Here is a 72,089-nt window from a genome sequence, read left to right on the forward strand (position 1 = left end):
CTATAGGGTATATTACTTTACACTGCAGTTTACTGTAAAAACAAAATAATACTACAGTATTTATTACAGTTTATCAGTTCACTATAGTTAATACTACAGAATGCTGTAGCATTCATTAACAAAGTGTTGTAAATACTATAATATATACAGCATAATACACTTAGTATTTAAATTACTATAGTATTTTTTAATTTTGTAGTCCTTCAAAGGGTCAATGTTAAACACATTTAGCTATGACCGATTAGATTTAATGAAAGCATCCTTATTTTGTGTGTTAGTAATAACTTTCCTTCCTCTCAAATATTTTTGAAAGCTGTTAAGGCAAACAGTTCCGATGGTCTGTGTTGATCGGAGAACTTTGACTGAACTTTACTGCAGTTACATTTTGCATAGCATGTGCTATTTCTTAAACTTTGGTTTACGTACCCCAGGGCCCTATCAGGAAGAACACCCCAAAAATCTCTCATGTTGAAGTAGTAATAAATCATACAATTTAACATCGGCAAATTCATGTTATAGCTTACTAATACAACACTATATGACTTTTACTCCTTCTGCTGTCATTGGCCATTGCCTCAACTCTCATGCACCCATTGTAAGTCGTCAGAGTGTTTATATAAACATAAAGTTTATATTACATAAAGTTTATATTAAGTCCATTGTATTCTTTATTAACCTTTACAAATTGGTGCAGCGTTAGGGTTATGTTAGCGTTAACCCTAATGGTAATAAAAATCAACATTTTAAACAAAATATAATATTTAACTTAAAGACAGATATCTGTATTCATTTCAACATTTGTAGCAGAGTGTCCCAGCATGCAATCCTGCATGATGTATCCTCACATTCTCTATCCATCTTATTCTTCAATTCGGAGGTAAGCTGCTTTCTGTGAATGTGCGAGACTTCTGGCTCATTACAAACCGGTCACGTTTCCCTCGGGGAGGAAGGTACGAGGTACAAGGAGCAAGGAGATGCTGGACAATACTTTAAACATGGAATTTAATTAACAATGGGTAAACTCAGGAACTCAGAAGACATTTAAGAGCCAACAGGAAACACTCGGAAACACAGGGTTTAAATGGACAGAAGCTTATGAGATAACTAATGACATACACCTGAAAATTAGAACTGAACGAGGACAGGAACAGTAAAACCAAATAAGGGCAAGGAAGGCACACAAGGAGCAAAACACACACAAAACACGGAGCAGAGTCTGACAAAACCAGTGTGTTGATAGTTAAGATAAAACATTAACATAATATGGTAAGAAACACCAGTTTGCAAGAACAAGAAGCAAAATGAGCTGTTTTGTAAATCTAAAAATAGCGGTAAATGGAGGAGACTGGAAGCCAGACACATTAAATTGACAAATGGCCATCCACACTTTCTATCTTTTTTTGTTATAGTTTATATTTTCAGTCGAGGCGACTGTGTGGCACATCTGAAAGTAAATTTTGACTTAGGAATTTGTAGATCTGCTTGAGCTGTGGACTGATCCAGTCCGATCTAGTTCACTAAAAAGAACCAGTTCGAAAGAATATTCATTTGTGAACCGGACACTCTGGACCGTCTGCATTAGCCTATGGAATTGCAGCACTGTATAAAAAATCAATACAGCATATTAAAATATGAATGAATGAATAATAAACCAGACCCAATTAATCTTAATATAATAAATTATTATTTTTTTTTTCTCAAGTGAATTTTGATTAAACAGACTATAAGCCCTGTTAAAGATAATAGTAGTAAATAGCTAAAATGCAAACCCAGAGCAAAGGCCCTGATTTGCCCACACTGTTTGCTCCTGAATCTTCTCCGTGGTTTCCTTGATCACTGGGGTTGTGTCCTGTTTCTGCTGTCAGCAAAAAGTGAAGAAAACAATATTACTGCATGTGATAAACATGACAGATCTGTCTATAATTTATTTACAGCAGCATTCACCCTGGAATATCAGTAATTGATCAAACACTTACCCAGCCAGCAATGACATGTAGGGCCCAGATGATGGCTTCATGGGTGGCAAATGTGGGCCCAATTATGAGCTTGCACTCGGGATCCATATTGGGGCAAGCCGTGGAAGCCCAGACATACTAAAAGTGGGACTTGTAAGGGTACTGCATGGGTCTTAATTGGGCAATTAATGTTAGACCCATTTGGGCCCCACCTAAAGTGGGTTTGCACCCAGGATCCAGCCATGGTACCCAGATTGGCTTTAAAAGGGATCTGTAAGGGTGTTATGTGGGATCTTAACCAGGCAATTCATGACAGACCCATTTGGGCCCCACCTGCTTAAAGGGCGTTTAAAATGGGCTTGCACCCGGGGGCCAGCCTTGAATGCCAAGATGGGTTTTAAGTGGAACCTGTAAGGGTCTTATGTGGGTATTAACTGGGTAATTCATGTCAGACCGATTTGGGCCCACCTGCCTAAAGGGGTTTACATTTACATTACATTTATTCATTCAGCTGACACTTTTATCCAAAGCGACTTACAATTGCTATTTATGTTATGCTATAGTTATAGTAATTTTATAGTATAGGTTTTTTTTTTTTTTTCACCCGTGAATGCCCATACGGGCTTAAAGTGGGCTCTGTAAGGATCTTTAAACCGATACCGATATTTACCGATATTGAATTTTAAAGCCAATATCCGCCACTTGTCCCATAAATATGCCATGCAGGACCCATATATGTGTTCTCAGTTCAAACCAATGACCACTTGGCCCATAAAAAAATCTATGCAGGATCCATATATGCATCCCCAGTTCAAACCCATGTGCACTTGGACCATAAATATGCCATTCAAGACCTATATATGTGTTCCCAGATCAAACCCATGCCCACTTGGACCATAAATATGCTATGCACGATCCATATATGTGTTCTCAGTTCAAACCCATGCCCAACTGGCCATGCCTGTCCCTTACGGGGCTCATTTAATCAGCTCATATGGGCTTCCTATGTGGGACTCAAACTACAAAACCTACATGCGACCCGCTGATTTCACCCAGTTAAAGCCCATGCCCACACAGTAACCATGGAACCAGTACTTAACTCATCCGGGTCCCACATGTCATTGCTGGCTGAGTATTGAATTGATATATATATATTTTTTTTTACTTTTTAAATTAAAAACCACCATACATTTATAAACTGGTTTTACACACCTTTGAGGATCAGCTCTGCAGTCTCTTGTTCGTCTGAGGGTGTGATGAAACAGGTGTATTTTCCTGCATCGGTGTGTTGAAGGTTGTTGAGTTTAAGGGAGAAGTTTCCTCTCTGATACTCATCAGGAAAAGTTTCAGCTCTGTTCTTGTACCGTTGGTCTTGTCCCGCTACTGAATGTTTACCCTTGATTATACTATAAACAATTTTGTCATTTGTGTCTCTCCAGTGCACATCAATATCTTGAAGTTTAAGATCATGTTGAGCTGAAGAACATGGCAGGACAACACAACCACCAATAACCCCCTCGACTGTGACCTGCAGACACACTGAAATCACACACACTTTACTGTAAACGCACATTTGCATTTATAAATGTGGCATAGATGTATCTTTTAGTTCAGATACTCACCTTTATTTATCAGCACTGCAAACACAATGATGAAACAGTGACTGCAGAAACAGAAAACAGGTCCTTTATTAAACTAAACAAACTCTGATGTCACTAAATCTAGAAACAATTATCAAAAAATTACCCCTTTATTAATTCTGACTTTAAAAGTATAATTATCATTTATTTTGATGTGGAAAGTTAAAGTGAGACATTTAGGGATGCCCCCTCACAGCTGTGGCAAGCTGCTGCTGGTGTTTTATTGTTTACTTCAATAATTATTATATTTCATGCGGTTATTGTTTAATGGCATATTCATTATTCTTCAGGCCGGTTGAGTAAAATCATTTGGTCTGAATTAAAAGCCTGTTGCCATTACAACAATCTTTCTTTCATATATTTACACAGTAAGCTTTAAATGGGATTGAAGTTAAACTGGATTTCATTTGCCTGTTGTCAAATGTCACCATTCAACTAAATCGTCAAAATGCACACAACTAAATTAACAAATATTTCCATTTATTTCCCTTAATAACATGCTAGGTGTTGCATATTTATCCTTTAGATGCTAAACTCTAAATATGATTAGCAGTAAATGTTCTCCTCAGACGAGTATCTTTATAGCACTGTAAGACTTGCACCGGGACAACAAAAGGCAATACAACTTGCTAATGCTAATGTCTAAATCAAAATAATATTTTTAGCTATTTCTCTGAGTATAAACCTGTAACTCGTTAATTAATCAAACCCTGATTAATCCATTAATAATGTTAAAATGGTTTGTTTGTTAATGCTATTTTAAGTGAAGATCATATCAAACCAGTCCAAAGGCAAACACGAGCATGTAACCTTGATCACCTTTTACACGTGTAGCGTTTAAAGACGAAATGTGGGAAGTACGGCTCATTTTGTAAAGACATAATTTCTAAAATCTTAAACATACCCGATGATCATGGTCTCCAGATATAATTAATACGTGTTATACATAAAATTCCTGTTTATCGTAAAAGAACAGTTTATCGTGAACCTATTCAATTCCACGTTTCCGGTTCTGAAGCAGAGGTCTTCAAAATGACGTCAACAGTAACCGGGTGAACAGAAACGCGTTTAGATATATTAGATTATTCATGTCTCTAAAGAGATGAGTTAACTTTCACATCACCTGTCTATCATGTCTAGACTTTAATTTATCAATAAAAAACATAAGAAAAGCTTATGTATAAGCTTAAGCTTATATATAATAAAAAATAAGCTATTTAGTTTGTTTGTTTTTTGAGCTGGCAGCTATAGCCGTCCTTAAATCTGATGTTTGAGCCTATGAACGAAATGAACTGCAGTAAATGAAACAAATGAGTAAATGAACACAAACTTACTTGAGTGTGAAATTGAAGCTTCTTTCATTAACTCCTCTGGGAAAATCGTCCCCTTGGAATTATAAGGTTCTATCTGACATTTTTGTCAAAATTGAGTTATTCACATATTCTTATTCTGTGACAATTTATTTACATTACGTGATGTTTTATTTTAAGTTGTGTACATTTTGGGATTTTTTTTTTGAAAAAACAAAAAGGTTCTATCTATAGAAATCTATGGAACATAAAAAATTTTGAAGCTCAATATCTCAAAACTACTCAGAACGCAGATAGAACCTTATAATTCCAAGGGGACGAAATGCTGTATTCTCAAATCAAACATTTCTCTGAATCCTTTCTTATATATCCCTGCTGTCACTGAGTTTTTTAATACGATGTCATGTCTCAAATTCAATTTTTCACCATAAATACACCACAAGAATGCAGCCTCCAATAATATCCTCATTTTGACCTACAGAGCAAAAAAAAAAAAAAAAGAGAGAGAGATAAAACTGAATAAAAAAACGAAAATATACCATGACTTTTTTTTCACAAATTTGCTTTTGAAATGGTTTTTAAAAAATTATTAACAAACAGATTGTTCTATAACATTACCTTTTTTTCAGATCTGGGCTGAATCCATGCAGACATGGTTCCTCTCTCTTGTTTTGATCCTGACAGATTGTTCAGCTGCTGTGAGACTCATAGATAATATTGACTGACGTTCTCTTGGTAGGAGGAACTAATAGAGGCTGAGGGCATCTGTCAGAGACAGTCTGCTTTGTGGTCATCAGATCGCAAAGACATCCTCATTCTGATCTACAGTGGAACTAAGAGAGAGAGAGAGAGAGATCAAAAGTCTCACACACACAGCCTTGTCTTGAAACTGCCCTTCAGTCGTATTTTTTGAAAGCAAATGTACAGTTTTTAAAAGGTTTAAAAAGGTTTAATTTTTTTTTTTTTTTTTTTTTTTTTTTTGTGCTTATTTGAACATTAAGGTATGTTATATTCCACCATTCTTCAAACATAGTGGGAATTGTACTTCTGAACACAAGTAGTAACATTTGAACATCCAGTTTTAGGTATAAGCGCTCAATGAACAATGCATAATTAACTCCTTTTTCTTCTTCTTTTTTTGTGCTAATTTTTTGAGAAAAAGAAACATATTAAAGACACTGATCGGACCGAAGCTAAAAACATGAACTCACTGTATCATGTTTTTGTGAAAAATGTCTTTGTTTCATTATCAAGACATATACTGTATCTGCATAGGAATACCATTATCATAAAACAATCCTCAACCTTTTCCACCAGATGGCAAAGTCAACATATAGCAAAGATATGATCAAATGATGAAAGACAATTTTTTTTTCTTAGCAACCATCATGGAATTTAATGCACGGGATTGTGGGATAACAAAGGCATCAAAACATCTGATGAACTCATCCGGTGTGGGCGGGATCTGGAACGAAGCAATGTTGATATCTGGGTTTATTTCTATCTTTCCAACAACAAAGCATGTGGACGTGACGAGATGGTAATCAGCTTCAGAAGTGGGTACCATGAGTCCAAGACAGTTTTCTTTTTCTCAACAGTACATTTTATTTTATTCATTCACCCGATGCTAGTACTTGAAGTGATGTTGTGTAAAAAAAATTTGTCTTTCTCTGGATATCTGCACCCACTTCAGGCAAAACTGGAAGTATCTTTGCACTCACTTGTTAGAATGGAAATCTAACATGTTCTCTAGTATTAGAAATGTTTATACCTCACAAAAAAAAATAAAAAAAAAATAAAAAAATAAACATAATGGGCCCGGTTCCCCAAAACGTTCTTATCGCTAAGTAGTTCTTAACCTATTCCTTAACCTCTCTAACCTTATGGCACGATCGATGTAATTAAAGCGAATTGGCAGTCACTTTTGATAATTAAAATCTGGCAAACAATTTGGCTCTAAATGGCTAAGATCTATAAATGGGTAAGCATGGTGGTGTCCAGTTCCAATGTGTCCTTGTATTGAATCAAAGATGGAACCTGACGCGGAGCCAGATGGAGACTTCAAGTTCCTCTGAAGAGAAGCTTGGTGCCCTTTTTTACATTGCTTCTCCAGCATATTTTGTATCTAACTCTTTCTCTCTGTTCATTGTAGATAGGTTGCTTTTTATTGAAAACATTAACCAATTAAACAGAAGTAACTGCAGCTGCTTGCCAATCAATTCTTATTGTAAAGTACCTTACCATTAATATAAAAGTATATTATATAATTTTAATAAGTCGTTAAACCCATGTCAAGAAGCGGCACAAGTGGCACAACAGGATAAGAAAGGAGGATGATTAGCGAGGGATACCCAGTTCGTCTACCCATCACAACATATCGTGTGAACATATTACTGACCATTTGATCATTTAATTTATAGTCTATGTTCTACTGATGACTTGAAATATGTAAAAATAAATGTTACTGTAATAATTAGAGGAATTAGTGTTTTCTTTCTTAACGCTGTATTACACCTTCGCGTGAAGTGGAAAATCGTTTCCTGAGCGATCGATGCCAACTAATTCAGCACCTTCACATTGGACAGCGCTCTTGTAACGTCGGACATTAGAGGCAGCGTGTTAAGAAGCTTCCTAAGGGACACTTCGGGGAACACATTTAGGAACATAAACAACTTTGGTAAGATATATCTTTCGAGTCTTCTTAGCACGCTAAGAGTGGGAGTTATCGGGGAACCGATTATATCGGTTATATTATACCTATTATAACATCTTGTATGTGTCACAGTGTCTGGTCTGTGTTCCCTTGGTGTCCACTAGTGGTCTCACTTCCCCATAGTCACCCCACTGCAGGCACTAGATTTCCCACAAAGCCTTGTCCCTTTCATCAAGGTTAATTGCACACCTGTTAATTGCACTCAGCTGTCTCCACTTTCATCGTTTTCAGCTGTCTGTATAAACCGGTCTGTTAATGTCACCCTGCTTTCTTGTGTCCCTTGTGGGTTTTTTCATGTTTCTTGTTTTTGGACTGCTTTCGTTGTTTTTGACCTCCTGCCTGTTTTGGATTTGCTTTTGGATTACCCCAATAAAACACTGCAATTGGATCTCTCGTTTCCTGTGTGCATTCGTAACAGTATGAGGCTTAGATGTTGCTATTTTTATTGAGACATATTGCCTTTGTTACTTAATGCCTTGAGTAAGTGTACAGGAAGTGAACCTTTGTTGAGTTTAAGATGACTAATGGCCACTGTTGGCCAAGTTACTCTGAAAATGTCTACTACTTATTGATTACTCCTTTTAAAAGTAATCATGTTACTGTTATGATTACTTTATTTCAAAAGTAATTAGTAATTAGCTGCATTACTTGTTATGTTACTTTTTTCTCTATGAAATTTATGAAATCCCAGCATACAGCCTCCTTATAAATATTTGTCATTACAGCATCAACATTCACAGAGCAGTTATTTTTAACTTAAGCAAGAGGCGCTGCTAAATAGCGCTGCTTTTATAATCTCAAAAATACATCTCAGTTCATTGCAATCTCACTAATCTCTGTTCTAAAGCAATGAACATATGCACAGGGGCGATTCTAAGATTTTGATTTTAGGGGGGCTCAGCCCCCAAAAAGGTTATGATTAAAAAATATTATTTGACTATTAGGGTAGGGTTGTATACTACTAACCTTATTGCAATCCACTACACCATTGTATTCCCTGTATTTCATATATGGGAGTAGGAGTACTGACTGAGCCATATATAACACTGTAAAAAAAACTGTAAAAAAATGAATTGGGAATGTAGATTTTTTTATTTTATTTTTTACAATAAAGACTTCCTGATTCAGTATTGGGACATTCATGTTTATCCTTTGATGATACCACTGCTTTTTCTTATGAAATGTACGTGGAAATTGGCAATGAATCTTGGGAACACAGTGGTATTGTGTGTGTGTGTGTGAGGCTGTCTGTTCTATTCTCACCTGACTGTTGCTCATTTGCAGACCTACTCCCGCACGACAAAAAAAATGTTGTATATCCATCTACAATGAAATATAAATTATTATATTTTATTATTATTATTATTATTATTAATTTTTTGCTTTTTAGCCTTTATAATCAACAATACGGTTGGTTATACATCAAGTCAGCCCCTGAACATTTATCTCATTTCAAATCATTTAACTAACCAGCTAATATTCATTAAGAATATAGACAAAACATGTATTAATGTAATTGTCTATTGGCAATATGTTTAATCTGTTCTATATTTATTTATATTTATTAAAAATAACATAATTATCAATTTGCCACTTCTATAAATCAATTACTTAAAAAAATAAATAAAAAAAAATCACAGATCCCTTTACTCTTACTCTAATATATGTATCATGATACACTAATGATTAATTATTACTTAATACAAAATTATGTTTAATAATAGAAAACAAAATAACTCCACATGATGTTTCTCTCTCTGTGCCATTTAGTACTTTCAGACAATGATGTGTGTCGTTAATAATTTATTTTGCATGGCTGCATAATGTAATGCCGAAATACACAATAATATGTTTTCAATTTCAAAAAGTAATTTAAAATAAATCATGATCGTTTTCTAAAGTATGTTTTCATGGGTGTTAATCGCTTCATTTTTTTTGGAAGAAAACATCTGTCACACTGTGATAAAGGCTGAAAGTGAACGCAGCGAAGACGTACTGGTAGCCTATTGGATGCGAGAACACACACACCACACGCGCACCTTGTACTCTCTGATGTTCGCTCTGCTCGGCGCCCCTGTGGATTGAAAAACGCGCTGAATCCATGCAGACTCAGATAAGGGGAGGAGCCGGAACTTGATGCAGCTTGCCACCGTCTCAAATGAGTTTTTAAAGGGGACTGAAGCGATCACTAATTAATTAATCAAATAATTTTTAGGGGGGCTGGGCATAAGTTTAGGGGGGCTGAAGCCCCCCTAAAAAGGGCCTAGCGACGCCCCTGCATATGCATAATGAATTTTTCTTAATGTCTACAATTTGTGTATTATAATGAGAGGATTTGTGAGCATGCAAATTTCAGCACTCCATTGCTCAATGCTGCAAACGTGTGTTATAGCCTAAATAGAAACGCTTGCAGCAGTTAATCATTTATATTTTATATTAGTTCATGTTGCATTTGTGCAATAGATGAATAACCATTCAAACCGAAGGCTTGAATCAAGGGCAATCATCGCCAATTACACCATTATGTCGAGCGCAAAAAAAAAAACGTTTTCGTCATCCGGTTTATTGAATCGAACTGTCCGAACGAATAACTGGTGATCCGAAAACCGATGCAACCGGTTCTTGACTCGTGAAGATTTGGTTACATCGAATGATTCGTTCGCGAGCCGGACATCACTACACTGCAGTGAACGCTTGCAGTGAATGTTTTTCTTACCTTTCTGGACATGGACAGTAGACCGTACACACAGTTTCAATGGAGGGACTGAGAGCTCTCGGACTAAATCTAAAATATCTTAAACTGTTTTCCGAAGATAAACAGGTTTTTTACTGGTTTGGAACGACATGAGGGTGAGTTATTAATGACATAATTTTGCTATTTGGGTGAACTAACCCTTTAAGGCATTAAAGGCAAGGATGGGATAACCTGTCACTCAAATTATTTCAACCAGTAGCAAACCACAATCATCCAATCAATTTCCCTGGGAAATGAACCCTCAATTTTTTGCGCTGCTAACACAATGCTCAATCACTGAGCCACAAACAGGAACAATGTTTGACCTTTGTTTCTTTCTTTTAGCTCACAGTGAGGACGTCACTGGAAGATCTATATTCCTAATTTACTTGACAGTGATGGTGAACTAAACAGAGAATTGAGACACAATGACAGCAGGAGTTCAGAAAATGACACTGTTTAAATGTGTGACACTATAAGAATTGTGGAAAGATCTAGCTGCAAATCTATAGTACACTGAAAAGTTTACTCAAATGCACAGTACTATATTTACATGAACTGAATAATATAGAAAGAACCTTACTGAATAAATATGTCCGTAACAATAATGTGTCTTCAGTGATCACTGGGATATTTGAAGAATTAAATGTCTTGATAAAAGTGTTTAATGAAATAATGTCTCTTCAGATTGATGATTATTCTAGCCTGTAATGTTTTCATTGATGAACATGTGAAGGCAAGCAGAGATGAGGATCTGACTGTGATGGGTGTTTAATAAAACAAACAAAATAAATACAAAAGGAACAAAAGAGAACCAATGAATGAACAAAGCCCTACAAACATGCCACAGGAAAGTTCAAGTTCGTTTTATTTGAATAGCACATTTACAACAGCCACTAGGCTGACCAAAGTGCTTTACAGAAGAGAAAATAATAAAAACATACACAGAAAGCTAACCAGATAAAAATAAGAACAGCCCATTTAAAAATGACCGTATAACAGTAATCAGTACACTAAGGAAAACTTTTTAGCAGGGACTTAAAAACAGAAAATCGTCATAAGAATATATGTTGGCACACAGTTATTTTGAAGCTTTAGGTTGAACAGATGTTAATGCACATCAAATCAGATGTTTTCCATTGTTTCCTGTGTGGTTCTGACACAAAACTATGAACTTACTGCTCAGATACAGAGTTTCTTCTATTCTCTATACTGTGAACAACACTTATTTTCCACCCACTGGCTCCAGAGTCTATATGCAAGAGTGGCATAAAATAAAACTGAATGCTTCTTTGATTCATAATTTAAAAAAAAAAAAAGACTGACCACCATCACAGAAGGTTTCAAAGAGTGCCCATACACAAAAGCATAAAATATAATACTATTATACACACAATACAAATGGTTCAGATTTCTTCAATGAATTGTATTTCAAACTGAAGACAAATATTATTTGTGTAGATTGAGTAACAATAGGTGCATTAAGCAAAACAAATGTACATCTGTCAAAGAACAAAAAAATCATGTTCAGCTGCATGACAAAATCTGAAAAGGAAATTTGTCATCAGCTCATGAATATAGGTGTAACTGAAAGATCTGCATCATCGTCCTTCTCTTTCAGACGATAAGCAGAAGTCAGGAATCGACAGAGCAGTAAAGACTCAGTGATAGCAGGTGTACAAGACATCATTCAGAGAAATATTTCACTTGAGGATCCATATCAAGAACACATTTTTCCAGAGGAATTGATGAAAGAAGCTTTCCTCTCATCCTTATCTGAAGTTTGTGAGATTTTTTTTTTTTTTTCTAGTTTGTGCTGGTTTGATATTTGTCTGGTTTTAACTGGATCTGGTCAACTGTCACGGTCTTTCTTGTGATTCTGGTTGACCAAGGAAGCCACGATCTGATTTGCACATCAGATCAGATGATTTCCTTTGTTTTCTGTGTGGTTCTGACACAAAACTATGAACTTACTGCTCAGATACAGAGTTTCTTCTATTCTCTATACTGTGAACAACACTACTTTTCCACCCACTGGCCCCAGAGTCTATATGCAAGAACTGCATAAAATAAAACTGAATGCTTCTTTGATTCATAATAAAAAAAAAAAAAAAGACTGGACACCATCACAGCAGATTTCAAAGAGCGCCAATATAAAAAACCATAAAATATAATACTATTATACACACAATATGAATGGCTCTGATTTATTCAATGAATTGTATTTCAAACTGAAGACAAATATTATTTGTGTAGATTGAGTAACAATAGGTGCATTAAGCAAAACAAATGTACATCTGTCAAAGAACAAAAAAATCATGTTCAGCTGCATGACAAAATCTGAAAAGGAAATTTCTCCTCAGCTCATGAATATGGGTGTAACTGGACGATCTGCATCATCGTCCTTCTCTTACAGACGATAAACAGAAGTCAGGAATCGACAGAGCAGTAAAGACTCAGTGATAGCAGGTATAGAAGACATCATTCAGAGAAATGTTTCACTTAAGGATCCATATCCAGAACACATTTTCAAAGAGGAATGGATGAAAGAAGCTTTCCTCTCATCCTTATTTTGAGAGATTTTTTTTTTTTTTTTTTCTAGTTTGTGCTGGTTTGATGTTGGTCTGGTTTTAACTAGATCTGGTCAACTGTCACAGTCTTTCTTGTGATTCTGGTTGACCAAGGAGGCCACTAGGTTTATCTTCATCTTTTTTTGAAGACAAGGTGTGTAAAAGTACACAGCTGACTTTTAAATTTGAGCCAATATAGTTTTCATTGTATGGGTAAAGGTTAGTTAAAGGGTCACCAGTGTTATATATAACTATACAAAAATTACAGTTGTGATACATGCAGGCATTTTATAATATATGTACAATTTGAATACATATATTTAAAAAATAAAGACATTGTAAGGAAGGATTCATTTTAATATTAGTACATAGTTATTGATGACAATACACAGTGGTTCTGAATTCTTTACATTTGAATTTTCACAAGTTGAATACATTTAATGATCAGTTTCAATATCTCTGAAAGTCTTGAATGTTGTGCTTTTCTTATGATGAAATGAAGTACAAACGGCGAACAGATCATTCTAGACACAGTAATTGACAGCAGAGACATGCGCAATATATAGAGTATAATGATTAGGATTCAGTAGAAGGTCAAGAGTAAGAGATCAGACATTCCCTCTAGAGCAAATGACAGTCAACTTCACAAATATACTTTAAAAAGACTGTGCACGTGTCTGATCATTCCAGCTCATCTGATGACATTTACGTCTGATGTCATCAAGAAGCACATGCTGATGTTTGCATTACTTCTATAGTTTGTAGTGTATTACTATATTCTTGAAATATTTAAAATAATTTAACATAATTGAATAATATTTGGGCATCATGATCATCAGTTACAGTATGTTTTGAATCAATCAAACATTTTGGCTCCAGTTTGTTTATCATCTAGTTTGCTTCCAGTCTCCATTAGTTCGTCTTTGGTTTGTTTTGGTTCTACTTACACTACTTCGTTTAAAACAGTTACAGATACATCTTTTAGGCTTTTGTTAATTAGTACATTAAACATGGATTGATTTCATATTCAGTGTTGACATCTTACCATTTACTCCTAAACTGTAACATATTTAAAGATGAGTTTAGCCAGTACAGGATGATGATGATGCAACAGCCAATAAATTATTAAGAGAAATAAATGGTGAATTGCTAGCTTTGGCAATTTATTTGTACAAGGACTAACAAACGACTGAATAACAGATATAGATATGTTTAGGTTATACTGTATAAATGTAAGTATTGTATAAAGGCCAATACTTTATTAACAAACCATGAATTAAAATTCAACTAATAACTCCATAATTTGTTACAATTATGGCAATTATTGATTAAATTATAAAGACTTTCTTCCCCAGTTCTTGTCCCAGTGATTCCATTTTAACAAGTGAGCTATAACAATATTTTCTGCTCATATGCATGATTTACTTGAGGTGAGGATACTGACTGAGGAACTCATATTTTTTTTTCTGTTTCTGCAGTTGTTGCTTTCTCTGTGTATTTATCACAGTGGTGGCGAATAAAGGTAAGCACAAAACATTTTTAGGATAAATTTAAAGGATAAATTAATTCCACATTTTGTGCGTTCAGAGTTAAAGTGTGTGTGAAAGGGCTGGTGGGAACTTTGGGCATGGTCCCAGGCCGGGGTCTCTCTTTGAAGTGGAAGAGGTTCCACTTCAAGGCGTAGGCATGTCTGGTGGACATGGCTCTAGCTGAAGTGATGGTAGCTACCACCTGTGGTGGCAAGGTACCTAAACCTTCCGTGACACTTCCAGAACCCACACATGTAGGTTCCACAGATCGGGACGTGGGTGCCAGAGGGTGCCCCGTCTCTGAGAAAGAAGGTCCTTCCTCAGAGGAATTGGCCAAGAAGGGGCTGTCGCGAGGAGTACAAGCTCCAGGGAACGAGGTCCGGCCGACCAGCTGTGTGCCAGGGTGTCTGTGCCGAGGGTGCCCTTGGTCAGGGAGTAAAACAACTGGCAGTGGGAATTTTCTGGAGAGGCAAACAGGTCTACCTGAGCGTCTCTGAAGTGTTTCCAAATCAGCTGAACCGACTGGGGGTGGAGTCTCCATTCCCCGGGGCGAGATTGCTGCCGTGAGATCTCGTCGGCTGCACGATTGAACCTGCCCGGAATGTGAATGGCACAAAGCGACCTCAGATGCTTGTTTCTCCACAGGAGGAGATGGCCAGTGAGTTGCGACATGCGGCGGGAGCGTAGACCACCCTGACGGTTGATGTATGCTACGGTCGCAGTGTTATCCGCATGGACCAGAACGTGCTTGTCCTTCAGCAGGGCCCTGAAGCGGTGTAGAGCAAGATGTACTGCTACCAACTCGAGGCAATTGACATGCAACTGAAGTCGGGGTCCTGTCCAGGAGCCCGACAAAGCATGCCCGTTGCACATGGCAACCCAGCCTGTGGCAGAGGCATCTATTGACACAACAACATGTCTGGACACCGGTTCTAGGGGCACGCCGGCCCATAGAAACGAGGGGTCCAACCACGGGGTGAAGTATAGGCGGCAGGCCGGAGTGATGGTCACTCGGAGCGTGCCCTGTTGCCATGCCCATCTCGGGACTCAGTCTAGAAGCCAGTGCTGAAGCTGTCTCATATGGAGTATCCCGAGTGGTATGACTGCTGCCGCGGACGCCATATGCCCCAGGAGCCTCTGAAACAGTTTCAGTGGGACCGCACTCTTGCCCTCAAATTGTCTCAGGCAATTCAGCAGTGACTGCGCGCACTCGTTCGTCGTCGCGTGGACACCCTGAAACCTGGGGGACGCCGGGCGAACTGAATTGCTTAGCCGAGCCTGAGTGTCCTGATGAGCCTGCGGGAAGTGCTCCCAGGAACCGAACCAGCAAGGTCAAAGGGACTACAGGTGTACCCACATCTCCTTGCTGCGGCCGGGGTGAAGGCTGTTGATGTGGCCAAGCGGGACTGGAGGAGGCTGCAGGGGGCGCCCTTGGCGATGAGCAGGCTGAAGCAGCTGTGCCGGCGGCAGAGTGGAAGCAGCAGTGGGCCGCCGGGGGAGGATGTGTCTGATGGCCTCAGACTGCTTCTGGGTGGCAGAGAACTGCTGGGCAAAGCTCTCTACCGCATCGCCGAAGAGGCCATTCTGGGAGCTGAGCCCGATCAGACTCATGTCGGCCAGGTTCAGCCATAGGTGGCACTCCTGGACCACCAAAGTGGATATCACCTGACCCAAGGAGCGCGCAGTGACCTTTGTCGCCCTGAGAGCGAGGTCAGTAGCAGTGCGCGCCTCCTGCAAAACCCCTGGGTCAGCACTGCCCTCGTGCAGCTGCCGAAGCAGCTTGTCTGATAGACCTGAAGTGAGGCCATGGCATGCAGGGCAGATGCGGCCTGGCCCGCAGCTCTGTAAGCCTTGGCCACAAGCGTGAATGAGAACTTACAGGCCTTGGATGGCAGCTTGGGACCACCACGCAAAGCGGAGGCGCTTTGTGGACACAGTTGCATCGCAACAGAACGCTCCACTGGGGGAATCCCAGCATACCCCTTGGCTGCCCCGCCATCGAGGGCAGTGAAGGCGGAGGAAGTACCAGAATGGTTTCGGGCAGTTAAAGGTGCCTTCCATGAACTGGTTACTTCCTGGTGCACTTCGGGGAAGAAAGGAACCAGAGGGGGGTGCTGGCAATCTGCATGAGCAGCCCCCAGGAACCAATCATCCAGCCTCGAGCACTCGGGACAGGGTGGATGATTCCACTCAAGCCCGATGCTCTCCGCTGCCTGGAAAAGCGCGGCCATCATCTTGGGATCAGACTCGGACTACGCTGGCACTCCTGAGGGAGGCTACGCAGCCGAACCCTCATCTCCCGAGGACTCAAGCCCGCCTTGTGATGCGGCGATCGACATACGGTCCTCTTCGCGAGCCCCGAATGAGATGTCAGGAGCCTGAGAGGGTCCAGCAAACTCATCCGAAAACTCAACTGTATGCGGCGTATGTGAGAGGGGTGTGGCCCGAGAAGGTTCGCTTGTTGGGGAAGCCCACATAGTAAAGCTTGAATGCAAGTTGCTCGCGTTGCTCCTTATATACCCGCTTTGCGGGGCGGAGCTCGCTATGCAAATTCCACAGACCAAGGTACTTTGTGTACCATTGGCTCGTTTTGTACCACTCGAAGGTGATTGGGCTCTCGGGCGAGATCCCCATTCATAACGTCGAACGTGACCGACTGAAAGGGAACCCACAGTACAAGAACAGAGCTGAAACTTTCCCTGAGGAGTATGAGACTTCTCCATCAAACTCATCAATTTCACCCACACTGATACAGGAGAGTTCATCTGCTTTATCACACACCCCACATATGATTCTTAACAGGAGACTGTACGGCTGATCATTAACGGTGTGGAAAAATAATCTATTGAAGTTTTCATTAAAATAGTCTGAATGCTGCTGTATAGAGTATAAATGAAGGATCTGCCGTCTTTATCACAGTGTAATAATTATTTTTTAATTATATTTTAAATTAACTTGTTCTTTTGCAGAATCAACAGTAGAAACTGGAAACCAATCCACTGAAGAAGAAAACCAAGTACCAGAAACAGACAGACTGGTGGATAATACTATTAATCTGTGTTTGCTTTCTAATCTTTCTGTCTATAGCCTTTTTCGTGATTCACTGGAGAAAAAGAGCTCAAGCTCCCTTATAGAAGGACAAATGTCAAACTTAGGTCCTGTTGCACACTGCCTGCATCTACAGCATATGAGCAGCCCAAGTGTTCTGGCCCCCATGTTAACAAATCAAAGTCACATTTTCTGATGCAGATTCATTCTTGTTGCTGAAAGAAAACAATTGTTCTTATTTTATAACAGTATGAGATCTTGAAACACTGAAAAATAAATAAAATTGCAGTTAATCCTCTAAACATGCTGCTGCCTTAATTATACACATGTAGTAGTAAGGTGTGTTTGCCAGAGTAAATTATTTTTTTTTATTTTTTATGCATTTCTTGATTGTTACTGAACATCAGTTACAAATCTGATTAATTAATTCCTAGTTACAAATCAGGAAATTTAAAGGGGTCAAATGATGTGATTTCAATTTGTACTTATTCCAATTAGCACTCATACTGGCACTACATAGCTACATTTTATCAGGGTTATGATAAAGAGTGGCATGGTCACCTTGAAATATAACTGCCACCCACACACGATCCCCCAACATCATTGGGCTAGAGTACTGTCAAACTGACGATGCCTGTACGCCATTGGATAAGAGAGCTGTAAATTTCTTCCTGATTGTTGCATGCAAGGTGTGCATTTGTTGCACTCATCAGTGTCATAAGATCAATGGGCTGTGTCAATGATTTGGCAAGACAAGGTTTTTATTATTATTTTTATTTTTTATTTATTTTTTGCCGTGCAATAAACCTAAGTTCAAATGCCAATTTTAAATATTAGTACAGTAAATAAAGTGCACAAAATCAGCATTTTGTTTAGGCAGTATTCATGGCAGTTGATGAATCATGTTGCAAGATCTTTAACAATGCATTGTTAAAGATTCAGTGTGTCATGTAATTTTCCCATATAAACTTTAACAGCAAATAAAAAATTATGGTGTATAAAAAAATGCAAAAATCATTGAACAAAAAACAGATAAATACAAAAAGAAGCCACTGATAATATCTAAACATTTATCCAAATCCAAATGTAATAAAATGTATTTATATGTTTATGTGCAAATGATGTGCAATCTCTTAGCTACTAGGGATTGTTACATGGGGCTGCGCAGATATCTAGTGGCAACACAATGATATTACAGCAAAGAAATTGGGCAAAAATGTTTATCCTATCAGTCAATTTACAAATAATGCATTCAGATTTGTGGAACTCACAATGTGCTGAATCTCCACAAATTAGTGTTATTACTATGATAATCAGTTTGAATGTGACAAGAAATTGCTGTATGAAAACAAACAAATATATATATGGGAGAGTGCCAATAGGGATTTTTTTCTAGGGCTTCAAATTGGCTAGAAATGGCCCTGGTTTGGCCTTCCAAAAGAGGACAATTAAATCAATCATATAGAAATCAGTGGTTAAGTTGTATTTACAACACTGTTCCATGTAAAACATGGTGCTCCTGGTTGAGATTATTATACAGCTCTGCAGACTGTTGCTGGAAGAGTATAATATTTAGTTTATCTGCTGTACTACTGATGCAATGAGGAAATCTCTTTATTTGGACAAGGTTACTGCACATTCTTAAACACAACAGATTATCAGGAGTGATATTGTTTGCTTAACTAATAATATCCGTCAGAAAGGTGTTGTTTTTTTTTTTTTTTTTTTTTTTTTTTGAAGTATTTTGTATGACTTTGTTCCCTATAGTTATTCAAAGCCTAATTATGCTGCTTCCAACACCAACCTGTCTTCTAAATAAAAAATACTACAATTTTATTACCTTTAAAACACAACCAGATTTGATTTCAGATGACAGGTTTTGTTTTTATTTATGAAGTATTTAATTATTTTTAATTTCATTCTTTTTTTTTTTTTTTTTTTTTAGCATTTTCAGTCATTCATTCAGAAAAGAAATTAGCAGCCAACAAAATTCCACCCATTCCACTCCAGTTCAAACCAAGACGGTTTACTGTGACAGTCGTGGCTTGCTGCCAACAGGATTGACTATTGTCAATTCTTGATTATTCACAAACTATAAATCTAACAGACTTTTTATCAGTTTTATTTGTTGTAGCTGTGTTGTTTACATAGCCCCACTCTCTGTCTGACATGTTGTTACCCTTCATGTGTTAACTGTAACAGTAGCAGACTCACAAGTATGGTGATCAGGAGGAGACATGTTCACTTTACTTAATTTTGCCGTGTTCATGACATATTAACTTCTGGGAAAGTGATAAAGTGTTGTGGCCATGAGATAATTTTGTCAAGGTAACAACATCCTTATGTTGTGGCCACACAATGTGAAGTCATGGCCTCAAGATCCTATATAGACGGAACAACATCTATTTCTCCTGGCCATGAGTTTAATCCGTAAACGAGCTTGCATGAATTATATATATTTGCTACACATGCACATTGTTACATCATAACAGTACACATATTTAAAACACATGGCCTCACAAATGTAATCTGAAAAGTGATTCGTCTGTATTTTAGGTGCTCACAATTACATGCACAGAGACCCTGTGGGTTCCTGCACGAATACACAGTTAAATACACAGTGGCTTATGATCACTGATTTAAACATCATCTGCGATTTAAACATCATTAAACTGTTGTTAAAACAAAGGACAACACAAACCTAAATATTGAGCATGAGCATCTGAATTCTAGCACTGAACTAAAACCAAACCAGACAGGTCTCAAGATCCAGATATCACACTTCAAACACACACAACACACCACACGAGCAGAGTGAAGAGAAGATGTGGAGGTTCAACAAACACACACACAACACACCACACGAGCAGAGTGAAGAGAAGATGTGGAGGTTCAACAAACACACACACAACACACCACACGAGCAGAGTGAAGAGAAGATGTGGAGGTTCATCAAACACACACAACACAGCACACGAGCAGAGTGAAGAGAAGATGTGGAGGTTCAACAAACACACACAACACACCACACGAGCAGAGTGAAGAGAAGATGTGGAGGTTCAACAAACACACACACAACACACCACACGAGCAGAGTGAAGAGAAGATGTGGAGGTTCAACAAACACACACAACACAGCACACGAGCAGAGTGAAGAGAAGATGTGGAGGTTCAACAAACACACACAACACACCACACGAGCAGAGTGAAGAGAAGATGTGGAGGTTCAACAAACACACACAACACAACACACGAGCAGAGTGAAGAGAAGATGTGGAGGTTCATCAAACACACATCACACACCACACGAGCAGAGTGAAGAGAAGATGTGGAGGTTCAACAAACACACACACAACACACCACACGAGCAGAGTGAAGAGAATATGTGGAGGTTCAACAAACACACACAACACAACACACGAGCAGAGTGAAGAGAAGATGTGGAGGTTCAACAAACACACACAACACACCACACGAGCAGAGTGAAGAGAAGATGTGGAGGTTCAACAAACACACACAACACAACACACCACACGAGCAGAGTGAAGAGAAGATGTGGAGGTTCAACAAACACACACACAACACACCACACGAGCAGAGTGAAGAGAAGATGTGGAGGTTCATCAAACACACACACACAACACACGACACGAGCAGAGTGAAGAGAAGATGTGGAGGTTCAACAAACACACACAACACACCACACGAGCAGAGTGAAGAGAAGATGTGGAGGTTCAACAAACACACACACAACACACCACACGAGCAGAGTGAAGAGAAGATGTGGAGGTTCAACAAACACACACAACACACCACACGAGCAGAGTGAAGAGAAGATGTGGAGGTTCAACAAACACACACACAACACACCACACGAGCAGAGTGAAGAGAAGATGTGGAGGTTCAACAAACACACACAACACAACACACGAGCAGAGTGAAGAGAAGATGTGGAGGTTCAACAATAGTATAGAACATTTGTGTTGTGATCTGAGAAATATACTAAGCTATGAGAAAACTATCTAACATGATCAAATATGAAGAGTGCTGAACTTAAAGCAGTGATGATGGTGAGGTTTATAAGCTGTTGTGGTCAGAACAAATTTGATTTGACTTCCTCTACTTGATGAAGGAAGAGCTTCTTTTGTCTTCCTGTCTCTGCTTTAGATTCATCTTCAGTGTTGTGTGGAAGAAAACACGACAACAAGATGAAGATTATTCAGCTTCAGTTCTGTGAGTTTTACATGATATCAGGATATTTACATGCTTTGAAACTTTATTACAATTATAAATAGTTTTAGGTCATGCATCACAGGGGGTTTACATGAGTAATGTTTTATTTTATTTATTTATTTATCTTACAGATGTATTAATCTGTTGTCAAGCTGCAGTTTCAGATCTACTGACTGATTTGGGATCAAATGTGATCATAAACTGTGATCTTGATGAAAATGAGGTTTATTGGATTTTACTGAAAACAGCAGATCCTCCGACACTGATTCTACGAACATCTCCAACACCAATACCTCCTCATTACTATAATAAAACATTCAGAAACAAATATTCAGTGCAGTTTAAACATCATCTGGTTATTAATAATGTGACAGCTGATGAATTAGGAGTTTATTACTGTATGAACACACGCACTCCTCCAAAACTCAGCAACAGCACCAGAATATACTTCACCGGTGAGTTCATTTATTAATCCAGTGATCAAGACACTGATGAACACTACTTACATAGATGCCATTTTCTGCTTAATTTTTTAAGATAATTATATTACTTTTTTGTTTTTAAGTATTACATTTTAGTAAAGTATGTCATCAGTATTTTCAGTGTTACAAATCTGCAACCATTGCACTTACAGTACAGTTATAATGACAGACAGTGAACATTTTCTTTACAGAACCGTTTCATCAAACTGAGTGTCACAATCACACAGTTCTGCAGATTATTGATCAGAATCAGACACAGTGGAAGATTATTAGCATCATATCTGCTCTGATGAATGGACTTCTGATCATTGTGCTGATTGTTGAGTTATTTTCAGCCATCTGTAAAAATATCACTATGATGGTTTCTCCGTATGCTAAAGTTAATAAAACATGTAAATATTCATTATTTAAGCTTTCGACTTCTTTTTTTTTTTTTTTTTAGAAACTTTTTTAAATACAGAATCTAATAAACTGCTCTATTTCTAGGTTTATTGAAATGTTCTGCAGAACAATCCCGACTCGAAGCTGATCAGCAGCAGACACAAGTTACAGAACAACATCAGGATCATTTACACTTCAAAACATGTGAATCCATCCTCATTACTAAAATTAATTTCTGTCTTGATAATTATTGAGGATTCTTGCTGATCTGTAAATTAGTGTTTCATAACTCTTCATTATGATTCATATTTGTTCAAATGCAGCTGAACACATTGCTCTTTCAGGATTTCATGTAGATCTTTAAGAGATAATATTTGCTCCAACCAAATCAACAGCACCTACCTTCAATGATGAAACTTATTTCTTCTGCTTTTAAAGAATAGTTGGAAGTCATGATATTAATGTCTATTAGTTTCTTGAACTAACAGCTATACAGGTAGTTGTATATTTTTCTTCTTGTAAAAGCCTTTGTATTTTAGTGGGTCTCATAAATCTATGATCATATTTTGTCCCTCCTGCTTCAGATTTAATTTGTGTTCAGGAAATTGATGTTTCCTAGTTGGTCTCTTTGTCATTTGGAAGACTTTGTTTTGGAATCGCTGTATCCATCTTTATCTGCTGAAAAGTGTTAGTCGACATGGACATTTCTTTTTCTACCACTTTGACCTCGAAAGAAAAGTGCAAATTAATTATATATATATTTTTTAGGCCTGATTGGTTGAGTTTTTCATGCTGTTGGACCAAGAAGAGGCTAGATGTTATATATAAATAACTGTTTAATATTTTGTTCGTTTATGATTTGTTTAGTATTCAGTTAATTGACAATAATATAATAAAGTCTGAGAGTGTGAAATGTCAGGATTGTCATGTGTGTTTATATTCTTTGCCTGTGTTTTAATAAAATGAAACCGTGAAGAATCTGTCTGCTGGGAATTTAAAAATATGTTCAAATAGAAATTCAAATATAAATCTGAAAAATCCCAAAAATGAATGACAGAATATCTATTATAAAACAATATTACACTTAATCATGTAAACAGCATTTTTCTTCAATACCAAAATAATTTCAACATCAGTTTAAATAATGTCACACTGTTGATTAATTAGGACTTTATGACTGTATGAACACAAACAAACAATAAGCACCATTTCCATATTCATCACATCAAAATAAAAATGAAAAATGAAAAATGAAAATGGCAAGGCATGAATCACACCTTAAATATCAATGTGCTACTTTTTTGATGTCATAACCTTTAATATTAATAAACAAAAAATATACTAAGTGTGTTTTTTTTTTTTTTCTCAACTAAACTGAAGTGCTAAACCCAAACCAGAAACATGTTCCACTGGCTTTGACACTTGACAACCATCTCTCACCTTTGTCTAGAGTAGAGGTTTAACTGTGAAACGAGTGCAGTGTTTTTCTCTACCTTTATGATTAAGTTCTCACAGTCGTCTAAACCTCAAATGAAAGAGCAACATTGCAGTTTGAATGCTTTCAGTGTTTTACCACATTTAGCACATTAAGTTCATATTTTTGGCTGGTCTAGCCTGAAAAAATAAGCTTTTTATTAAGCATAAGAAACAACAGACATCAGATCTCATTGATGATTTTAAATATGACATTTAATCATAAGCTTGGTAAACAGAATTGTATGCTTCCCCATTTAAAGAGATATGAGCTCTACTTGCATCACTGGAATAGCTTCCCGAGAGACATTTCAAAGATGGCCGCCGAGTGAGATGGCTTGCTTTAAGGGCACTTGTCTTGGCTGTGTTGTCCGTGGGAGTTTGATTCTGCAGCTTCACCTCACGATCACTATTGCACAGACTCTGGCTCCAAATGACATCATCAGGAACTCAGGGGCACCTTAAGATAACCAGAGACCCCCGGGCTACAGCCTTGTAGGCCCCACTACACCACACCATTTTAATAATTTGTTGAATTTAATTTTAGTAACACATTATAATAACTTCAATTGATAAGTCATTAACAAACATTATACATATACAACAAATAATATACAGATTATTTCTTAAGATGTGTAAATAGAGGTCTACACAACAAACAAAAACGAACAAATGAAGAACTGAAAGTTTGCTGACATTTGTAATCAATTCAGTTTACTTGAAATAATCATATTTTAATAATTAAGTAATGTTTACTTAGTTCATTAGCTAACACTAATAACAATATTATCTCATATTTCTATTGCTCTATTTAATGATCTGTTGAGCAATATAATGCCTGATAATGATTTATAAATGAAAGTTATTGTAAAGTGTTACTTCATTTTTTTCCAGTGGGTTCCAGTCATTTTCTTGCCTTTTTTCCTCCTTATGAACAACAACTTTTGGTACATGATAAAAGCTCCTTGTGGTTTCTCAGTTTGATCAATTTAAACAACCACAAGTGACACAAATCATTTGCATTTTGGGATTGTGATAGTGTTTATATGAAGAAAATCACTCCATCTGCATTTCGCACCACAGCAACGCAGTGATGTCAGTGATGTGCAAACAAGTTATACAAAAGACAACAAGATCAGCGCTTAAAAAGGGCAGAACATCATAACTTCTGTAGAATGCTGTTGTCTCTGCTGTAAACTCCCAAATATACAAATAATTATTCAACAAATATAATTTACCTGCAGCCAGTAGTCCTCTCCCCAGTGTGTGCCCCTGCGCTTCAGCCCGCTGACGCCCGTGTGTTAATGTGCCCCTGCTAATACTCTAGTGAGGGTTAGTCGACATCTAGTTTCAATTTATGAAGTAAATTTATATATAGTTAGAAGGATGTATTAAGTATAAAAATAAAGTGTAACCCAGTATTTTATTTTAGAATGGAGGTTCATGATTTGTAAAAAAGAAGGAACTTGAAAATCAGGGTTAAAGCAATGAGTGCATTTTGAACACAGATGTTTATGCACTCAGTAACTGATTTTTGTTCAATTTTTGTCGCTCATGTTCAATGAAGTACTGAAGCAATTTGTTATTGAGGTCGTGGATTATTGTGTGTTAAAAAAAAATACCTGTGTACAATGCGGTCAAAGACTTCCTCTTCTTCATTTCTTTCTTTTTTCTTCGCTCATGTAGTGTGGAGGGAACCAGATTTTATATTGAAGTGATCAAGACAACATGAAGATCATACAGCTTCAGCTCTGTAAGTTTCATATTATGGATATTTTTAACATACATTCACCAACTTTGCAAATGTTATTATTAACTTTATAATAAATTGTTTAATTTTCCACACAGTGGTATCAATCTGTTGTCAAGCTGCAGTTTCAGATCTACTGACTGATCTGGGATCAAATGTGATCATAAACTGTGATCTTGATGAAAATGAGGTTTATTGGATTTTACTGAAAACACCAGATCCTCCGACACTGATTCTACGAACATTATACAACATACAACATACGACACCAAAAACACCTTTTTACTTCAATAATACATTCAGAAACAAATATTCAGTGCAGTTTAAACATCGTCTGGTTATTAATAATGTGACTGCTGATGAATTAGGAGTTTATTACTGTATGAACACACGCACTCCTCCAAAACTCAGCAACAGCACCAGAATATACTTCACCGGTGAGTTCATTTGCTCTGTAGTAATTAAACATCCTGATTATCAGTGTAATTATATATATTTGGTATTTATTATTACAGTTTTATTAAAACACATAAAGATGAATAAGATATAGATATTTACTTCAGTTTTACAAATCTGCATCATCGTCACTGATCTCCAGTAAAAGACTGACAGTAACAGACTGGAAACTTTCATTACAGAAACTCAACGGACTGACTGTCACAATCACACAGTTCTGGAGATTATTGATCAGAATCAAACACAATCACAGATTATTATCATCATATCTGCTCTGATGAACGGGCTTCTGCTCATTCTGCTGATCGGTGAGTTCTTCTTCTTAAATCAAATGATTAAATTAAATAAACACTAGTGGTGTTATCTGAAAATATCAATATGATGCTCTTCTGCAGTACGGAGGTGAAAATATTTGGATTACTTAGTCTTTTGATTGTTATTTTGGCATGCATCTCTCTCCATATATATATTGTTAAACCTTAAAAAAAATGAATCTGAATTCTGTTTGATTCTTAGTTTTTGCTGTTGGAAAAACAGAAAGGATGGAAAAACATGATGTTGATCTGAAGACAAAAGTTATGTATCAGCCTCAAGGTCCAAAACTATTACAAGTACAATAAGGTAAAAACGGAGCAATTCCAATAGGGTCCTCGCACTGCAGTGCTCGGGCCCTAAATATGTTAAAATATTAAAATCATTACTAAATTATTTAGGAATACTAATAGTTTTTATTTCTGTAAGTTCAACAAACAATAGTAGACTTTTGTTCAGTTTAATTTTGGTTTCACCGTGGCTGAAATGCTAACTGTTTTCCTCATTGTTCTTTCAGTTCGCCGCGGTGGACTTTACTTTAAAAAATAGTCATCAAGCTAACAGCATCTGTGTGTGATTATATAACATGTTCTTATATGATGTGAATTATCCTGAAAAATGAATAAGTTTACATTATCAATTGTATTGGGGAGAACTTGGGCTAGTTGTCACACTATATATATATATATATATATATATATATATATATATATATATATATATATATATATATATATATATATATATATATATAATTTAGAACATTTCTGTATAGACATAAAACTTGCATACAAATGACTATTCAGTAAATTTTACTAAATATTGATTATTTGAATGAAATTGTATATTTCCACAATTACCAACCAGTGAAAATAAACAGCTGAGGAGTTTACACAGATACACATTAAGCTTCATTGTTGGATTCATTGTGTAGGCCTAAACATTTTTTAAGTTATCACATCTGATGTAAATTTTTTGATCTGATTCATTTGCAAATAGCCTTTAAAATAGTTTTGTATGTAACAATAAATTAACTGAATAGAGGTCAAAGACTTCTAGACGTTATTCTTATTAATGGTTAATTCTCAATGGTATATTTTTAATGATGATATTTGTTAAAATGGTAAAATATTATTTTGTGGGAAAGCAATTTTTTGTAAGGATTTTTCTTTTTTTTCTTTTTTTTTGTAACTTTAATTAGTTTTTGCTCTATATAATGCTGTTTTTTTCTGTATGTAAGTTTGTGTTCAGAAAAAAAGAAAAGAAAAGAAGAAGAAAAACATTGTTACAGATTTCATACATATTCAGGGCTCAATGGTAAAATTTCTACTGGTTCAGTCGGGCCATGGTTACAATTTTTTACTCTCCCTGCCAACATTTTCACTGGCCTTTGCACTAAATAAGCAAATAAACAAATACAATTGTTGTTTTCACCCATGTTGTCTTGCATTTTATTATACACTATAAGTTGATATGACACCATAATTTTACAATACTCGATTCCAATTTCGATGCCACAGGAAAAATAATAGCCTAACAAATATAAAGTTAAAAAAAAATATTAAAGTGAATATTCAGTAAAAAAAAAAAAAGGTCAGTTAAAAAAATAAGAACGCATACACAAATTATAAGCAATAGCACAAACAATTCAATATAACAAAGTTACAAATTAAACAATGTTTTAAGTTAAAGTTTTCAGGTTTGTAGGTGTTGAATAAAATTACTGATAAACTCAACTGAAGTGCTAAACCAAAACCATGAATGTGTGTCACTGGTTTATCACTTGATCGTCTGACAGCCAATGACAAACAGCGTCTGTCACCTTTGTCTTGAATTGAGGTTTTTAAAACCTTTATACTTTTATGTATCTCACTTTCTTTATGTCAAATAGAAACAGCAGCATTGCAGTATAACAACTACCGACTTCATGACATGATGTGTATTGTTTATATACAGTTGCTTCTCAATGAAATAGTCGTAAAAAAGTTAATTTATTTCAGTAATTCAACTTAAATTGTGAAACTTGTGTATTAAATGAATTCAGTGCACACAGACTGAAGACTAAACATTTTTAGTGAATTGTTGGCCTTCTGGATAGTATGTTCATTTATTGTACATCTACTCAATACTTGGTAGGGCTCCTTTTGCTTTAATTACTGCCTCAGTTCAGCGTGGCATGGAGGTGATCAGTTTGTGGCACTGCTGAGGTGGTCTGGAAGCCCAGGTTTCTTTGACAGTGGCCTTCAGCTCATCTGCATTTTTTTTTATCTCGTTTCTCATTTTCCTCTTGACAGTACCCCATAGATTCTCTCTGTGGTTCAGGTCTGGTGAATTTGCTGGCCAGTAGAGCACACCAACACCTTGGTCAATTAACCAACTTTTGGTGCTTTTGGCAGTGTGGACAGTTGCCAAATCCTGCTGGAAAATGAAATCAGCATCTTCAGAAAGCTGGTCAGCAGAGGGATGCATTAAGTACTCCAAAATGTCTTGGTAAACGGGTGAAGTGACTTTGGTCTCAAAAAACACAATGGACAAACACCAGCAGATGACATTGCACCCCAAATCATCACAGACTGTGGAAACTTAACACTGGACTTCAAGCAACTTGGGCTATGAGCTTCTCCACCCTTCCTCCAGACTCTAGGACCTTGGTTTCCAAATGAAATGCAAAACTTGCTCTCATCTGAAAAGAGGACTTTGGACCAATGCCAATAGTACAGTTCTTCTTCTCCTTCTCCTGTGTGGTGGCTCTTGATGCCTTGACCCCAGCCTCATTCCTTGTGAAGTTCACTCAAATTCTTGAATTGATTTTGCTTGACAATCCTGATAAGGCTGCAGTTCTCTCGGTTCGTTGTGCATCTTTTTCTTCCACACTTTTCCTTCCACTCAACTTTCTGTTAACATGCTTGGATTTTAGGTCTTCACAAGTCCAAAAATCCGTGCCCAAAACCGAAAGAGACCCGTAATGTACTACAGCGAACTGAACCGGACCCGTCTATTGTTTGAAAAGACCTGGACCCGTCTATTATTTGTCTATAAATCTGTTGTGCACAGCTTGCATAATAACTTCGACTGTTTGCCCTTTTGAACTATAACAACGATCGCTCGCTGACGTTATTTATTTGCTATCATCTCTGTGCTCTCTGCTCCCCCGAGTCAAGTCTGAATGTGACCAATAGATTATTATAATAGATTAATACATTATTATAAAAATGGGAGAAAATGTAAAGCGCGGTTTGGCGGTCGAAGTCATTGTGTCCCACTGGCTAAAGTGTTGCACTGGTCCAGGTGCTGGCCCAGACATCTCCTCTGTATCTTCCTCTTGCATCTGATGGGCATTCACCTCAGTTGTAGCTCTTTTAGGGAAGCTGGCCAACTCTCCACATGCACTTTCATATGTTTGCGCCCTTTCTCTTGCAGTGAACATCCAAAGCTTCTTGAATTTTGGCCAGAGCAGCACAGCAAGCTTTTCATGGTGTCCTAGAACTATCCGTTCAGCCAAAAATCATATGCACCTATTAAATAGAATATAATAAAATAGAATTAGTTGAATAATCCATCAAAAAACACTGAATTAGGTCCAACTATAGCAAACAGTGAAAAAATTAAATGGATCATATAATAAACATTTCTTTATAGAGCACATGTACATATACAGGGAATCTGTTAGAAAATTAGAAGAGTAATTATTAGACACTTACCTGTGTTTCAGTATCCTGAGCAGCACTGGATCAGCTTGGGACAGTGAGTATCATCAGCGTGGTTTACAGAGGGCCACTCAGTTGATTGTACAATATTTAGAGCCACTGAGCTCTTCAGTTGCCTGCTTAAAAGGCTACAGGAATTGGACGAGTATCTGAAGAATGTCTTTGGATATGTGACTCATGCGATGCATCTCTCCTCGTTCAAGAAGAATGGACTGAATGTCTTCAAATGCATTAAGCACAGATTTGACCATCTCCAGTTTAGTATTACATCTTGTTTCACATTCTTCTTTTCAAAGACTGCTTAAGTCGTAGTTGTAATCCAGAGTGTTTAAAAAATGTTGTCAGGGTCTTGCATTGCTCAATGCAACTTCTTACTTCTTGCAGTACTTCTTCCTCATCTCCATCATGCTCTTCATCATCTTCCTTAGACTTCTTAAAGGTGTGCTTCAGCACTGTATTCAGTACGTGTGTTATACAGCTTTTGTGCATCCATCAGGAGAGCACTGCCTGCACATTTACACCTTGGTCACTGACAAACACAAGCCTGTCGATCTCATCTGGGACCAGACCAAATTCACCTAGTTGCTTGAGCAGTTCTGTCTTCAGGTTTCTATATAATGCAGTGTGATGCAGGTGTAACTGACCTTCCTCTGGTCATCTGTCCACATATCTGTGGATGCTCTGCATGCCAGTCCTTCAGCTGTGGCTTTCCTTTCTTTCGGCAGGAGCTCTGTTCTGAGACGTTCATATTTATTCCTTTGTGAAATGAGACACCGTCACACGAGATAGAAGTAAGTCCTTCACATCACACCGGCCATGTTTTCCCGTGTCTAATATTGTCTACACCAAGTCAGTGAACGCGGGAGTTTAAACATGCTGAAGGCCCTTAAATCCTTTGCGCAGACTTTAGTGCATTTTTCCAAAATTGTGCTTTTTTTGGAACTACAGCCAATCTAAGAAAAAGTGCCACTGAAGATTGGGTCAAAACATTTTTACCACATGACCTGGTGTGCTTTAAGTTTAAAAGATGCGATGTGCCAGCTTTTGCTTAAACTTCAACAGTGCGGCACACGTATTACACGTATTACCCCCCCCCCCCCCCCTCAATTATACATTTATTTCCTTATTCATTTATACTGTATATGTATTTATGTCAACATTTAAATAATTCCACTTTTTGGTTTATACATTTGTTGATTTATTTTCACATTTATTTATATATTTCTTTGTCCATGTGGTAGTTAGAGATTGTGGTTGAACGACTGAAGGGAGAACATTTGTGAAATAGTAGCTTGCTGCTGCAGGTGGTTTTAGTCCAACCAGCAGGGGGCGATCATTCCCCCCGGCTTAAATGAGTGCAAACGTACTAGTGTAATGACGCAGACTTTACTCTGTGAAAAAGAGCTTCCTGGATGAGGCAATAAAAAATTAAAAATACACCATTACAATAAAGTATGAGAACAATTAAGCTGCATAGTTTCTTTACATATTTATACACTTTCTGTAAAAAATATTTTGTGTGCATTTAGACAAATTCTCAGTTGCCAATAATATTACATCCATGCTGATCCTAAAAATTCAAGTTTTATTATAACAAACTGCTTCAAAACATCATCCCGTCAAAACTGAAAATTAAGACATTAAAGCACATCTGATTTATGAGAATATCCACTCGCCCTCACATTGTTATTTGGTCTTTGTGTTGGTTTGGGACTTTTGTTATACTTCCTGTTTTCTGTGCCATGTTTGTAGTTTTTTTTTTTGTTTTTTTTGTAGTTCTCCCTGCTGACTAGTCTTCATTGTACACAGATGTGTCTAATTCATTGGTTCTCTGTGCTCTTTTGTTCCTTTTATATATATTTTGTTTGTTTTATTAAACACCCATCACAGTCAGATCCTCATCTCTGCTTGCCTTCACATGTTCAACAATGAAAACATTACAGGCTAGAATAATCATCAAACTGAAGAGACATTTAATGCGTTAAACACTTTATCAAGACATTTAACACTTCAAATATCCAAGTGAACACTGAAGACACATTATTGTAACAGACATTTATTTATTAATGTTCTTGGCTTCTGTCTTATTCAGTTCATGCAAATATGCAGTATTGTGAATCTGAGTATTGTCATAAAAAAATAACTATGACAAAATCTTATTTTAAAATGGGTGATCGCTGTTTATTGGATTTAGTTAATAGGTTAATCATTGAAAAAAAAAAGTGTTATGGCATTTAATCACAGGTGTCGAACTTTCTGTGTACTGTAGATTGGCAGATATTGTGCCACATTTCTAATAGTGTCACACATTTAAACAAGTGTCATTTTCTGAACTCCTGCTGTCATCGTGTCTCAATACACTGTTTAGTTCATCATCTCTGTCAGATACGGCAGGAATGCAGATCTTCCAGTGATGTCATCATGTTGACCTGAAAAAGTGAAACAAATGTCTAACATGCAGCTTATTCATGAATTTTCATTCAAATTTCATTCATTGGTTTATTGGCATATCAGCACACATATATGGTTTTGTGTGTTTCCTTTATGGTTATATTAATCAAATTGAACTCTTTGGCACACATTAGTTTTATACCTATTCGTTTTCATTGTTATCATGTTAACATTTAATTATCAGTTTATCATATTATATTTACCCAACAGATACCTGGCATTCAAAGCAGAGTATTTTGTATTGTATATATGTATATTTGTTGTGTTTCTGTATGGTTATAATTACACTGATGTTTTTTTCCTCACGCTGATCAGATTGTTTCTCAAATACATGTTGCATCTCATTTAGTTTGCGTGTCTAGACACACACACACACACACACATACACACACACACAGAGAGAATGTTTGATTGTAATCATAATGAAAAACCTGATATTTATTTAAACAAAATTATCTAAACCTTGATAAAAAAAAAGTGGTCTATAGAATGTCTTAATATATATCTAAAAGCAAAAGCTAATAAAATGAAGAAATTTTGTTTTTTAAAAAAACGAATCAATGAATCGAGAAATAATAAAATCCCCTCAAAATTTGAATATATATATATATATATATATATATATATATATATATATATATATATATATATATATATATAGAAAAGTGGACCTCAAGGGTCAGAGTTGAGAACCTCTTTGTTTTAGAAAATTAATGAATCAGATTGTGTAAAGGATGTATAGTTTTAATATATATATATATATATATATATATATATATATATATATATATATATATATATATATATATATATATATATATATATATATATATATATATATATATATATATATATATATATACACACACAGTACAGACCAAAAGTTTGGACACACCTTCTCATTCAAAGAGTTTTCTTTATTTTCATGACTATGAAAATTGTAGAGTCACACTGAAGGCATCGAGGGCTATTTGACCAAGAAGGAGAGTGATGGGATGCTGCACCAGATGACCTGACCCCCACAGTCACCGGACCTGAACCCAATCCAGATGGTTTAGGGGTGAGCTGGACCGCAGACAGAAGGCAAAAGGGCCAACAAGTGCTAAGCATCTCTCGGGGAACTCCTTCAAGACTGTTGGAAGACCATTTCAGGTGACTACCTCTTGAAGCTCATCAAGAGAACGCCAAGAGTGTGCAAAGCAGTAATCAAAGCAAAAGGTGGCTACTTTGAAGAACCTACAATATGACATATTTTCAGTTGTTTAACACTTTTTTGTTATGTATATAATTCCACGTGTTAATTCAGAGTTTTAATGCCTTCAGTGTGAATCTACAATTTTCATAGTCATGAAAATAAAGAAAACTCTTTGAACGAGAAGGTGTGCCCAAACTTTTGGTCTGTACTGTATATATAATACATACATAATATATAAAACTAAATAATATATAAATAAAACAAAATATTTAACATAATGCACTGCAAAATGTCCTAAGACAGGAGAAAATTTGAAGAGGTTTTAAATATTCAATGTTTTAAATAAAGATTTTGATATTCGGAAATTACTGTGTCTGTTTTAATTGAATATCAGTAGTGCATAGAGTATGTAGGATGAAAATGAAATATTTTATATATATATATAATGAAATGAAATCTATATTAAAATAAGTTAATACGCTGGGCCAGTTAGCACTCAAGCTTCACTTTAAATATTGCGTCAAAATCAAATAAATTTGAGTTTTATTTATACCTGATTGTAACCAGATTGCTGCCTTGGGAAAGCTAGCATGTCTCTAACAAAGTGATAACACTCGTTGCCTTCTCTAGTGCAGCTCAACCAGGTCTCGTCCCATTCTTCAATATTGGTGATATCACAAATCCCAGAAAATATGCGTTATAGGCACGCGGCATGGGGTTTAATGTAATGCACATGAATATCTAAATTAGGTTGCATAGTTCAGAGTTAAAAAAAAGCTTTCAGAATGTGAAATAGGATTGCATAAAAAAAAGTCTTGACTCAAGTGTCAATGTAATTCTCAAAGTTCATGTCTTTATCCAATAGAGGGCGCCAAACACACTGTACAACCAACTCCAGGCTCCTTGAGGTCCTCTTTAGTGAGGTTAGTGTTATAACAGAGCTGCACAGCAGATCTCACCCCTAATCATCATGTTTTATCTGTATATTCACTGAAAGACAAGTCTGATATATAAAGAATCAAATTTGTTAAATGTGCAGTTTTTATTCAAATACAAATTTGAAATAACATTTACAGAAACACATTTGAAGCAACATTTGAGGCAGCAATGTACTGATGTTTCAAGATCTCATTCAGTGTTCCTGCACCAGACAGATTTTTTTTATACAGAGAAATATGAGGAAACAAGCTATTACTATTAACAGTACAGCAATGTAAACCCAGTGCAATGTGGACCCCTCATCGTCAGGCTTTTCTTGTTCATTCTCTGCAACAAAACAGTACATAACAAACAATGTTACTACATTGTGAAAAACACAATATATTTATCTACAGCAACATTCAGTCTGGGACATTGTAGTTAGTGCATTGTATTTGGACTGTACAATAATCATCATGCTTTATTCACCAGTTTTAGACACCTTTGATGACCAGCTGTACAGTCTGACATTCAGATGAACGGATGTTTGTGATGTGGCAGATGTATTTTCCTGCATCAGCTTGAGTGAGATTGCTGATTTTGAGAGAGAAGTTTCCTTCCTCATACACTTTAGTGAAAGTTTCAGCTCTGTTCTTGTACTGCTGATCCTGTGCTGCTCTTAAATCTTTACCTCCAACTACATCATACACAATTTTACCGCCCTTTTGTCTCCAGTGCACATTAATATCTTGAAGTTTAAGATCACGTTTAATTGAAGAACACGGCAAGACGACAGAACCACCGATAAACCCTTTGACTGTGACCTGGAGAGACACTGAAATCACACAAACTTTACACAGTCTGATTTTTGTTTATTTATGTGGCATAAATTTATCTCTCAAAACTATGCTTGTTTTGCTCTCACCTTTGTTTATTAGAGCTGCAAACACACAGATGAAGGAGTAACTGCAGAAACTGAACAAATAAAATAAAATAAAAAACATCAACGTTTGATTCCCACACAGATAAGATAAGATATGACTAAATTATAAATTAAATTTGGTTAAATTATCTCATGTTTTGTCAGTTAATAATAGTGATTTGTCAGTTATGTTGGATACTAGAGTTTTTACGGAGTCCCACAAGGGTCAATTCTTGCACCGCTCCTGTTTAGCCTGTATATGCTTCCACTAAGTCAAATAATGAGAAAGAACCAAATTGCCTACCACAGCTATGCTGATGATACCCAGATTTACCTAGCCTTATCTCCAAATGACTACAGCCCCATTGACTCCCTCTGCAAACGCATTCATGAAATTAATAATTGGATGTGCCAGAACTTTCTTCAGTTAAACAAGGAAAAAACTGAAGTCATTGCATTTGGAAACAAACATGAAGTGTTCAAGGTGAATGCATACCTTGACTCTAGGGGTCAAACAACTAAAAATCAAGTCAGGAATCTTGGTGTGATTCTGGAGACAGACCTTAGTTTCAGTAGTCATGTCAAAGCAGTAACTAAATCAGCATACTATCATTTAAAAAAACATCGCAAGAATTAGATGTTTTGTTTCCAGTCAAGACTTGGAGAAACTTGTTCATGCCTTTATCACCAGCAGGGTGGACTATTGTAATGGGCTCCTCACTGGCCTTCCCAAAAAGACCATTAAACAGCGGCAGCTCATCCAGAACGCTGCTGCCAGGATTCTGACTAGAACCAGAAAATCTGAGCACATCACACCAGTCCTCAGGTCCTTACACTGGCTTCCAGTTACATTTAGGATTGATTTTAAAGTACTTTTACTCGTATATAAGTCACTAAATGACCTAGGACCGAAATATATTGCAGATATGTTCACTGAATATAAACCTAACGGAGCACTCAGATCATTAGGATCATGTCAGTTAGAAATACCAAGGGTTCACACAAAACAAGGGGAGTCTGCCTTTAGTTACTATGCTGCCCGCAGTTGGAATCAGCTTCCAGAAGAGATCAGATGTGCTAAAACACTAGTCACATTGAAATCTAGACTCAAAACGCATCTTTTTAGCTGTGCATTTGTTGAATGAGCACTGTGCAATGTCCGAACTGATTGCACTATATTTTCACTGTTTTATGTTTTATTATTATTTTATTATTATTATTTTTATGTAAAATCATTTTCTAACTGTTTTTAAATGTTTTAATCATTTTAAAAATTTTAAAATTACTTGTTTAATTTTTGTTATTATTTTTTCTTCATGATTATTTTACTTTCTTTTATGTAAAGCACTTTTAATTACCATTGTGTACGAAATGTGCTATATAAATAAACTTGCCTTGCCTTGCCTTTTATATTTAGTTATTAAATTGTGGTGTGTAGCCCCTAATCAGATAACATCAAATTAGCCTACTATCCAATAAAGCTAACTACACATGGGACACAAACGAGGGCAATAAAAATAGCTAATGCTAATAGCTAATGACTTAATCAAACTAAGTTATAGCAGGTCAACCATGAAGATAGACCTGGTAATAATTAGTTATCCAATTCATGTTTAATGCATCATTGATGCTTAAAAAGTTCCCATTGTCCAGTTTAAATAAAGCATTTGTTAACTAAGCAGGCCGTAACAAATACGAGCAACAAATGTAATCAGATCTTCAACAAGGAAGCATAAGGAGTTTGTCCAAACAGCGTTTCATTCAGAATTCCTAAAATGTACCTGAAAATCATGTCGGCCAAGTATTATCAATATTTGTTTGAATATATAAAATATAAAGAACTCTTAAAGTTGGTTGAAATACTACTTTTCAATGAAGTATCGTAGCTCTTCCGCTTTGATATGCCAAGTTACGTACTACGTCAGACGTAGTGACATCAGCAGTCACATTATCAGACATGTGCACCAGATATTCGTTAAACATTCTGAAATTTACTTCAGTGTATTCATGACTCCTGAGAGACCAGCTGACTTTCACACGTTTTTACGTTATTTTCGGATATTTTCTGATCTTCTAATAAATGTTCACCATTAGTATTCTCGAACTGTTTATGATCTCAGTTGTTGTATCTCCATGATCTGGACTTTAGTTGTTCGATAAAATACATGGCAAAAGCTTAGTTTAATTTCTCTTCTTCATTGTTTAGACTATAAAATATTGTGTTACAGTTTTGCACAAAAAAAAAAAATAATAATAATCATCATCATCAACATAATAAATAAATTATATATATATATATATATATATATATATATATATATATATATATATATATATATTGTTTTAAATAATAATACAAATAAGCTGGTAGCTATAATTGTCCTAACGTCTTAAGTGAAATGAACAGAAGTTAAGAAAAAGCATGAACTTACAATCGTATGAGAGTGAAGGTTTCTGTCGTGACTTCTCAAAGCCTGATCCTCAAGTGAAACATTTCTCTGAATGATGTCACATATATTCCTGATACCATCAGATTTTCTTTTCTTCATCTTCTTTATATATATATTTTTTTCAAGAATGCAGAATCAACAGAATTGATGGCACCCGCATTCTGACCTACAGGAAAAAATATAAATCAATAAAAAATGAAAACAACAAGGTAATACAGCCTAGCTTTTAAAAATTATTTAAAAAAAAAAACAAGAAATTATATTTTATATCTGCGCTCAATCCAGAAAGATCTTCCTCATAGCTCCTTTCTGCTGTTTTCAGTATGACAGACTGTTCAAATGCTCTATAGAGACTCAAGGATAATGATCTATGACGGAAGACAGATTATATCCAGACAAACAGACTACTGGGCAAGTATGTTGTGTGTTATCATATCTAGTCATGTCTCTCTATCTCTCTCTCGCTCTCTCTCACTTCCGTTGTGTTTGCTCTTTGCTCACTTTCCATGCCGTCTAAAAAAAGTGTTATTGTCTAATGTCCTGCCGTTCATAAATAATTAAATGTTATTGAAAATCATGTCTAGATATGGGAAACTGGTGTGACCTATCAAGATGATATCAGCTGGCTGCAAGTCCCCTCTCTTGAAACATTATGTTTCATTTAGCCATTTTTTGTCATGATCTTAAAAGAAGATGAAGAACTCGATTTGTCACTTCATCTTAAAATTGATGATTGTGATTGTTATTTATGCCACAATGGGAAAAAAGAAATGTTTCAGTTGCAAGGAGATGGGCCATTTAATTCGCACATGTCCTAGTAAAAATAATGAAAGCAGGTCAGTGGTTGCCGATAGTGTGAGTAATGTTGGTGAGTTGGCTGAGGCCAGACCATCAAATGCTCCGTCTCAGACAGAGTCAGATAAAAGGAAATCCAGAGATGACATGAGTCTGCCTGCGAGTAAGAGTTTAACAGCTCAGGTTACTGACCCCGAGATTGTGGTTGAGAAAAGCAGCTCAGCCAATAAGACTCCGATTTCTAAATCTGTTATGAAGACAGACATGCAAAGAGATGATGGACGCATTAATGTTTTGCAGTCGGATTTACTTTGGGATGGTATTGAAATGGAGGCAGAACAAAGCCAATTTAAAGTGACAACAAAAAGGAAAAAGCCTGGTGGTTTTCAAGGTGTTAAATCAAAGAAAGATCGCAGATCACATCTGACCCTGTGTTCACATTCCAGTTTTTGTTCTGTGTTGACATGTCATGACTCAAATTTGTTCAAAATAAAAATTTAACAGGCAAAATATAAAATAAGTCGAGACCAGCCGAGCTGATTTTATGAGCAGAATTTCACTTGGCCTATAAGGTGAAAACTGTTCAAACGTACTGGCTGTAGGAATCAGTGGAAGTCGTGGCCTAGTGGTTAGAGAGTTTGACTCTTAACCCTAAAGATTTCAGTTTGAGTCTCGGGTCGGCAATAATGTGACTGAGGTGCCCTTGACCAAGGCACTGAACCCCCAACTGATCCCTGGGTGCCGCAGTATAAATGATGTCCACTGCTCCGGGTGTGTGTGTATGTTCACTGTGTGTGCACTTTGGATGGGTTAAATGCAGAGCATGAATTCTGAGTATGGGTCTTGTCTGTATGTCACTTCACTTCAGTGGCCATGGCTCATTATATTAGCAAAACACTATAAATGTGTTTAGCAAAACACTATAAATGACGCGCCCTCTGTGCAACCAAAACTGTGTTTGTTTTTTACACCGTCATATGGCAGTAAGAACGGCGTAAAAAACTGCGTTTTCCATGTACACTAAAACACTGTCAGATACAGTGTCACTGACATATTTTTGCTCACTGTGTTTGTAATCACAACGGCATATTTTGTGGCGCTTATACTGTTTAAAACTCTGTATTTGACAGATTTTTTTTTTTTTTTTTTTTTTTTTTACATTTTTTATTTCGTTATTTAAGCAATTTAACTCATTTTGTTGTCGAGGCTGCATCCTTTTTTTTAGCTTAAGTTAAATCTAATAAATTAAATTTACATTTACATTTTTATTTTAAATTTTATTTTATGTTATTTTAGCCTTTAAAAAGGTTTAGCTAACTATAGCAACACTGACATACAAATGTAATTGTATTAAGTCACCCAACATGCACGTCTCTCTGCTATTAAAAAAACAGTTTTTACATTTTATTTATTTGATTGACTACCAACGAATCGAAATATGAACAAAAAGTTATAAAGATAAATGACAAATGGTTTTATTTTTTATAATTATTAGCCTATTGTTGTTGTTTTTATTATTTTGTTAATTTGTTTTTGTTGTTTGAGAAACAGAAAGAGATTTTTTTTTTTTTAACACAGAATAAAACTAACCTTCAGGACTCCCTTGAAAAAGAGATTCTGAATCTCAATGGGATTATTTCCTGGTAAATAAAAAATAAAAAAATAAATAAAAAGAAAATAAACAACAAACCTAAATCTATTTACAAGATTAATGATAAACATTTTTAAACACTTTACTGTCATTCCTTTAGCTTTATATATATATGTGTGTGTGTGTGTGTGTGTGTGTGTGTGTGTGCTTGTGTGTGTGTGTGTGTATTATTACAGTCTGTGAAAGGGTTTATGTATGTATCTCTTATCATCTCAAGAAAACAATCACTAATCAGAAGACTTCCTGTTAATCAAGTATCGGGAAAATATCTACTCTATGAATGATGCATTAAATTACATTAAAGTGTTAGTTCGCACAAAAATGAAAATTATGTCATTAATAACTCACCCTCATGTTGTTCCAAACCCAGAAGACCTCATTTAATTTTCAGGTCACAGTTTAAGATATTTTATATTTTGTCCGAGAGCTCTCAGTCCCTCCATTGAAACTGTATGTACGGTATACTGTCCATGTCCAGAAAGGTAAGAAAAACATCATCAAAGTAGTCCATGTGACATCAGAGGGTCAGTTAGAATTTGCCGGAGCATCGAAAATACATTTTGGTCCAAAAATTAGGACTTTATACAGCATTGTTTTCTAGGGTCTGTTGTGAGCACGTTCACAAGACTGTAGTAACACTGCTGACGTACAACGCTGCTGACGTGTTATCTTAGTTATTGGGCGCACCAGAAAACACGTCAGCAGCGTCGTGAACGCACTCACAACAGACTAGCTCCTGTAGTTTGTCTCCAGGCCTCTAGAGGTCCCCTGTTTTCTCTTCTGCCTTAGTTCTTCCTCGTGTGGCCTTGTTAGTGTTATCCAGGTAACCTTTGTCTTGTTTTTCCCAGTGTATTTTAGTAAAAAAGATTTTTCCTTTGGTTCCTTACTTGGTTTCTGAGTCTTTACCCTGTGTTTCCTGTCTGGTCTTGCTTAAGATTTCCTAGCTAAACCAAGTAAGGTTTCCTGAGTTCCATTCTTTGGTAGTAATTTTTTTACTGGTTTTGTTTTCTCCCCAAGAGGAGTTTTTATTTTCTTGGTTTTATTTTAGAAGAATTTTTGATGTATTTTTTTCTTGCAAAGATTTTTTTTTTAATATTATTATTATTATTATTATTATTAAATATACATTTCCTGGGAAACTGGCTCAAGGGTTTTTTTTTTTTTTTTTTTGGTTTCCAAGGTTACTGCTCTCATGGGTCAGTGGTCGCATGGCTATCACCCACCACACAGACCAGAGTTTGAACCTGACCTGTGCCTGAAAAAAACGAGTCAGTCATGGACCCAGAATCACTTGCCTTCACAGACCTGTTGGCAGTGATTGCCCAACATGAGTCATCTTTCAAACACCATGAAGCTGTTCTTAGCCATCAGGAGGAGCGAATAACCAATCACTCTCAACTCCTGGCCGACGTGATGGATTCTATCTGCCATCTCTTTGAACGGCTCCCAGGTGCTTCACCTCTCTCTGTTTCATCCCCAAGTGGCAACAGGCCTACTTCAGTTGCAAAGCCTTGATTACAACCTCCCAAGCCCTTTGCTGGAGATCCTAGTTCCTGCCAGAGTTTCCTCAACCAATGCTCCCCGATCTTTGAGATCCAAACCTAGAGTTTTCACACAGACAACTCCAAGATCACTTACATAATTATCCTTCTCTCAGACAAGGCGCCTAAACAATCGCCTGAGAGAGTGGAGGATGGCTTGTCACAAGGCATTTCAGTCCCAAGTTCCTGAACAGCCCCATGATTTCCCGTAAGACATGCAGATGGGTCGTTCCAGGCTCTCTCCCAATGAGAGGGAACACTGGATGAGGGTGCGATGTTGCCTCTAATGTGGTGCTTCCCACTACTTCCGCTCCACTTGTTCCGAGCTCTCGAGAAATGGTTATCCCCGCCGAGCTATGGGAGGGCTGTGATGGGGAAAATTAAAGCTCTTCCTTCGCCGTACTAGCTGTTTCAGCCACTCTGACCTGGGAAGACTACCAGCATCCAGTGCAGGCCATGATCGATTCCATTGCTGCAGGTCACTTCCTGGATCTATCCTTGACTAAGGAACTTGGGATCCCTACCCAACTTCTTCCTCATCCAATGTGGTCACAACAAAGGACAACACCAAAACTAAATATTGAGCATGAGCATCTGAATTCTTACACTGAACTGAAACCAAACCAGACAGGAGCTTTAAGATCCAGATATCACACTTCAAACACACACAACACACAACACGAGCAGAGTGAAGAGAAGATGTGGAGGTTCAACAAACACACACACAACACACCACACGAGCAGAGTGAAGAGAAGATGTGGAGGTTCAACAAACACACACAACACACCACACGAGCAGAGTGAAGAGAAGATGTGGAGGTTCAACAAACACACACAACACAACACACGAGCAGAGTGAAGAGAAGATGTGGAGGTTCATCAAACACACACAACACACACCACACGAGCAGAGTGAAGAGAAGATGTGGAGGTTCATCAAACACACACACAACACACCACACGAGCAGAGTGAAGAGAAGATGTGGAGGTTCAACAAACACACACAACACACCACACGAGCAGAGTGAAGAGAAGATGTGGAGGTTCAACAAACACACACAACACACCACACGAGCAGAGTGAAGAGAAGATGTGGAGGTTCAACAAACACACACACAACACACCACACGAGCAGAGTGAAGAGAAGATGTGGAGGTTCAACAAACACACACAACACACCACACGAGCAGAGTGAAGAGAAGATGTGGAGGTTCAACAAACACACACAACACACCACACGAGCAGAGTGAAGAGAAGATGTGGAGGTTCATCAAACACACACACAACACACCACACGAGCAGAGTGAAGAGAAGATGTGGAGGTTCAACAAACACACACAACACACCACACGAGCAGAGTGAAGAGAAGATGTGGAGGTTCAACAAACACACACAACACACCACACGAGCAGAGTGAAGAGAAGATGTGGAGGTTCAACAAACACACACAACACACCACACGAGCAGAGTGAAGAGAAGATGTGGAGGTTCAACAAACACACACACAACACACCACACGAGCAGAGTGAAGAGAAGATGTGGAGGTTCAACAAACACACACAACACACCACACGAGCAGAGTGAAGAGAAGATGTGGAGGTTCAACAAACACACACAACACACCACACGAGCAGAGTGAAGAGAAGATGTGGAGGTTCATCAAACACACACACAACACACCACACGAGCAGAGTGAAGAGAAGATGTGGAGGTTCAACAATACTAGAACATTTGTGTTGTGATCTGAGAAATATCCTAAGCTATGAGAAAAACTATCTAACATGATCAAATATCAAGAGTGCTTAACTTAAAGCAGTGATGATGGTGAGGTTTAATAAGCTGTTGTGGTCAGAACAAATTTGATTTGACTTCCTCTACTTGATGAAGGAAGAGCTTCTTTTGTCTTCCTGTCTCTGCTTTAGATTCATCTTCAGTGTTGTGTGGAAGGAAACACGACAACAAGATGAAGATCATTCAGCTTCAGTTCTGTGAGTTTTTACATGATATCAGTATATTTACATGCTTTCTAACTTTATTACAATTATAAATAGTTTTATGTTATGCATCACGGGGGTTTACATGAGTAATGTTTTATTTTATTTATTCATTTTCTTACAGATGTATTAATCTGTTGTCAAGCTGCAGTTTCAGATCTACTGACTGATCTGGGATCAAATGTGATCATAAACTGTGATCTTGATGAAAATGAGGTTTATTGGATTTTACTGAAAACAGCAGATCCTCCAACACTGATTCTACGAACATTTCCGACACCAATACCTCCTCATTACTATAATAAAACATTCAGAAACAAATATTCAGTGCAGTTTAAACATAGTCTGGTTATTAATAATGTGACTGCTGATGAATTAGGAGTTTATTACTGTATGAACACACGCACTCCTCCAAAACTCAGCAACAGCACCAGAATATACTTCACCGGTGAGTTCATTTATTCATTCAGTGATCAAGACACTGACGAACACTACTTACATGCATAGATGCCATTTTCTGCTTAAATCTTTTAAATGTTTATGAAAACACAAATCTATTCATAAATTATGTAATCATATCAGTATTTTCGGTGCTACAGATCTGCAACCATTGCACTTACAGTTTGTGAACATTTTCTTTACAGAACCGTTTCATCAAACTGATTTTCACAATCACACAGTTCTGGAGATTATTGATCAGAATCAGACACAGTGGCAGATTATTAGCATCATATCTGCTCTGATGAATGGACTTCTGATCATTGTGGTGATTGGTGAGTTACTTTCAGCCATCTGTAAAAATATCACTATGATGCTTTCTCCAGAGGCAGCTGAAGTTAATAAAAAAAAAAAAAAAAAACATGTAAATATTCAGTTTTTAAGCTTTCGACTGCATAATTCTTTGCAGAAACTTTTTGTAAATACAGAATCTAATAAACTGCTCTATTTCTAGGTTTATTGAAATGTTCTGCAGAACAATCCCGACTCGAAGCTGATCAGCAGCAGACACAAGTTACAGAACAACATCAGGAGCATTTACACTTCAAAACATGTGAATCCAGCCTCATTACTAAAATTAATTTCTGTCTTGATAATTATTGAGGATTCTTGTTGACCGGTAAATTAGTGTTTCATAACTCTTCATTTTGATTTATATTTGTTCAAATGCAGCTGAACACATTGCTCTTTCAGTATGCCACTCTAGATCTTTACAAACTGCGTGAAAATATTTGCTCCAACCAAATCAACAGCACTTCTGCTGCTCTAAACTCACCGAAGTAATGAACACACGAGTATGATTGATTTTATATATATATATATATAGTTACTTTTTTTTTATGTTCAATTGTGAAACTTCTTTCTTCTGCTTTTAAGGAATAGTTGGAGTCATGCGATTAATGTCAATTAGTTTCTTGAACTAACAGCTATAGTTTTATATTTGTATCCATTTGTATTTTTAAGTAAGTCTATCATCATATTTTGGTGTTGGTAGCATCAAAAAAAAAAAAAAAATAATAATAATAATAATAATTCTGCTTCAGATTACATTTGTTAAGGAAATTGATGTTTCCTAGTTGGTCTCACTGTCATTTGTAAGACTTTGTTTTGGAATCGCTGTATCCATCTTTATCTGCTGAAAAATTTTATGAGTGGTATTCGACATGGACATTTCTTTTTCTACCACTTTGACCTTGAATGAAGAGTGTGAAAATTATTATATATTTCTTTTTTTTTTTTGGCCTGTTGGTTGAGTTTTTCATGCTGTTGGACCAAGAAGAGGCTAAATTTTTTAATAAAGTCTGAGAGTGTGAAATGTCATGGCTTGTCATGTGTGTGTATATTATTTGCCTGTGTTTTAATAAAATGAAAGTGTGAAGAGTCTGTCTGGTGGGTATTTTAAAATGTGTTCAAATAGAAATTAAAATATAAATCTGAAAAATCCCAAAAATTAAAGATAGAATAGCTGAGTATTATAGTCCCCTCAAACAATATTACACTTATTCAGTACCAAAATTATTTCAACATAATTTTAAATAATGTCACACTATTTATTTATTTTTATTTATTTATTTTTATTTGGAACTCTATGACTGTATAAACACAGACAAACATTAAGCACCATTTCCATATTCATAACAAATCTAATAAATAAATAAAGGAAAAAATCAAAAGTGGTTCTTTGAAAATGGCCAGTCATGAGTCACACCTCAAAAATGAATTTGCTTCTGTTTTGATGTCATAATTTGTAAATTAATATGTATTAATACAATTTTTTTTTTTCAACTAAACTGAAGTGTTAAACCAAAACCAGAAACATGTTCCACTGGCCTTGGCACTTCATAACCAATTCTCACCTCTGTCTACAGTGGAGGTTTAACTGTGAAACGAGTGCAGTGTTTTTCTATACCTTTATGATTAAGTTCTCACAGTTGTCTTAACCTCAGATGGAAGCACAACATTGCAGTATGAATGCTTTCAGTGTTTTACTTGCTCTACACATTTAGTGCATATTTAGCTCATTTAGTTCACCCACCCACTATAGTGTACTGTATGTAGTAAGGTAGAAATCATTTTCTGACTGTCAGAAAGTCATCATCACACAGTGTTTGGTGCTACGACCCACGTTTACTGACCAGCCAATGAAAAATGCGACATGAAATCAATACAACATGGTTCTAAAACATTTTTTTTTTTATCTCAAGCTCTTTCCCCTTCCTCTTTTTCCGCTTCCACTTTTACTTAAGACACATAAAAACTACAACTGCCAAAGTGTGACTCATCGTGGTATGCATCATAAACCAGCCATCTCCATGTACAGTATTGTTCAAAATAATAGCAGTACAATGTGACTAACCAGAATAATCAAGGTTTTTCGTATATTTTTTTATCGCTACGTGGCAAACAAGTTACCAGTAGGTTCAGTAGATTCTCAGAAAACAAATGAGACCCAGCATTCATGATATGCACGCTCTTAAGGCTGTGCAATTGGGCAATTAGTTGAATTAGTTGAAAGGGGTGTGTTCAAAAAAATAGCAGTGTGGCATTCAATCACTGAGGTCATCGATTTTGTGAAGAAACAGGTGTGAATCAGGTGGCCCCTATTTAAGGATGAAGCCAACACTTGTTGAACATGCATTTGAAAGCTGAGGAAAATGGGTCGTTCAAGACATTGTTCAGAAGAACAGCGTACTTTGATTAAAAAGTTGATTAGAGAGGGGAAAACCTATAAAGAGGTGCAAAAAATGATAGGCTGTTCAGCTAAAATGATCTCCAATGCCTTAAAATGGAGAGCAAAACCAGAGAGACGTGGAAGAAAACGGAAGACAACCATCAAAATGGATAGAAGAATAACCAGAATGGCAAAGGCTCAGCCAATGATCACCTCCAGGATGATCAAAGACAGTCTGGAGTTACCTGTAAGTACTGTGACAGTTAGAAGACGTCTGTGTGAAGCTAATCTATTTTCAAGAATCCCCCGCAAAGTCCCTCTGTTAAAAAAAGGCATGTGCAGAAGAGGTTGCAATTTGCCAAAGAACACATCAACTGGCCTAAAGAGAAATGGAGGAACATTTTGTGGACTGATGAGAGTAAAATTGTTCTTTTTGGGTCCAAGGGCCACAGGCAGTTTGTGAGACGACCCCCAAACTCTGAATTCAAGCCACAGTACACAGTGAAGACAGTGAAGCATGGAGGTGCAAGCATCATGATATGGGCATGTTTCTCCTACTATGGTGTTGGGCCTATTTATCGCATACCAGGGATCATGGATCAGTTTGCATATGTTAAAATACTTGAAGAGGTCATGTTGCCCTATGCTGAAGAGGACATGCCCTTGAAATGGTTGTTTCAACAAGACAATGACCCAAAACACACTAGTAAACGGGCAAAGTCTTGGTTCCAAACCAACAAAATTAATGTTATGGAGTGGCCAGCCCAATCTCCAGACCTTAATCCAATTGAGAACTTGTGGGGTGATATCAAAAATGCTGTTTCTGAAGCAAAACCAAGAAATGTGAATGAATTGTGGAATGTTGTTAAAGAATCATGGAGTGGAATAACAGCTGAGAGGTGCCACAAGTTGGTTGACTCCATGCCACACAGATGTCAAGCAGTTTTAAAAAACTGTGGTCATATAACTAAATATTAGTTTAGTGATTCACAGGACAAAATAGTTTTGAGTTTGTACAGTCAAAGGTAGACACTGCTATTTTTTTTGGAAACACCCCTTTCAACTAATTGCCCAATTGCACAGCCTTAAGAGCGTGCATATCATGAATGCTGGGTCTTGTTTGTTTTCTGACAATCTACTGAACCTACTGGTAACTTGTTTGCCACGTAGCAATAAAAAATATACTAAAAACCTTGATTATTCTGGTCAGTCACATTGTACTGCTATTATTTTGAACAATACTGTAAATAATCAAAACATCAATTCACTAGTTCACGCTTACATAAAGTTAGCTGAGGTATGGCATGCATATTTGGCGTGCTGTCCGGGGAAGGGCTCCGCGCTCGGGAATGGCCCGAACCTAGAGTACCCCCCCTTCCCCGTCTATTTATAAAGTGAACTCGAAGTGAGGAGATGGGGTGGAGGAGGGATGCTAATAAAACGTCAGTGGATAGAGGTAAGTCAGCGATATTTATACTATGGGATTGATTACTTGATTACGGTCCACCTGTGTTGGTTAGGCTAAGTATCCGACGCGTTCCTCCCGAATCTTATTAATAAAATTACATTTCAATTGATCTATTCATCAAATGCTCATCATTCTGATCATTGGCTGTGTTGTCCGTGGGAGTTTGATTCTGCAGCTTCACGATCACTATAGCACAGACCCTGGCTCCAAATGACATCATCAGCAGGGGCACCTGGGCTACAGCCTTTTGCTAGGCCCCAATACCCCAGATAATTGTAAGAATTTGTTGAACATTGTGACATTGCTATTTTGCTTGCAAAAGTAAACGCAAGTTTGCAAGCCATTTTTTTATTTTTTTATTTTATTATTCAAAAACTATAATTTACCTGCAGCCAGTAGGCCCCTTTCCAGTGTGGTCAGCTGCGCTTCAGCCCGCTGACACCCGTGCAGCCCGATTTCACGGCAATTCGTACATATTTTGTGGGTGGCTAATCCCTATGAATTTGTATGATCAAATCATACGTATTTTACGAGTTGCACAATTTGTATTAATTTGTAGCAATGACCTACACCTAACCCCGCCCCTAAACCTAACCGACACTAGGGTTTTAGACAAATCATAAAATCATGCAAGTAAGGTTGTACAAATTTGTACGAATTAGCCACCTTGTAAAATATTTATGAACTGCTGTGAGATAGCGTTGCACACGTGCATTAATGTGCCACTGCTAATACTCTAGTGAGAGTTAGTCGATATATTACATATACAGTAGTCAGAAAAATGTATTAAGTAGAGTATAAAAATAAAGTGTAACCCAGTATGTTATTTTAGAATGAAGGTTCATGATTTGTAAAAAGGAAAACCCTTGAAAATCAGGCTTAAGGCAATGAGAGCATTTTGAACACAGATTTTAATGCAATCAGTAACTGATTTTTATTCATTTTTAACCATAAATCTTCTGTCGCACATGTTCAATGAAGTACAGTACTGAGTCCCTTTGTTAATGAGGTCATGGATCATTCTGTGTTAAAAAAAAAGGGTGTACAATGTGGTCAAAGACTTCCTCTTCTTCACTTCTTTCTTGTCTTCTTCACACATGCAGTGTTGAGGGAACCAGATTTTATATTGAAGTGATCAAGACAACATGAAGATCATACAGCTTCAGCTCTGTAAGTTATATATTATGAAAATGTAAACATACATTCACCAGCTTTGCAAACTCAAATCTTTATCATAAATTGTTTAATTCTTCACACAGTGGTATCGATCTGTTGTCAAGCTGTAGTTTCAGATCTCCTGACTGATTTGGGATCAAATGTGATCATAAACTGTGATCTTGATGAAAATGAGGTTTATTGGATTTTACTGAAAACGGCAGATCCTCCGACACTGATTCTACGATCATTTCCGACACCAATACCTCCTCATTACTATAATAAAACATTCAGAAACAAATATTCAGTGCACTTTAAACATCGTCTGGTTATTAATAATGTGACTGCTGATGAATTAGGAGTTTATTACTGTATGAACACACGCACTCCTCCAAAACTCAGCAACAGCACCAGAATATACTTCACCGGTGAGTTCATTTATTCATTCAGTGATCAAGACACTGATGAACACTACTTACATACATAGATGCCATTTTCTGCTTAAATCTTTTAAATATTTATGAAAACACAATTCTATTCGTAAATTATGTAATCATATCAGTATTTTCGATGCTACAGATCTGCAACCATTGCACTTACAGTACAGTTATAATGACAGACTGTGAACATTTTCTTTACAGAACCGTTTCATCAAACGAAGTGTCACAATCATACAGTTCTGGAGATTATTGATCAGAATCAGACACAGTGGAAGATTATTAGCATCATATCTTCTCTGATGAATGGACTTCTGATCATTGTGATGATTGGTGAGTTACTTTCAGCCGTCTGTAAAAATATCACTATGATGCTTTCTCCGTATGCTAAAGTTAATAAAAATTTAAATATTTATTTTTTTAAGCTTTCGACTACATATTTTTTTTGCAGAAATGTTTGTAAATACAGAATCTAATAAACTGCTCCAATTCTAGGTTTATTGAAATGTTCTGCAGAACAATCCCGACTCGAAGCTGATCAGCAGCAGACACAAGATACAGAACAACATCAGGAGCATTTACACTTCAAAACATGTGAATCCATCCTCATTACTAAAATTAATTTCTGTCTTGATAATTATTGAGGATTCTTGTTGACCTGTAAATTATTGTTCCATAACTCTTCATTTTAATTCATTTGTTCAAATGCATCTGAATATATTGATCTTTCAGGATGCCACTGTGGATATTTACAAAATGCGTAAAGATATTTGCTCCAACCAAATCAACAGCACTTCTGCTGCTCTAAACCTGCCGAAGTAATGAACACATGAGTATGATTGAATTTATAGTTTCTTTTTTTTTCAACAGTGAAACTTCTTTCTTCTGCTTTTAAAGAATAGTTCTAAATCATGAGATTAATGTCAATTAGTTTATTGAACTAACAGCTATAATACAGCCTTTGTATTTTAGTGAGTCTCACAAGTCAAATCGTCATATTTTTGTCTCGGTAGCATCAACATTTTTTGGTCATTTCTCTTTGTCATTTGGAAGAATTTGTTTTGGAATGGCTCTATTCATCTGTATCTGCTGAAAATTCTTATGAGTGGTATTCGACATGGACATTTTTTGTCCTACCATTATTATTATTGTTGTTTTTTTTCTGTTTTTTTTTCTTTCTTTTTTTAAGCCTGATTGATTGAGTTTTTCTTGCTGTTGGACCAAGAAGAGGCTAGATTTTATAGGATATAGAGAACCATTTATTTAATTTATGATTTGTTTAGTAATCAGTTAAATGACAATAAGATAATAAAGTCTGATAGTGTGAATGTCATGGTTGTCATTTCTGTGTATATTCTTTGCCTGTGTATGAATAAAATCAAAGTGTGAAGAGTCTGTCTGATGGGAATTTTAAAATGTGTTCAAATAGAAATTCAAATAGAGATCTGAAAACAAGTCCCAAAAATGAATGACAGAACAGCTATTACAGTCCGCTAAAATAATATTACGCTTCATCATGAAAACAGCATTTTTCTTCAATACCAAATTTGAAATAATTTTGATTAATTAGGACTTTATGACTATATGAACACAGACCAACCTTTAGCACCATTTCCATATTCATCACAAATCTAATTAAGACAAAAAATGGAGTAAAAAGTAAAAAGTGGTTCATGTAAATGGCCTGGCATGAGTCACACCTCAAATATGAATTTGCTACTGTTTTGATGTCATCATTTCTAAATTGATATGTATTAATAAACAAAAAAACTAAGTGTGTGTGTGTGTGTTTACCCAACTAAACTGAAGTGTTAAACCAAAACCAGAAACATGTTCCACTGGCCTTGGCACTTCATAACCAACTCTCACCTTTGTCTACAGTGGAGGTTTAACTGTGAAACGAGTGCAGTGTTTTTCTATACCTTTATGATTAAGTTCTCACAGTTGTCTTAACCTCAAATGAAAGAGCAACATTGCAGATGGCTGCCTGAAGGGAACTTTGGCTTGGCTACCACAAACAGAGATGATTGTGCTTGGGCTGATTGGCAAGATTTTCAAGCATAAAACATGATCCCAATCATGAATAATGTATGCCAAGATGAAAGATTTTGGAAGAAACACGAATGGTCATCTTGGTGAATACTTGCATGGATCAAGGGCTTGTGTGTTTAGTCCTCATTCATCTTCTAAATGTGGTCTGCTCTGATAAAAGCCTCTTCCAAACAAACAAGCAATGTATCTGGATATAATTATTAGTGAAGAGATGATGGGTCAGGGACACACTGATCATTTCAGTGGATCCAGAGGTCAGGGGAGGCCCGAAAATTTATATCTTCCATTCTTGCGTTTATCTTCTTCCTTAAGGACATTTATCAACATCCACACTTCCTCATTTCTCCAGGGCCCAATCAATAAATCCTGACTACAGCCCAGCAGGCACTATCAGCTGTGCCCCATCATTCATGCTTGATGGGGCACAGAAATGTTGGCACATTTGAACACCTATAGATCATACAGAATCTGGTTTGTGTGGAAGCACATTCTGACATGAAGAAAATGTAAAAAAAAAAAATTAAAAAAAGGAAAAAAAAAAAGAAAAAAAAAAGTTCTTAGTTTAAATCTCACAATTTTTAATTACCTTGAATTGAATTGTGAGACGTAAATTTACAAACGTAAAAGTTTGAATAAACAAATATCTAAACTTAGAAACATGAACAAATGGTCTGAAAAGAGAGATGTTGGCTAAACTCAAATTGTGAGATACAAACTTGAAACAGATAGAGAAATAAAGTCATACTTTTGCATTATTGTGAGATGCGGATTTAAACTATGAGATATATACTCAAAAAAAATGTTATGAACTAATTTCTCAGAAAGAAAGTGTAAATTGCAAAATATGGGAAGTCGTGGCCTAATGGTTAGAGAGTTTGACTCCTAACCCTAGGGTTTTGGGTTCGAGTTTCGGGCAGGCAATACTGTGACTAAGGTGCTCTTGAGCAAGGCACCGAGCCCCCAACTGCTCCTAGGCCCCCAGAGCATAAATGGCTGCCCACTGCTCTGTGTGTGTTCACAGTGTGTGTGTGTGTGTGTGTGTGTGTGTGTGTGTGTGTGTGTGCACTTTGGATGGGTTAAATGCAGAGCGCGAATTCTGAGTATGGGTCACCATACTTGGCTGTATGGTGGTTTGGGAAGGTTTATGGGTTGGTTAAAAGGTCAACAGTGTACAGGGGTCGATTTGATCAATGCACTCTCAGAAAAAAAATTGTACAGAGGCTGTCACTTTGGCGATATCTTTTCAAAAGGTACACTTTTATACTTCAGGGTACCAATATGGACTCTTTGGGTACAAAGGAGTGCCTTTTGGAAAGATATTGCCCAGTAAAAGCTTTTGTACCTTTTTTTTTCTGAGAGTGTATAAGGGAACACGGTTCAGTCTGTTTATATAATATTGTTTTGATAAATTAACGAGTATTTACTTTTTGTTGAAAAAAAAATGTCTTTAGCAAGCATTTAGGTAAACGTAACCAGTTACATAATATACATACTTCACGAGTTCACCCTTACATCTAATCTGAAAGTGAATAGTAAGCATATTTTGGCGTGCTGTCCTGGGGGATGGGTTCGGGAACGGAGCATAGCCCAAACCCAAAGAACTCCCCAAAAGAAGCTTAAAGGCATAGGACAGCAGCCAGAGAGCTAAATTTAGTTGCACCCAAAATATGCATGTGGCGAAGAGAGAAAACCGCAGAGTGACTGGGAGAGCCCGTGCAGAATTCAACGAGAGCTGCGGCTCGCAACGTCTTACTGGTGAGCCCTCCATGCCGCTATGAGAGGAGCACAATGCCGGATATAAAAAATGAAGGACTCTTGCTCCATCCGAAGGGAGCTGTGGCTTTGCGGCACCGGAAGGGAGAGTCCCTCTTGTGGCGGAATACGAGGCGCTGTTTGATGCATCTGATGGAGGGCTCTCACTGCGACCGAAGGGAGTCAGCGTCTGTACCCCATTGGGAGGGAGATCCCTGGCCACCGTTGAGCATGCGACATGACTAAGACGGGGAGTTCACACTGCGACTGAAATGAGCCGTGGGTCTATAGGTTTGGCACGTTGGATGAAAGGCTCCTAATGCAACTGAAGGGAGCCAGCGGCTCTACTCCACCAGGAGGGAGAACCCTAACCACCATTGAGCATGCAACATAACTCGGAAGAGGGGGTTCACCCTGCAACTGAAGGGAGCCATGGGTCTGCTGCACCGGAAGAGCAGCCCTAGTCCGATGCTGAGAAGGCAAAGAGATGCGACTGATGGAGGACTCCCGCTGCATCCGAATGGTTTTACGCCTCCGATGGCTCTCACAGCGTCCGAAGGGAGCCCGTGACTCTGCTACATCGGGAGTGGGAGCCCTGTCTGCTGTAGAGCATGCGGCGTGACTCAAAATGACAGAAGGATGGATCACACTGCGACCGAAGGGATCACACTACGACCAAAGGGAGCCGTGGCCCTGCTGCACCGGAGGGGAGAGCCCTGATTGACGCTAAATGGAACACGACTGGTGGAGGGTGTGTCAGAAGTGAGCTGTGGCTCTGCTGCACCGGAAGGGTCAGTCCCCCTTGCGACTAAATGCGAGGCATGGTTTGATGTGCCTGATGGAGGGCTCTCACTGTGACCAAAGGGAACCAGCGGCTCTATTCCACTGGGAGGGAGATCCCGGTCCACACTTGAGCATGCAACGTAACTCAGATTGAAATATGAAAACAAGCGTATGTGCACAGTACCTATAACTGCGCTTTGCATTTTGCGAGATTGACATGCTAAATGGCCAACTGACCCAGTTTACTCTCATTCATTTTGTTTACGAACGAGATAAGCTATGTACCAGTTCATTTCATTCACAAACTACATGTATCCGTTCATTCAGCTTGTTCACGAACGACATGTGTACCAGTTCAGCCATTTCATTCACGAACGAGATTACTGTATGAACACACGCACACCTCCAAAACTCAGCAAAAGGATGCTATAGTGAACCTCAAGTTTCGTCTTCTGCCACATCAGCTCAGCTTTATAAAACTCCTGAAAGACCAGTTGGCTTTCATATATGCTCTTGATATTATAATGTCTGTCATGTGTGGAATTTTGTTAATCAATAAAATATTGAAAATTTATCTGTCACTGTATGACTCTATTCTGGATCCTGATCCTCAGTTGAAACGTTTTTTTTCTGAAATGTGTTATATATTCCTGCTTCCATTCAATCATTGTCATTGCCAATCATTGTCTTGATTTCAGTTTCTTATCATAAAAAGATAAGAAAATCCCATTGCCACCATAAAATCCTCTTGCCGCTTCCACGATCTGGGGTTCTTTCTGGCGGCCGACGCATGAGGACCACTTCCAGCAATAGCACAGGTGGTTAGAGGATTACAGTGGTGGCAAACCCTGCAGGGAACCAACCGTCTGGGGACCATCAGTCCTCTTGCACCTCAGGTCTAGTGGAGCAACTCACAGAACATGCTGGACCCTTCAAAGAGCTTAACAGTGGTATCCAGTGGGCCTCTCCCCGTCCAGATGTTGATCTCAGCATTGGCGGGAGAGCTGTCTAATGAAGACTCGACTGCCCTGCCAATCTCCGGGATGGTGGCAAAGCCTGAATCAGATCCGGAGATGACTACTATGCTTTCCCAGGCCACAGAGAGGATAGGGCTCGAGTGGAAATCTCCACTGCAACCCGAGCCCTCGAGGCAGGATTATTGTTTTCAAGAAGCGCCCCACCATGGTACCTTTCTTCCCAGAAGTGCATGACCAGCTCACCAGGTCATGGACAGCACCTTCTACTGCCAGAATCCAGCCGGTGGACTCCTCCCTCACCACCCTCGACAGCGGTGCAGTGAAGTGGTATTTGGAGATTCCCCCAGTGGAGCAGGCAGTAGCGACGCAATTGTGTCCCATGTCTGTCTCCTGCTGGTGGGCAGACCCAATGCTTCTATCCCGGGCCTATAGGCATTTGTCTGGTCTAACCAGCAGTGCCGATATGGCTTGCAGGGAAGGTGCTTCTGCCTTACACACTATGGCATTACTGCAGGTTTACCATGCCAAGGCAATGAAGGACCTGCATGAGGGTGGTCACGATCCAGCGGTTATGAAGGAACTACGAACCACCACTGACCTCGTGCTCTGAGTGTCAAAGGTCACCGTGAGTTCACTGGGTCGTGTGATGTCCACGCTTATGGTCCAGAAATGCCATCTCTAGCTGAGTCTGGTTGGAATGGGGATTGCCGACAAAAATCGGTTTCTTAATGGTTCTTTCTTACAGTACTAATGCATTAAAGCATCTAACAAGAACGGATCGTTGAAGGGACACTATCCCAAGCAGTGACAGAATCAGAAACTCTGTTAAATTCAAAAACTGAATATGTGAAACGTTTAAACAAACAGTGAATGGAGCTATGAAAAGGAGTCAGTTAACCACCTGATTGAAACCATCAGTGCCGTTTTACAACATGGTCTATTTCGGAGGGAAAGACTCTTTGTCTTTGAACATGGTGTTTTGCGTAAGTTACTGGATTTTGTTGATGGAAAAACTGTTAAAGATTCTTATAATACTAATATGTTGCATAGGTATCAACCGGACCATTCAGAACATCAAAACACAAATTCACAGACACCAAACATGCTATGATGAGTATAGGTGAGGGTACTTTAACTAGTATTTCATTCCACATACAAAAGACAATATACAAGAACAGTAATAATACACACAATGATCTGGGGATATGCATATAAAGGTTTGGCTATGAATTAATGAAAGAAGTCCATTCCTATGGGCATTATGTGTCTGTTTCAAAGTGACTTCAGTGGGGTGAGGTGAATACCATTGGGCCATAAAAGCAGTCTTTTCTTGTAATGTGTCCTTGACGCTATGGTCTGCCTCTGGTTGTTAGTTGTGGCTTCACAGTCATGCTAGTCATGCACAGTCACAAATAATAATGTGTCCGATTTGTTCAGGTGTTACATTTCTGTTTTTCACATTAGTTCTTCACATCGACATCACACTTACATGCCACATTCAAAGATTCAGCGACATAAAAGATCACTTGATTAAAGGTCCTCTAGAAGGGCCTATTATTTTGGGAAGTAAATCTGTAAATAATGTCTTTTTAGCAATTACCTGTCTATTATTTTGATTAATTATAATATAAATAATAATATTATAAATAATGTTAAATAACTTTAAAATATAAACAAACTCACAAATAACAATACAAACAGGACAGTTTTTTTTTTTTTTTTTTTTAAATAAACATTTCCCTTTCTCTTAAGTTACAAAACTTGTGGAATCAAAACTAAATTAGATAGAAATTACTTTTTAAAGCATGCATTTTTGTAATCGGTAGTGAAATAAATTTGAAAGGTAACATTCCCAACCCTTTATTTTGTTTCTGTCAGGTCCATTAAGTCAAGAGAACACAGACAACAAAAATAATTTAGAATTTTTATTGAATAGATTGCAAACAGTTGATGTTCCTGAATCGAAATTTGGCGGTATGGCTCTGTTCAGGGAGTCCTCTGACCTTTCATGAGCACCATGAAATAGCAGAGAGTCAGAGGACAGCAGCAGCAGCAGCATTAGGGAACGCTCACGCAGTTTATGTCACGGTTCATGAATTCGCTCTCTCTCTCTCGTCTATCGTGCTGTTGTGTTTGTGTCTTCCTGTATCGCCGGTGGTTCCTGGATCTTCACCCAGCACCGGATTACCGAGCACAGTCACGAGGATTACACATGCACCGGGATTCAAGGGATCATCACGGGACCAAGCACCATCATCCGTTGTCCACCGAAGTCCCTGTGTCATCAGCCTTGTGTCCGCCCACCTGTGTTTTCCCTGTGATTCGTCGTGCATATCTGACTTTTGTGCTGTTTGTCAATAAACACGCCTTGCGATTACATCCTGTCTCTGTGTTACGTAACAGTTTAGGACTGTGGGAGCTAAAATATCCCCCGTGAACAGAGCAGGCAACATAAAGCAAATGCCACGTTATGTATAAGGAGGAGCTGGGGAGCTGGTGGGCAGCAGAAGCGAGCAGCAGCCTGTATGAGCAACTGAATGTGCTTTAAATAGGGCGCCTTGTTTGAGCTTTGGCCATTGAGCAGCGATGGGAGTTAACCAGCTGGAGCAGATCAGCTGGAGCAGATCAGCTGACAGGACAGTGTTATTAATAAATAGCATTAGCAGCGTCTTGACTACATGGCCTGCCAGAACTGACGCTGACGCTCAATTTCATGTCGGTTTAACTGCAGCTGAAATGCTTAGTATTTTTTCTCATTGCTCTTTCAGTTTTTTCTAGCTTCCATCAAACCAACAGAACATCAATGTGCAATATGATCACCTTGTCACTTTATTTATCAGGACTTTTATAAATGTACTATAACTGGCATGTCAATGTACAAAACTATATCTGGTAAATAATCACTATTGCCACTTATTCTATTTACAGTTGTACTTTTTGTATATACTTACTGTTCCATGTCGATGTGCAGTATCACTTTACTCAGATTGCTCAGTGTGCAATATTATGACTCTCTTGATGTATATACTTTTTTAATTTTGTTCATTTTTAACCACAAATCTTCTGTCGTACATGTTTAATAAAGTGATGAGGCCCTTTGTTAATGAGGTCATGGATCATTGTGTTAAAAAAAAAAAAAAAAAGTGTGTACAATGTGGTCAAAGACTTCCTCTTCTTCATTTCTTTTGTGTCTTCTTCACACATGCAGTGTGGAGGGAACCAGATTTTAAATTGAAGACAACATGAAGATCATACAGCTTCAGCTCTGTAAGTTACATATCATGAATATTTTTAACATACATTCACCAACTTTGCAAATTAAACTATATAATAAGTTGTTTTATTCTTCACACAGTGGTATCGATCTGTTGTCAAGCTGCAGTTTCAGATCTACTGACTGATCTGGGATCAAATGTGATCATAAACTGTGATCTTGATGAAAATGAGGTTTATTGGATTTTACTGAAAACAGCAGATCCTCCAACACTGATTCTACGATCATTCACAACACCGATATCACATTTTTACTTTAATAAAACATTCAGAAACAAATATTCAGTGCAGTTTAAACATCGTCTGGTTATTAATAATGTGACTGCTGATGAATTAGGAGTTTATTACTGTATGAACACACGCACTCCTCCAAAACTCAGCAACAGCACCAGAATATACTTCAACGGTGAGTTCATTTACTCCTGTAGTAATTATAAAACTGTCTGTTCACCAGTGTAATTATTTGTTTGGTATTTATTAATACAGAGTTATATATCAAAAAAAAAAAAAAAAAAAAATATATATATATTTTTTTTTTTTTTTTTTTTTTCTTATGTTATATATATATATATAAAACATAAGGCCTCTCATTGGTCGCTCCACATAAAGATGAATAAGTTATCGATATTCACTTCAGTTCTACAAATCTGCATCATCATCACTGATCTCCAGTAAAGACTGACAGTAACAGACTGGAAACTTTCATTACAGAAACTCAACTGACTGAGTGTCACAATCACACAGTTCTGGAGATTATTGATCAGAATCAAACACAATCACAGATTATTATCATCATATCTGCTCTGATGAACGGACTTCTGCTCATTCTGCTGATTGGTGAGTTATTCTTCTTGAAGAAAATTTTAATTAGAAACTTAAACACTAGTAGTGTGTTTGATCTGAAAATATCAATATGATGCTCTTCTGCAGAACGGAGGAGAAAATATTTTTCATTACTTTGTCTTTTGACTATTAGTTTGGCATGTATGTCTCTACATTTATTATTACAGTTTAAAAATATTGAATCTGAATATTAAAATATTGAATCTTGAAGTTTCAGTATTTTTTGCTGCTGAAAAAACAGAACAGATGGAAGAACATGTTTATGAAGCTGATCTGCAGACAGAAGTTATGTATCAGCCTCGATACGCAAAACCATTACAAGTGCAATAAGGTAAATATGTTAAAAAATTTAAAATTGTAAAATAGTTAATACAATTCATTACTACTATTTCTATAATTATTTAGGGTTTTATTTCTATAAGTTCAACAAATAGTAGACTTTTGTTCAGTTTAATTTTGGTTTAACCATGGCTGAAATGCTAACTGTTTTCCTCATTACTCTTTCAGTTCGCCGCGGTGGACTTTACTTTAAAAAATAGTCATCGAGTCAGCAGCATCTGTGTGTGATTATATAACATGTTCTTATATGATGTGAATTTGCCTAAAGATTTATTCTGTAATATCAAGAGTATTTGGGAGAACTGGGGCTAGTTGTCACACTTCTCCAGTAAAAAAATAAAATAAAACATAATAATAATATTTTGGAAATTTCTGTATAGACGTAAAACTTGGAATTATTTTTATATTTTTTAAGCCACAAAAAAAAAATAAAAAAAAAAAAAAATAAAAAAAAATAAAACTATTATTCTAAATATTTAATATTTTTTAAAAATGTAATATTTCCACCATTAGTGGCCATGGAAAATATACAGTTTAGGAGAAAAAAATGGTTATGATAAACTTAAGTGCTAAACCAAAACTTTAAATATTTTCAACTGTTGGCTCACTTTGCTCACACACAGAGTCTGTCACCTTTGTCTAGAGAAGAGGTTTTCTAAAATCTTTTATACATTATTGTAACTCAGTTCTCATACATCACACGGAAACATAAACACTGTTGTACTTCATGACATGATGCTTATTGTCTGTGAATCTAGATATACATATTTAATATCAGACTATTAGACAACATGTAAAGCAACTTTGTACTTGATACTAAAAAAATTGATACTGAAGTTTATATTTTTGTGAATGTGCAACGGCTAATAAACTGTTTAAATAACATTTACATGTTAAATATGACATTTTCTTTTATTTATAATTCTGGAAACAAGGAAACAAGGAAAGACCCAGATAATGTTCAGTGCAAAACATTCATGTTAAAAATTCAGCCTTTGAATATAACTTTGAGCAAAGCATTGAACCCCCAACTGCTCCCCGGGCACCGCTGCATAAATGGCTGCCCACTGCTGGGTGCGTGCATACACACACACACTTACACACTTTGGATGGGTTAAATGCAGAGCACAAATTCTGAGTATGGGTCACCATACTTGGCTGTATGTCACATCACTTTTTTCAATTCTTTTTGTCTCCTTATCTTGTCCTGTATATCTTCCCTTCCCAAAGCTCAGCTTTAATTGATGCATTCTTTTCATTTTCAACTGCATCAGTGAAATCTGAAAAGCTAGGAAACTAAAGAATTATATTAATTCACAAAATGTGCACTTCCATTTCTTAATGTATATTAAACATGCTTAAAAACGGCTCCCTCAAAGTTTATCTTGTCACACTGTCACTTAGGCCTACAAATTACATGAAACATGCATTTTAGTTCAGAATGGCAAATTAGACAACAGTTTATACATTTGCATCTCTGATTATTCATGTCTTGAAAAAATTTATAAAAACAGCCGTCAAAATGTTTATTTTATCTACTCAAAGCTTATCTTGCACTTTATGACCATCAAGTGAACAGTAAAGAATGCCTACTTTGATTTGATTGGTCACCGTTCACGATCATGTTTTATCTTGGTGTTAAGTAATTTCCCTTTAACAAAAAAAAATATATATATATAAAAAAATAAAATACAGGTAAAAGCATTGGTGTGAGTTCTATATATTAATTCGCATTTATTGCTCTGTCGGTGTTTATTGTTCTGCCACTTTAATATAATCTATATTTGTGTATGTTTATGTTTACCATTTGATTCGTTATGTATGGTTTATGTACTTTGGGTTAAAACACATAGAGGTTTAAAAGAAACATCAACCCTTTTGTCTGAGACATTAGTGTGAACATTATATATATATAAGAAATACAGTATAATCAACACAATTATGTCAGAGCTACAATTTCACTTTCATTTTTGTTTTTATCAATATTGCTTATAGATACTTTAGCTAGTCTTTTCAGATGGTTTTTATGGGTGTAGGCATAAATATCCACTCTTTCACGGTATGACTATGTTACTATTTCACATTTAATTCACCCAAGAAATGTCTTCTGTGCACAAGATGAACTTTTACTGTGTTGTGTAACAGCATGTTGTACTTGTCTTAAGGCTGGTTCTTAGTCACATTGATTCAGTTTGCAGAGGTGGAACCTGATGGCATTATATGTTTTTTATTATTATTATTATTATTATTGTTTTTTTTTTTTTTTTTACTGTAAGGTAGTGTTGTTGTGGTGAAACTCAGCTGAGGATGCTGAAGGTGGAAGAGAGTGCAGCTCATTCACTCATCCTCCTCTTTCTCGCCTCTGGCCTCCAGGGGGCAGTGAGTGAAAAAGTAAGTCAAGATACGAGAATGCAGAAGTGGGATTAAAAAGAAGTGTTGTTTACAATCAAGCAGAAAAGACTTAATCATCTTATTATTATCTGATCTGTTTCATTTACTAGTAATGAGAGGTGCTTCAGGAAAACTCTCAACACCAGGATGTGAGAAGAGCCCAATCAAGTGTTCGTGATATTCAGAGGCCAAAATACGACTCAGGCCCTATTCCAAATGTGCACACCATTTAAAACAGATTTTATGTTTCCAGGTCATGTGACCTGCTGAGGCACTAAAACGACTGAAATGAGTAAACACAATCTAACATTTTTTAACATTCATTAGACATTAAACAATTCAAGTGAATATGTTATTTACATTTCTGTACAAGTAAATAACATAAGACAGCTGTGTATTTGTCTTCAGCTCTACACATTTCTGTCCAAGAAATAACATCAAAAGCAGAGCATTATGTATTATGTCATTGTTATAATCTGTTTTTGTATTTTAAGGTCCTGGTCAGTCTGGTTCTTAAGTACACATGTTCAGTCTTTCTCTTAGTTTGCAGAGGTGTATCACGTGATCTCATTGTTTGATGTTTCATTTTCACTACAGGATTGTGTTGCTGTCTCACCAGGATGCTGGAGATAAAAACACTGCCACAGATAAGAAGAGCCCGATCCCATTTCTCTATAGATTTCTGCTGATACAGTTGAGGTCTCATGATCAAAAGCCTCATTAGACCCTCAAAGAGCCCCAGTGCATGTAAACAGCCCATTATCATTTCTGTGGGACATTCTGAGCATTATTGCAATGTTGTGTTCAGTCTGTTCTTCTTCTCATTAAGCGGCGGTCACTGTGTGTAAACAGTCATGTGCCAAAATTCAGCAGTTTCTACACACAAGGAAGAAGTAGACTAGGTTGAGTGCAGTGTCAGCAACAACTTTATTGTGGGAGATACAGATACTTTCTCAAACTGTGCAACTCGATTATTCAAAAACCCATGCAATACAACAGTTAGACAAACACAAGATACAAACATTCAGAAAGATGCTGCGGTAAATGAGAGCAATGAGAAAATTCACTACATTTTATGTATGTTTATGTGAATATTGAATATTAGAATCCCTCTCTACTTTTGTGCATAAATACTTGAATATTTTGCATACTGATGCATAAAACTACAAGAACAATTCACTGATGACTTACATTCAAGTATATTCTCTCAAAACAAGTCTTATCTTTCTCAAATAAATTGATCTTATTTTAAGGATGTTTGATATTTTTTTATAACTTTTTTTTAGAACATAAAAATACTGTTTGGGTGGCAAAGAGAAGAGTTCAGGACACTGCATAGAGTATATTTGTGACTTCACAGGTAAGATCTGTTCGGATTGTTTTCATAAAACCCAGAAGAGGATTTACATTTGAGACAGAATCTCAGAAAATGTAAATAAGTCATGTAGAGGATGCAAATCTGTTAAAGGTTAAAGACACATCTCATTATAGTTATTGTAGTGAATAATAATAGAGCTGAACTCACAGCATTTTGATGTATTTATTCATTTGTGTACTAAATAAAAGTATATACAATAAAAGAATATAACTACAAAGAATATGCTGCTGGTTTTCATTCAACATATAGATCATCTGTCAACAGCATTTGTGATGTGATATTTTAGACACTTTCTGGTTAAATCTTTTCTGTGTCTATTACTATTGCTAATAACATTAAATTCAGTCATACTGAACCTCTCTCACCTTGTCACAGTGTTGGACTATCAAAATTCACACAAGTCAACTGCTTCAAAACATCATTCAGTAAAATCTGAAATTGAAGATACATGCCAATAAATATTATTTTCAATGAAGATGTGTGCATGTTTTTATTCAGAAAGGCTCTTAATTAATACTTATAATTACACTGATTTGATTTGATTGATAGTTAACATGATTGGTGGTAAAAGTGTTCTGAAGAAGCACAGAAGAAACAGACTAAATGAAAACTCAAAGTAATGCAAAATATTATTTATTTTATCTCCATTTTACTTTTAATCACAGACCTAATCACAAGGAGTAAATGAAACTTATAGAAGATGCTGAAAAAATAATCACACTGAAAAATAAAGATCATTTGATAAGCTTTTAACACTTCAGATTTACCAGTGAACAATGAACATTAGCTGTTAACAAAATTATTTATTTCTTATTCAGTTGATGTAAATATACAGTACTATGCATGTGACAATTATCATAAAATAAGAAAAACTGTGAAACAAAACTGTTTAAGTTAATTTGATTTAGTTAATAGAAATAATTTTCCTTTTCACAAGTGTATAAAACTTGTAATAGTATATACATAACATCTTATCACAATTCTAATAGAGTCACATGTTTAACAGCATCATTTTCTGAACTCTCACATCCCTGCTCCCATTGTGTCTCAATACATTGTATAATTTATCATCACTATCAAGAACATCAATAATTCAGATCTTCCAGTGACGTCCTCATGCTGACCTGAAAGAGAGAAACAAAAATCAAACATACAGCCTCACATTAATTTGCCATTCAAAATTAATTCATATTCATATCTTATAGTCATATTGGCATATACAGTAGGTTTGGTTTTGTGTGTTTCCATTGTGGTTATATTAATCAGATTGAACTATTTGGCCCACATTAGTTGTAAATCTATTATTTATCATTGTTATCAATCCAACAAATACCTGGCACATAAATAAGAGCAGTTTGTATTGTATGGATTATATTATTGTTGTATTGTGTTTCTGTATTAAATGGACTTAATGAATTTGAAGCCTGTTCTAATAGAGATCAGACTGGTTCTCAAATACATAGATATGTGTCATCTAATAGACCACATGCCTAACAATATATAATTTAATTAACATTCTGTCCTCCAAAACGTTTTTAAGCCAGCTGTTCTTCTGAAAGTCATTGTACAAGTAGGATGGTTGGTCAGTGTTGTTTGTCCCGCCCCTCGTCCATAGATTACACAGCTGGGTAAAAAGTAACAGTGATGAGCGCTTCATTTCTTTGGTTTTACCCAAAGTTGAACAGTTTTCAACTCTTAGCAAAAAAACTATATATATTTTTTTTTTTTTTTTTTTAAATGTCATTACAATTCAGTGCCATCAGTTTGTCAAAAAGAACACTGAACATCTTACCCACAATTTACACATGGTAGGAAGCAGGTGTAAATTTATTTCGTACCAACTAAGATTTTGAAAATACAAACATTTTCATGAATTCTAACGTTTACATCAGAACGGCTTCATGAATGATTTACACTAAAACTCATTTAGCTTGTTTCATTAATGAGGTCCTTTGTCTGTATGTCCTCCTTTCCTACTATTTTCTCTAACCTCCTCACCTCTTCTTCTAGTGAAATTTTCCACTAGATCCCTGGTTTCAATCATTAAGTCAGCCATCTTATACAATATTGTTAGACACTTCCATCTCAGTAGAGTCACAACGGTTTAAGATGAATGCTGAGCAACAGAATTAGCTGGATTTCACCCTCCACGCACAGACAATACAAGTGAGGAAAGTTTCAAGTTCAAGATCTAGTAAAGCTAGAAGACTAACTAAATGCCATACAAATGTCTTGAATAGACACTCCATGTGCAAGTCCAAGAGGAGGCCATGGCTCTGGTGGAGTAGGCTCCACCTGCAATAGGGCATTCCTAGCCATGAGAGCTGTATAACAAAGAGATCAAATCTGTGTTCCAATGGGACAGTCTTTGCTAGATACTGGTAGTCCTTTTGAGTGGCTATTGAAGGACAAAAAGCTGCTCATCTGATCTGAATTGGGCAGATCGCTCAAAAGCATAGTTCATGCATGAGGCAGAGCATCTGATAAACTTCGGAATTCCCCATATTCAATCCTTCAGGGGGAAAAATCTTCAGTGTGAGTTAGAGTGCTGTATATGAAATAAGTCAATGGGGTGGACAGTGAATGAACTGCTGCGTGTCGGCTTGCCACTTGGACGAGAACCTTGCTGCTTCAGAAAGGGTTACACTTTGGCCACAATGTCTTGGGTGTCACAGCTGCTCAGGTTTTCTGTGAGAGGAGGTGGATCTACAGTTTTGCCTGTTGGAACGTTGAGTGGAACATTGAGTTGAAGAGGTGAGTGATGAAGTTTTGTGTGAAGACAGCAGCTGACTTTAAGGAGGAAATACCATTCAATACACCTATAGCAGTTCAGAATGCATCTATTTTACATGCTTGAACATCATTGGCCATATTTACTTCACGTTTGATTATTTCGCAAAGAAAGTAGTGTCCCCATAGTGTCAGTTACTGAATCTTGAGAGACTTAGCAACTGTGTGAGCCTTTTTTACTTTATGAATTAAATTAAAACTGTTTTTCAAAATAATAAAAAATAGATCTAATTAAAGAATGTCCTTATGTTATAACATTTACTATCCATAACATTACCTTGTCGTGAAAATACAAAAAATTATAAATAAATAGTTAACACTCCTGCCATATTTCTGACAAAGAGCTCTTAATTACTTTTTATTTAATCAGAAAACAGCCTACTTCTGTGTTTGTTTGTTTTTTGTTTTAGTTTTTACCTTCAGTTGGATGGTGCAGTTCCAGCATCTACCAGCAGGGTCTAAAAGGAAACTGGTAACCACCTTGACCCCCTGGTTTCTTATACTATTAAATTTGACATCTTTCTTATCCATCTATTTCGCTATTTTTTGGAAACTCATGAAAACACAATCGTGATTTTGTTGTTGTTGAAGCAAACAGTTGGAACAAATGATAATTGTCATAGTTTCCTTTTTTTTCTGCAACAGTTCTCTATTTTTAACCCGTGGTTCTATGACGACTTCTGGCTACAGAAAACCCAGAAACGTGTTAAGGTTCAGAGTCTCACAATTTCATTGTTTTTGGACAAAGTTTTACTTTGTAATATCATGTGAAATATATCGGGGCACAATGATCTTTGGGTAGATTCATGATTCCTTAAAGAAAATTGTGTTTTCACAAAACGAGCTGTGCTTCCCACCGATTTGACTTCAGATCTGCCGCTATACAAACAAAAAGTGATCAGGTTCGCGCTCATATTTGCATTTGGCCTGGTTTGTTTTAGTTACTTACACTTAAGAAAAAGTAATATACTTCAAGTTTATTTTACTAAGTATACTTAAGTAAAGTTCAATATATATCAATATATATATATATATATATATATATATATATATATATATATATATATATATATATATATATATATCACAAATATATATATGTTTTTTTTCCTCATCATGACGTATTTTAAGACTGATGCGACTTAAACTCAGGTGCGACTTATAGTCCGAAAAATACGGTACTTGCATTAACTGTCGTGTCTGTAACAGCCTATTTAGGAACCGTGGCAAACTGAAGGTTTAAAAAGTTTTAACAGACTCACTTTCTCTCATTTTTATGACTATATTGCAAGTTAAATGTTACCTTTAGCGGAATTTGTAGCACAGCTTTCAATGTTTCTTTCTTGTGCAGAATATTGGTAAGGCCTGTTGCCTCTTCAGTGTCAGCCTCTGAGAAGCACGTTTTTTTCTGGCACCCAGGGTAACAAATAAGATTTCATTTTGAAAGCATGAAAGGCACGTTAGGATTAATCATTTTCTGGAAGTGTGAACATATATTTATCAAAATTTGGATTTGGGATAACCTCCAAACCAAAATATTAGAAAAAAAAAAAAAAAAAAAAAAAAATATATATATATGTATATATATATATATATATATATATATATATATATATATATATATATATAAATGTTAGTGCTTTGTGAAATACTTAGAGCAAAAATGTAGGAGTCCTAAATTTAGGTCTTACATGCCCACTATTTTTAAGATTTTCTCCTAAATCTGCAAGTTATACAGTCTATGGTTGAGATACTTTTAGCCTTAATATGTTTTGTGAATACAGGCCCTGGGGTCTCTTTTATAAACGTTGCACAAAAGGGCCATCTAAAATGCGTACACAATTTTCCACTCACATATTGGGATCTATAAAAAAATTAACTTGCCGTAAATATGAACACAACTAGAGACAATTTATAAGAGACATGCCACTTCCTCAATCCTCAATACAACTATATAAGGAAAAACCGTAACGGCAAAGATGGCGGTTGTATGCACATGTCCCGCCCCTCCTGCTGGAAAGCCAATCATCTGCTTTTAACAGTCAAACCGGGAAATATTTAAGCCTATCGTCTGGTTCCACTGATGCATTCGCACAGTTGAGGTTTTGCGACAGCCGAGAAGATTTGGCGACAGCGAGTTGTGGTGTGTGCAAGATCACATGGAATCCACATAGAAGAGGGTGATAACAACGCAAATTCAAAAAAGATTGTTCTGTACACTGATAAAATCCACATAGAAGAGGGTGATAACAACGCAAATTCAAAAAAGATTGTTCTGTACACTGATAAAACAAATGACATTGAGCATTTGTTTAAGTGCTTGGCACAACACAGGCCTTCTGCATAGAGACGTAAATGAAGTTGGTGTAGTGTTGGTGTTGTGGTACGCACTCTTTTACCTGGAGTGAGAAAAGTTTTTAATTTTTTGACATTTACATTAAATATTCGACTCTGTTTAACGGAGATGAAATTACATAAAGTCATTACGCAGATGTAAAAAATGTTGGACAATTAAAGAATTTAGGCATGTTTATAGGATGCGCTTGATCACTTTTCCTGTGGTGTGCTTTAATAACAGCAAGAAGTGCTTTAGGTGCACAATAATTAATCTTCAAACTAAACTGCAGATCTCATGTTGAGAGAAAATATTTTTGTGAGAACAGTGATCAAGGATGCACACTTCGATATTGTACATAGTCATTGGTTTAAAAAACAAAAACAAAAACAAAAAAAAAACTTTTGTGCGTACGCAAAATCTACCATTTGTGCATACGTACACTTTTAGGATGAAATCTTTGGAGAGTTTGATAAATGAGACCCCTGGCCTTGGCTTTACGCAAGGATTTAAATGTTAAGCGGAGTATCCAGATGACCGGAGGAGGGCAGTAATTAGACAGTGATGCGTCTAGCCTGCCACAAATTATATAAGAAGAAGAGGATTTGCGTACCAAACAACCGCGAGAGCTAACCGCACTGTATGCTTTCGACTCACTCTCGCGATAGTTTGATTTTTATAAACCGAAATCTATCTGCGTAATAGCTTACTTTCAGTTTTCCTACAAATATCATTTTAGAAATAGTATGTAAAATATCCATTATTAATATCGGGACACCATGATCATCGGGTATGTTTATATTTTTTCAGTGTCATTCTGTTTCATCGAAACGATTTGTAGGCTACTTCCCACACGTTTCACTTCAGATCTGCCGCGATAGGTGAAAAAGTGATAGTTTGCTCGCATGTGCATTTGGCCTGGTTTGTTTTGGCTCTCACTTAAACTAGCATTAGTAAAAAAGTATTTGTATTATCATTAATTCATTATTCGTGGTCTGATTAGTTAACGATGGATAAATACTCAAAGAAATAGCTTTAACTATTGTTTTGATCTAACCATTAGCATTAGCATAGAGGATGGGTGATAATACTTCCTTAGCCTCTTAAGACCCTGCGGCCTCATATGAGGACATTATATTTTAGTGAATTTCTCAGAGACTGTACATACCACAGTTTTAAGTCTGGATGTCTTGTACAGAACACATTCAAGGATTTTCAGAGATACCAAATGATTGAATGTTTACCATGACCATTCCCTCTCTTTGGTCATAAAAAATGTCTGAAACTGTGTATCATAAATCAACATCTCAGGAAAATGTTATGGGGTTCAAATCAAAATATGAAACATTTTGGGAACAAATTAACAGGCAAAATAATTATATTTCAATATTCTATGATATACTGTATTATTATGAAAATCTTAAAAATTACACTCATTTTATGTTGCCCCAAAAACACATAAATATGCAAATTATATTTAGTTTATAGATACATTATATACAATGAGAACCTGTTTATGGCCATTTTACACATAACAGTTGAGAATCATCTTTAAACAAAGATTGGTTAAAAAAAAAAAAAATGAAACTAAAAATCTATTCATGATTTTTTTTTAAAATCGAATGTTTTTGCCTATGCATGGTCATTCATGTCTTTTTTTTATTTATTTTTTTTTTTAAGAGAATGAGTCCGAATTTTTTCTTACGAGGACATAGCATAAGAGTTTGACTCCGAACCCTAAGGTTGTGGTTTCGAGTCTCGGGCCGGCAATACCACGACTTAGGTGCCCTTGAGCAAGGCACTGAACCCCAACTGCTCCCTGCTTAAATGGCTGTCCACTGATCCCATTGCTGTGTGTTCACTGCTGTGTGTATGCACTTTGGATGGGTTAAATGCAGAGCTATAGTAAGTAATAAAAACAGCAGCAACACCTTGCCACAGTTGTGATAGAGGCATTTTACCCTAAGCAAGGGCTGTTTAATTGGTGGCCCGTCAATCATCTTCAGATATTTGAGATATCCGCAAATTTAATTGAGTATAATGACCTAGCTACGGTCATATCTTCACGCGAGAAATAGCACAGAGACTGGATAAAGTTGATTTTCAAATGGAGTTTGAAAGGCTGCACGTTCGATTTTCCACATACTATGGTGAGCCGCTTCAGCAGAAAAGAACGCACACAATTATGTTAAAATGTGCAGTTATGGCAAGTTACCTCGTAAACACGGTCTTAAACGAGTCCTAAATGACCATAACATGTTGAGAGAAAAGCGAATGTTTGTGTCAGATCCGCCGCATGTGCATCAGGTTTTAAAGAGATAGTAGGGCGGGGAATCAATTCCAAAAAGAATCGATTCCTTGATTCCGAGGCGTTCGGAATTTAGAGTCGATTCCAAAGGTTGCATTTTAGAATTTTAGAATGTAGCCTTCCGTTTCAGAAGCACAATTCACCAAATACATAATTACAAAAGTTTTGAGATAAAAGATTATTTTCAATTTTAAATAATAATAATAATAATAATAATAATATATATATAAAAAAAATAACGATTCGAAGATTATTTTATGGTGGAACTGGCTTGTCCACAATTTTGAGCGCTGCATGACAGAATAGATCATGACGTCATTGGGGGTCTTGATTGTATTACCATCTAAAATACTATTTTTTTTTTTTATTCATTTCTATCAGCCAATGATAATTATAAATAATATGTCACGAGCTTAGATCAGTGGCCGA

The 72,089-nt window shown here is 36.6% G+C and overlaps 2 protein-coding genes and 3 long non-coding RNA genes across 5 annotated transcripts in view; 3 read left to right on the forward strand and 2 right to left on the reverse strand.

Moving 5' to 3' along the window:
* Nucleotides 1-833: 833 nt before the first annotated feature.
* Nucleotides 834-5,374, reverse strand: LOC113064562 (V-set domain-containing T-cell activation inhibitor 1-like). Its single transcript, XM_026235415.1, has 5 exons — nucleotides 5,332-5,374; nucleotides 4,930-4,981; nucleotides 3,578-3,618; nucleotides 3,168-3,494; nucleotides 834-1,858 (listed from the first exon to the last, which is right to left on the reverse strand). The coding sequence occupies exons 1-5, from the start codon at nucleotides 5,372-5,374 to the stop codon at nucleotides 1,734-1,736; spliced, it is 588 nt and encodes a 195-aa protein (XP_026091200.1). The 3' UTR covers nucleotides 834-1,733.
* A 16,014-nt stretch (nucleotides 5,375-21,388) lies between these two features.
* LOC113064618 (uncharacterized) lies at nucleotides 21,389-22,518 on the forward strand. The gene is made up of 3 exons (XR_003278856.1): nucleotides 21,389-21,732; nucleotides 21,864-22,187; nucleotides 22,406-22,518. It is a non-coding gene; the product is annotated as an uncharacterized LOC113064618 (long non-coding RNA).
* Nucleotides 22,519-34,962: 12,444 nt separating this feature from the next.
* On the reverse strand, nucleotides 34,963-39,789 carry LOC113064619 (uncharacterized). Its single transcript, XR_003278857.1, has 4 exons — nucleotides 38,212-39,789; nucleotides 35,783-35,832; nucleotides 35,360-35,692; nucleotides 34,963-35,205 (listed from the first exon to the last, which is right to left on the reverse strand). It is a non-coding gene; the product is annotated as an uncharacterized LOC113064619 (long non-coding RNA).
* A 4,189-nt stretch (nucleotides 39,790-43,978) lies between these two features.
* LOC113064620 (uncharacterized) lies at nucleotides 43,979-44,872 on the forward strand. Its single transcript, XR_003278858.1, has 3 exons — nucleotides 43,979-44,204; nucleotides 44,335-44,658; nucleotides 44,855-44,872. It is a non-coding gene; the product is annotated as an uncharacterized LOC113064620 (long non-coding RNA).
* A 23,792-nt stretch (nucleotides 44,873-68,664) lies between these two features.
* The window catches only part of LOC113065037 (CD276 antigen homolog), a 7,497-nt gene continuing 4,072 nt past the window's right edge, over nucleotides 68,665-72,089 (forward strand). Inside the window, exon 1 of the mRNA XM_026236154.1 lies at nucleotides 68,665-70,142. Coding sequence (XP_026091939.1) covers nucleotides 70,132-70,142 — 11 coding nt within the window. The 5' untranslated portion in view covers nucleotides 68,665-70,131. The remainder of the gene's footprint in view (nucleotides 70,143-72,089) is intronic.

The sequence above is a fragment of the Carassius auratus genome, chromosome 47 (genome assembly GCF_003368295.1).
Source record: "Carassius auratus strain Wakin chromosome 47, ASM336829v1, whole genome shotgun sequence".
Lineage (NCBI taxonomy): Eukaryota > Metazoa > Chordata > Actinopteri > Cypriniformes > Cyprinidae > Carassius > Carassius auratus.

Bases quoted from the DNA above. Each gene is read 5' to 3' on its own strand.
- LOC113064562 (XM_026235415.1), bottom strand. From the start codon at position 5,374: ATGAGGATATTATTGGAGGCTGCATTCTTGTGGTGTATTTATG. The intron at 3,495-3,577 runs GTGAGTATCTGA...GTGTGATTTCAG, and splicing joins TGCAGTGCTGATAAATAAAG to TGTGTCTGCAGGTCACAGTC. The intron at 1,859-3,167 runs GTGTGTAAAACC...TTTTGCTGACAG, and splicing joins TGCAGAGCTGATCCTCAAAG to CAGAAACAGGACACAACCCC.